At 41.0% G+C, this 63,586-nt stretch overlaps 1 protein-coding gene and 1 long non-coding RNA gene across 2 annotated transcripts in view; both read left to right on the top strand.

Annotated features, from left to right (window-relative positions):
* The window catches only part of plekha7b (pleckstrin homology domain containing, family A member 7b), a gene marked incomplete at both ends in the record, with an annotated part of 138,485 nt that extends 134,761 nt beyond the window's left edge, over nt 1-3,724 (top strand). Inside the window, one exon of the mRNA XM_080729427.1 lies at nt 3,600-3,724. Coding sequence (XP_080585553.1) covers nt 3,600-3,724 — 125 coding nt within the window. The remainder of the gene's footprint in view (nt 1-3,599) is intronic.
* Nucleotides 3,725-28,456: 24,732 nt separating this feature from the next.
* LOC308288218 lies at nt 28,457-60,499 on the top strand. Its single transcript, XR_013962180.1, has 3 exons — nt 28,457-28,835; nt 31,973-32,078; nt 60,429-60,499. It is a non-coding gene; the product is annotated as an uncharacterized lncRNA (long non-coding RNA).
* Nucleotides 60,500-63,586: the final 3,087 nt, after the last annotated feature.

Consider the following 63,586-nt stretch of genomic DNA (forward strand, 5'->3'; position numbering starts at 1 on the left):
GGTCACAGAAAAGGTGAATAAACAAACTGTACTTTCAGCGCTTCAGTGACCTTTCGGTTTTGATTACAACTTTAATACATTCATATAGAAATATGTCTATGCATAGCATACTCCATATAGTCCAGTCAATCTGAGGTTTGACCCAAAATAAATTGCAATAATAATGGTTCAAGGTTTTTTATGATCCTTAGAGTCATCCAAAATACATGTTAAAAATCTTCCATTTTATTCTTAGTGGATCAAGTTGAATTCAGGGGGTTCAAGTTTGGGTCCCTTCACTTACTATGTAGTAAGAAAAGACCTCCAAAAAATCTTCTTTAAGTAGCATGTGAGGGGTCTAACTAGGGTTTTTTCATGATCCTGAATCCATTGCAAGTATTTGTTTTGCACGAAAAACATTCCTCGGGCTAAAACGGGACACAACAAAACTGAGCTGACCCCAGAAAAGTGATGACTCTTCACAAAACCATAGATTTGGGGGTCCGTTTTTAACCCGAGGAATGTTTTTCGTGCAAAACAAATGCTTGGAATGGATTCAGAATCACGAAAAACCCCTAGTTAGACCCCTCACATGCTACTTAAAAATATCTTTTGGGGCGTCTTTTTTTCCTGTATAGTAAGTGAAGGGACCCAAACTTGAACCCCCTGAACTCACCTTGATCCACTAAGAATATAATGGAAAACTTTTAAAATGTTTTTTGGATGTCTCTAAGGATCATAAAAAACCTTGAACCATTACTATTGCAATTTCTTTTGGGTCAGGCCCTTTTTTTTGCTTAGATTGACTGGCCTAATACTGTTTGTTTTTATGGTGCTGAAATAATACCCAGATTCTTCTTTTTGCTGGCACCTTAGTCATAAGTCAGGATGTATTTTTATTTACCTTTCTACAATCCTAAAAATCTGTTTCAAAATGGTTGCTTTTGTGGTTTGTTTGTGCATAAATTATATTATATATATATTTTTTTACATTATCATTACTGTTTTATTGTAAAGCCTCCCCAGTTACGAATTGCTCCACAAAAATATGTACAGGTAATTACAGACATTACATATAATTGAGTCAGCATCATTTTTGTTCAGGCCGGGAACAGTAAATTTTAGTGTATTACAGTACATGTACAGTATGTAGCAACATATTTGTTTTTGTAGGTCAGGCCTAAATGGGTTAAAAGAAAGTGCCTCTGTCACCCAACCAATTTTGGCTGTAATGCTAAATGGTAAATGGTGCATTTATATAGCGCTTTTATCCAAAGCGCTTTACATAGATTGTGCATTACATTCACCCATTCACGCACACATTCATACACCGGTGGCGGAGGAAACCATGCAAGGCACCGACCTACTCACCGGGAGCAATTAGGGGTTCAGAGTCTTGCTCAAGGACTCTTCGACATTAACTCAGGGGGAGCCCGGATTCGAACTGGGAAACCTTCGGGAACCCATCGTGCTCTAATAACGGTTAGAGGTTTCTCTACCCCTGAGCTATGCCGCTGGCAGCGTTATTGCAACCGAAGGCCGCAGTTTACCATGTGTATGTGTACACATTTTGCAGCTCTGACATCATGCTCTGATGTCACTGTGATGTCAGGGGGTGGAGATCCCTGATGTCCACATCACTGTGACATCACTGTGACATCACTATATGATGCCCTGTTAGGGTACCCCTTATGCCCATATATGTAGATCCCTAATGTCATCAATATTAAGCACATATCTGTAAATACCGATATATATACACGTCAGTCTAACCTAAAGACTATACATATTAATCTAACCAATATGCGCATATCTCCATATACCAGTACATGGATCTCCATATATGGGTATCAGGGACCTCCATTATGGATAACTGATCCGATTCATATTAATAAAGAATACAATAAAATAAAAGTCCATATATGGGTATTCCCCAGAATCCCTTTTATGCCCATTTATAGAGATCCCTGATCCCATCAATATTAAGCCCATATTAACAGAACTTCATATGGGAATGCCCATATATGGACAGAATCTCCATGAATCTCCATGTATGGGCATAAAAGGGATGTCAGATGCGATAGACGTCATAGGATTTTCACATAACGAATAACCGAGTAAGCATGTTTGGGGTCTCACAGCATATCTCCATCCCATATATGGGCATTCCCTGATCACACTTGCAAATTAATTACGTCCTTCTCTGTTTCATGCCCATATATGGAGATCCCTGTCCAGATGTCATCAATATTAAGGGCATATCTGGGAATGCCCATTTTGGTAATGCCCATATATGGGCATGTTCTGAGATAACATTGTTGACTATCATGCAGGAGTCTCCATGTATGGGTAACTGGTCCGATATATATCACTGGCCAGATGACAAGAATTGGCGCGACCTCGCCCTCAGGTCGCATGTCGCCCTGAGGTGTCTTACTAGTGTTATAGCCCTGCTGTGGGAATGGAAGAATGATAGATTGGTGTGGTTTCATTGATTCATTAGTATAAGGTCAGTGTCATTTTGTCCACAAACCTGTTAAAAGCAGGCCCAGACCTAGCCTGGCGGGGCCCGACGTCATCTGCGTTCACTCACTCATTCCTTCCACAGTATAACGTCTGGACTTCCGTTGATTGGCAGCGAGTATACCGATTATTCTGTGATTTGGGCCAATCAGTGACTGCTTCCGCACTATGCTTCCGCACAACAAACGTAGTCTTCCTGACAACAAGTGAAAAGATTTCCCTGATTGGTCCATGTGTAGACGGTGACGTAGATGCATGCTGCAGGCTGCAGCATTTTCAAAACAACAATGGCTGCCCTCGCGATGCAAAAAGTGTAACAGTTAACGCTCTAACCATAAAACAACCAATAAGTTCAGTTATTTCAGAGTTGGAATCAATTACAACAATTAAAAAGCAACACGGAGGATGCGCTAGAGGAGTTTATCGGCCGAAAAGACGTGTTTGTTTGCCGTTCTTCCGACTGGCTGAGAGATGGTGATTGGTTAGAGGAGTCTGTCTGTCAAGGCAAGTACTCCCGCCCACTTTTCAAGCTGCCAAATCAGCCAAAGGCCAGACGTTATACTGTGGAAGGAATGAACACAGATAATAACGTCGGGCTCCGCCAGGCTAGCCCAGACCTGCCCTGTAGCTTTCATCATTGAAAAGCCTTTTAATTCATCCTTGAACTGAACTTGGATGTTAATTGTGACACAACTTTATGAAGTGAGCTTGTTCAGTCTCCATCCCTGATGCAAGCACACTGCGTGTTAACATTCTGGAAGGTCTCTCTGTCCCTTCATAAAGTAGTTCCAGGAAAGAATTACAATGCCCCTCTTGGACTCGTTTTAACACTTTTTTAGACAACAATGGAGTTCTGTTACTTCCAGTTATTAGCTATATTTGTTTTGTACAATAAGAAAAAATATGTGTCTAATTAGGCTAGTCTTATCCTGTAATGTTGCACTGTTATTGTGTTACATTTAGGCAGGTGTTTGATGCACACTTCCTTGGATCTACTGTAACACTAACCACACTGCTCTGCCTCTTCTTTGACTAATATTGGCAATGCCATTTTCTCCCTCTTGTGTTCTTCTTCTTCTTCATCTCCTCCTCTGTAGTCCCACTGCAGGCTAACCTCCCCTCTCCTCCTCCTCCTCCCCCGCCCCCACCTCCTCCTCTCCCCCCTGTATCAGGGGCGCCTCCCCCTCCCCTAAGCAACGGATTTCACTACACGTTTGTCTAATCACAGACACAAAGTAAGGCCTAGCCGCATGTTTACGGTGCTAATGTGATCGGGGCTTCGCTAATTCTCTCTTAACAAGGGACTTGTGTGTGCTTTGCACTTCATTGCATGCCTACCGCTCTGTTGTGATTATAAAGTATACACACCTCATCCAGAATAGTAAAGACCCCCCTCTACTCCCATTATAATCAACAACAGAGACATCTGCAGGCAGTCTGTTCATCCCACTGTGATAATTGTGTGCAACCCCCCCTCCGTCACCAACACTGCCAAAATATTTATGGTTGGTTAAGGCAGGAACAAGCTAAAACAAACAGCACTAGTTACAGCATTGTGTATAATTAACAACAAAAGAGTGAGACACCTTTTGCTTTAGCGCCTTGACAGTTGAGCAGACTGCACAGCTGCATTACACAGCACACACCATCTGTAGCCTGGTAGCAGTACCATGTCACTGCTGTGACTGTACACACAGACCGTACACACTGCTTTGTTTTACCTCTATATTCATAACTAGCCATAAATCATAACTCTTATAGAGTGCTTTTATTTTGGGACGTTATCTCTCTACAAGAGTTATAAAGGGGAGTCAGAACGCTCTTGCTGGGTGAGAAAAAAAATTCTACCGACCCGTCCACTCGTCGGCATGTGTTAAGCTGGTTGCACACTGCTGCGTTTTTCGTTGCGAAATGCGTTTTTCAGGGCAAGGAGAGAGAGAGAGATAGAGAGAGCAAGGGACCGAGTGGTGCGCGAAACGGGCGGCAGTGTGCAAACGTGACTGACATAACGTGAGGTTGATTTTTTTTATTCATGCGCTCCGAAAATCACTCCGATATTCGGCCCGAAAAACGCAGCAGTGTGCAACCACCTTTAGTCCATATGTTTCCAATAAATTAATGTTTACTCAAACTTCTCGGAGACTCGCGTTTCCTCGTTGGAATGCTTCCGCCTCGTTCCGCCTACAGAACATACCCTAGGAATACTTCCGCATACAAAACGTCATGTCCTATTATGAGCGAATAGCGAAGGCGATCAATGTCACGTGATATGTTCGGCCATTTTCACCCAACAACAAGGAAAGCGATGAGACTCGTATGGACTAACACATGCCGACGAGTGGACGGGTCGGTAGAAAACTGTTTCGACAATGCGTTGAGCACCTTATATATTGATTTGTACATGTTTTGAGCTGAAAATGGACGGAAGGGCTCAACCAGCAAGAGTGTTCTGACTCCCCTTTATAACTCTTGTAGAGAGAAACGTCCCAAAATAAAAGCACTCTACAATAGTTATGATTCATGGCTAATTCATAACGTAACATCCAGAAGACAGTACTAGTTGTTTGTAGGCCCTATAGCTCAGTTATTTTACATTATGACCACACAACCATCCACAAACCTCTGGGCACTCTAGATTGTGCACTCTCTCTGTTTGCTGATGTTATAGTAGTTCTTCGGTATCTTTAACCCTTAAACCATATGCTTATATTATTCTCCATATGACAGTGTCAAAAGCAGCCGAGCTACAAGCTCACAACTTGCCGCAGTTGGCGAGCAACACCATCATACGACTAAGTGTAAATTAGGCTTTACTTTACTGTCTTCAGGATCACGATTGCTCCATAACTGTGAATGGAGTTCATACAATATGCATGTGTTTGTCTGCATTTGATGTGAGTTTCTTCTCTTTCCATGTGTGATGACTTTTTCTTCTCTTCAAATCTTTGTTCTGTGACTGTTTTATCTCTTGTTCAGCTCTGCTGTCAGTGTATTCTTTTTTGTTTCTCTGCTTTGATACAGTTATTTTATTTATCTCTATGAAAAAGGTGTACCGGTACTTCTACAACTTTGTGATTTGAAGCTGCACTGCAGTTGATTTTGCATTTAGATACAGTGGAAAAACAAAACTGGAAATGGAATCGTATTACACGCTTCAAGTGTATAAGTTTAATAGCGTATTTACTGTATGTGACTGTAATCTGCCCAAATACATTTGGGTCCCTAAAACAGAGACCATGTGCCAAAAGATCTATTATGGTCCTGTTCAACCAATTTAATTTCCTAATTTTAATACCAACAACAGGAAAGTCCAAATACCAATGTGATCATTCTGTGAGTGCACACTTTTTTGTGTGTGTGTCGTGTGATGCTGTATTCACACATGTGGCGAGTGATTTTTTAATGAACGCTAGCAACATGAAACTACAAAGTCTCGCCCGACACTCCCCTTCTGTTTCCCCACAATTCTCCTGCTCAGTTCTGTATGTTTTTGCAGATAACCAGTTCCCTGTGCTCCTTTTCATTTAGGGTGCGTTCGGAAACCCGCACCGGGTGTGTGCTCAGTGTAGTGAGTGCAGTGGGCGTGACGTTGGAGAGTGCGTTCAGTGTGGCTTATTTACGAACGACCAGTTTTAACAGGCAGCTGTGTGCTTTTTCACTCTGAACTCTGAAGGCAAACTTTCTGAAAAGCAGCAGTTGCTAAGTATGCTAACGTAACGTTGATATTGAAAGGAGATGTAACATTGGCATACCTGCTGTTAGTTTACACGTTAATGCGTGTGAAACTATCAAGGCCAAACGACCAATTAAGCTGCAAATACTGCATTTTGCGGTAATTTCCTCCATTGTTCACAGCTGAGAAGCATTCGAGACACGGCCATGAAAACCAACCAATCAGAACACCGCACCACCCTGCCTAACCCCATCCTCTGAGTAGGGTTGGTGAGTGCGTGCACTCAACACACCAGTGCGCCGCGCACTGGATTTCCGAACGACAACGCACCAAGTGCACCGAATAAACAAACGACAACATGGCACACCAGTGCGTTGAGTGCGCATTTCCGAACGCGTCCTTAGGCAGTTTGGCCTGAGCAACACTTCAACGCCAACTCGACAGTAGCTGGCCATGCTTGTCCATTCTGTAGCATGGATGCTGCTAGAGTGAACACAGCATTAGTGTTCTCACATTTCTTCATTCAAACTGAAACCAATTAGCTCATACTTTCCACATACTCTCTAGCAGGGGCGTCGCACCAAATTCTGGGCCCTGGGGGTACAAGGATTCACTGCGGGCCCCCCATGAATGTTCTTCATAGGGGGGGGGGGGGTTTAGCTACGAATGTTCGCTTAAATAATACAAATATTCAAAGATTTGCACACATTTTCACGACTTTTCAAAAATAGCAGATCTACAAGCTCGCACCGCGCTGTGAGCTTGTAGATCTGCTATTTTTCAATAGCTAGAGTATAAAATAATTAAGGCCTCCCCTCCCCCCCCTTGTGACGCCCCTGCTCTCTATGCATTAAACTGGAATGCATGACTCACATCATTTCACAATATAAAAAGTAACACATTCATTCATTCTGTGAGCTTGTTTGGTTTGTTTTACATGGTTTAGTGTGTTTTCCTTCTCTAGCCTGGGATCTTGGCAAAGACTTTCCTGACTTTAAGCCCTGACCAGGAAGAGGTGTTTCCGCTTCTGTTATACTGTAGATATTGAATAAAAACCAGAGTTTGGTTATGTTACACACGGAGGAAGGCAGGCGTCAAATCTTAGCAGCGTTCCTTTGAGAATGATCACTTTTTGTAAACATTTGTCCTAGAATGTTGTAATTTATATAGTTATTGTTTCTTGTGTAATCATGTTGGATTCATGTTAATTCTTTCAATGAGATTAGTTGAGCCCATGGTCCACGTTGTTCATTCTTAGAGTTAAATTCCTCTTTGTGCAGTTAGTGTCACTCAGAGCATCTTTCTAATATATCGTCGTTGTCGGGTGGAAACCTTGTATCTCCAAGTTTCAAATTTGTATGTTTTTTTCACAAAGTAAAGCCCTGCTTCATCATACAAGGCTGTCGCACAAAACTAGTGAAAACAGCAGATCAAGCACAACGTAGAAAACACAACGCCTCGCACCACGTGGCGTTGTGTTTTCACTAGTTTAAATCATTTTTAAAATGATAAATGCAAAACGAATGGTTTTGGACATACAAGTTCTTCACCCGACAACGACAATGTGTTTTTTTAAATCATTTTATCTTACTTTTAACCACAATACTCTTCATTCTTGTACTTGACAATTTTTTGTCTTGTGACTTTTCCCTCAGCTCAAGCAATTTCTGGACACTGAGGTGCTATTCCATAATGACAACTCTCAACAACATGGATTCTCAAAGAAATTGTCTCTTTATTTGACGTGGACAGTTACACTGTTATTATAGTAGATGAACTGTAGTAAACACTTAGCCTGCACTCTGAGGCACTTGCAGGATTGACTTGGTAAAGCATTTTCTAGTTGCTCAAAGCTATTTTCCTGAAGAAACCAGGACCCTTTGCTATGGAGGCTGCTGTGCTTAACTTTGGAAATATCTAACAAATCTTAATCCAATAATTTAAAGAAGGAAAAAAAAAAAGAAAAGGTTTTATACATGTTATTGCACTTTTAACTGTATACTGTAAGGATGTGAAGAGCCTAAACTGAAATGCATTGAAATGCATTTAATGTACCTGCAGTGTGATCTTAATAGGAAACTTGTTCTTTTTTCAGACATGGAATGTGAGAATAATCATCTTATGGAAGGATCTAATGAATATACGGTACAAAATGTGTTATGACGATAGTATTTTTGTCAAAACTCAGATGATATTCTTACACCAAATCACTTGAAATATGTATATCTAGCACTGCCAGTCTCTTATTAGCTTGCCAAAATGAATTTTATTTTTGCTTACATCAGGATGAAAATAACCTTTAACATGATATTTTCTGTATTTTCTGTATGACTGTATGAGGAAGGTTGCACAATGGAAATTTATAAAAATGTGAATATTAAAGATATTAACATATTATGTGGCTCATCAGAAATTTATCAGATAATATACTGTAAATGAGGTTGACCATTCGTATTTGTTTAATATTAAATCCACCATAGATTGAAATAACCTTGGAGTGGAGAAACAAATTAGTAAGGATCTTCGGCCTTGTTTAGAGAAACAAGGCGAGTATATTGCTGAATCTATTGTACGGTATGGGCAATGTGAAAAATTGTGGGAAATGCGTTATAGTCAGTAGTCAGTAGTAGTGGATTCCTGGATATTTTCTGCAGTGGTCCTCATAATATTTGTTAAAGTGTAATTAGAATATCACATGACATGGTTAATCAATCAATCATCCAAAAAAGTATCACTTTACATTTTCCTTTATAATTCACTGTTGAAATATACTAGTCATCTTTTGTTATAACAAACATATATGTGCCCTAATTAATAATACCATGTATAAGTTTTCACTAGTAAAGACAAGACTAAAATATTACATTTAATGCAATAAGTCAGAGTGTTACAATTATTCTTTTTTTTTATGACTCAATGTTTTAGTTTTATATTTTTCACATTGACAACAAACGAAACAAAGTACCGTACACAGCAACCATAAAACAAACAAAATACAATACAATACAGTACAACAACCACAACCACAAGACAAAACAAAAATTGTAAAACAATGCCAAACAATCCCGGCTAACAGCAACATACATTTTATACAATGATTATTTTTTCAAATGTATGTCTATTTTTGTTAATGTATTTCGGGATGTAGTGAAATATGTTCATTTGCTAAAATAACATAAAACTAACTAACATAAAAGTATGTAATCCCAGACCAAAAAATCTGCTTACTTTGTAACACATTGTTCCAATTGACCCCGGTTATTGTGTTACAATTGCCCCCAGTCAGGCAGCTATGATAAAGTCCCATATCCTAGATAGAAACACCTAGATTATAGCATAGGCTGCTAACTTTAATTTGTGACCAATATCATAGAGATACAATTCATCTAAGTTTAAATTTGCTGTCATCTAAACTTTAGACAGCAGACGGAAAATACTGTACATTCAAAAACTCGAAATCTGTTTTTGTTAAAAACTTCTGCTGAGATGAAATGAATTATCATTTTACCCTTCCATAGGCAGAGAGATGACCCTACTGAGCATGTGCAGAAGAAGTCTCATCCTTTTAGCTTGTTTCTGATTAGAATTATTGAGTGTGTTACATTTGCCCCGTGTTACTTTTGACCCCATCCACTATACACATTATATATAGCTCAAAGATTCTTTCTGAGATCTACATTGATTGCTTTGACCCATTAAATGCCATTCTATTGGGGTGGCAGTGGAAACCGATCCCCTTGGTGTCAAAGTATCCTTGAGCAAGATGTTGAACCCCTAACTGCTCCCGATGAGCAGGTTGGTGCCTTGCATGTGTGTTAATGAGTGAATGTAATGCACATTGTAAAGTGCTTTGGATGAAGGCACGATATAACGGCACAATCTACCTTTTATTATTTGTAAAGGTAATCCAGCTATGGCATGCTCAAAGGAGGTGAACTGTCAATACAAAAAAATATTCTTGAAATTCAGGGTGAAACAGGGCCTTTTGTTTCAATGTGCCTGCCACAGTTGACCGACATGGGCTACTGTATATTATTATCAAAAATAGTTCAATTAGAAAAAAACATGTTTGCTAAGTACTTAAAGGACAACTTTGTTTTTTTACAACAAGGGTTCATATTTTAGATTGTAATAAGAGACAATAAAAAATGAGTGTTAAAATGTTTTAATTTACTGCTTTCTATCATTTTATCAGTGGGTGGGCATGCGTGCAAGTGGCTAAATATGTCTTTTTATACACAATAAGCTGGCTATTTCTTTATTACTATTTACAGTAACACTACTTGTAAGACGTCTCAGGGCGACACGCGACCTGGTCGCGCCATGTCTTGGCCTTCTGGCCAGTGATGTATATCGGACCAGTTACCCATATATGGAGACCCCTGGTACCCATATATGGAGATTTGTGTACTGTATGTGGAGATACATGTGAGATCCCAAACATGCTTACTCAGTTATTTGTTATGTGAAAATCCTATGACGTCTTATCACATCTGACATCAAACATTCAATCCCTTTTATGCCCATACATGGAGATCCCTGTCTGAACCAGCCACACAGATATGGGCTTTCTTCCTCCATATATGGGCATTCCCATATGAAGTCCTGTTAGATATGGGATTAATATTGACAACATCAGGGATATCCATATATGGGCATAAAAGGGATTCTGTTAGAGTGGTTCCCATTTCATCACAACATACAATCCCTTTTATGCCCATACATGCAGATCCCTGTCTGAACCAGCCACATCACTGTGATGTCACCTGTTTATGCCCATATATGGAGATCCCTGCTCTGAGTATCTGACATCACTGTGATGTCACCTGTGATGTCACAGTGATGTGTCAGGGGAACCACAGTGTAAGGCATTACCCGTCCGGGCAGATATGGTCAAGCTGTGACAATTCTGACAGTAAACTGCGACCTATGGTGGCAACTAGCCCCCATAAGTCACCTCTGCCCATGAAAGATTGCGGTGCATCTTGGGAATGGGCTGACTAAAATACATATTTAGCCACTTGTACGCATGCCCCCACCCACTGAAATGAAAAATGAACTAGAAGAAGTGCTCTTCCGAGCACATGTCTCCACCAGGCCACGCGTCCTGGTGGTGCTATAATAGGCAAATGTAAAAAGGGTGGCATGTGTTCTTCACCAATCTTAGACCTTTCATGGCGCCACCATGAGGCTGATTTTGTAGTGTAATTTCTTCCTTGGCCTTTTGCGAATGTGCGTGCACAATTTCATTACAATTGCACACTGTGTTTGATTTGAGGCATTTTGTTCGAAATGGATCAATCCTGCAAAGTTTGGAGGCCAATCTTAGCCAATCAGGATGGAATATTTAATATGGGACAGATACGTCTTGATCATATGACTGTAGAGATACTCTGTACTGATTTGTGTTAATTGTGGGTAAAATCTGAAGGAGTAATGTCCAAAAAAGTGTCTCACATAAGTCGGCCTCCTGGTGGCGCTATAAAAGGCTGATGTGAAAAATGCAAGGAAATGTTTTTTCCTTGGCCTATAGGGAGTGCCTTAACAAAGTTTGAAACTGATCGGTGGAGTTATAGGTAAAACCACGAATCGGCCTGTTATAGCGCCACCATGAGGCTGATTTCCGAAATTTGATGTGACATTTCTTCCTCGTCCTAGTGGGAACGTGTGTGCGCGATTTCGTGATAATTGCACTCTGCGTTTGTGATTTGAGGCATTTTGTCCAAATTGGACCAATCTTACAAACTTTGAAAGCCAATATAAGCCAATCAGGATGGAATATGGACAATCAGACAGATCTGTGCCAATCACATGACTGTAGAGATACTGTCTACCGATATGCGTGATTTTTGGACAAAATCTGTAGGAGTAGTGTACAGAAATGTGTTTTGCAAACATCAGCCTCATGGTGGCGCTAGAGCAGGGCCATTTGAAAAACGTGGGGCAGAGGTTCTGAATTGGCATCCAGGGAGTGTGTGCTCATTTTGGCAGCGACCGGGCAGAGATGTAAAAGAGTCTTTGATCTCGAGTCAAGTCCGAGTCACAAGTCTTTGATCTCGAGTCACGAGTCGAGTCGAGTCTTTAGTGGGTCAGCCCGAGTCGAGTCACAAGTCTTTCATCACGAGTCACGAGTCGAGTCACGACTCACGAGTCACATAAATACCAAGTTAGCTGAAGTAAAATAGCTGATGATGAGCTAAACGTGTGTTTTATTTCGCCGTTTTAATATTTAAATCTTACGATGAAAGGTCCATGCAGACGGCTGTGTCTGTGGCACCAGAGAGGAAAGAAGAAAGGAGAAGTAAAGGCCAATATTTGTCGGGCTTGTCATGCATTATAGTGCTTAAAATAAAGATTGTTCACAAGTCTTATGAGCTCGAGTCGAGTCGAGTCGAGTCTCGAGTCTTTGAGGGGCGAGTCCGAGTCGAGTCTCGAGTCTTTGAGGGGCGAGTCCGAGTCGAGTGACGAGTCTCCAAAAACGCGACTCGAGTTGACTCGAGTCGCGAGTCTTTAACTCGAGTCCCCATCTCTGCGACCGGGCCAACGGTGCCGGAGATAAGCTGTTAACAAACTCGGAGGACGGAGGACGGACGCACGGACGGACGCACGGACAGGGGCGAAAACATACTCTCCCCCTGCCTTCGGCTGGTGGAGACAAAAAATGGCTAAAACGATAGAAAGCAGTAAATGAAAACATTTTAACACTTATCTTTTCTTTATGAACCCTTGATGTAAAAAAAAAAAAAAAAGTTGTAATTTAAGTGGTTAAGGACAAGAATATGATTGTTCTATCATACTGTTTATGCCGATTGTATTTGATGTGAAATCAAGATTAGGGGAATTGTGCTGATTGAGAAAGCATGTTAATATTACTAGATAATATAGTTCATGAAATGTTAATAATACTAACTTCATGAATCATGTTTAAATCTTAGCAGGAAGACAATTACTGTGTTGGTTACAAAGCCTTTTTAATGGAGTCATACATTATCCATCTGTTCATTCAATTCATGTACAAAGGAAAGTACAAAATGTGCACTCATCATAGCTCCAAGATTCTCTTTGAAATCCACATTGATTGCTTTGACCCATTAAATTTCATTCTATTATTTGAAAAGGGAATCCAACTATGGCATGCTCAAAGGAGGTGAACTGTCAATACAAAAAAAGGAGAAAAAAAAGCTTCTTGAAATGTTTCTTAAGTTCAAAGCTTTTCCATCTAAAAGGGCATTTTTAATTCTGTCTCTACATGTTCAACCAAAAAGGTGGATGGTAATAGGAATATGAAGCATAGATTTCATATCTTTAAATCATGAACTATGTCTCCAATTCCATTGTAAAAGGAACCTGGGAGTAATCGTCATACATGTTGAAAATTTGAATAAAAGAAAAGAGAATAGGTTGTTCTTCTATTTGATTTTGTACAGTTCACAACACAAAACATATACCGTACTTGTGTTTTATTTACCACTTATTTTAGTTTATCATATGCTGGTGTAATATAAATATACATAATATTCATTTTTAAATAAATAAAACCGTTTCCCTTTTGTCCAAAATAGGGAACATCAATGTCAACCTTACACATACCGGCACATCATATGACTGACTACAGGCATTGTATGACATTCTTATGGCTGCACTGCCAAGAGTATAGGCTGTGCCATTGCAGCTCCCTCCCAGCTGAGAACTTCATCATTAATTGGAGAGTAATTACTTAGCATGGTGTGCTTTGAAAACACCTGAGAGAGGGGATGCACCTCCCTAAGCACCACAGTGGGAGCTGCCATATCCCCTCTGCCTCCATCGCTTCTCTAGGACTGTGGGCCCCACAGTGCCTGCTGGCCCTGGTGGGTAGAATACCCATCACATCCTCTGTTATTGCTTATTTTGCAATAAAAATGGGATGTTTCCCCCCTCCTGCAGAAATCCACCCCAGACCCTCCACTGAGGGTTGTGGCATTTCCATGTATTGACGTTTGGCTGGTGGTTCATATACATTTGTTATTCCATGCTCTGGACTTCAAAGGGAATGAAATAGGGCCTATTATGCTAATTGGGTCCTGTTCTGTTAAATGCAATCAAGGCCTCACGCATTAATCCTTTGCTAAATACTGGCTTCAGGAGGGCTTTTTGAGAAGAAAAACAAACTCCTCACTTTCCAAACCGAGAGCACAAGTACTGTTCTTCTTAGCCCTACTGCCTAGCCATATTAGAATATTGGAAAACATTTTTGTATTTTTCTTATGATAAACATGTCCAAAATTAGGAATGCCAGTTAAATAATGGTTGAAATTATGTAACAAATGTCTCCTTTATTTCTAGGGTTGTCTTATGTCTGGGTTGAGAATCCTGACCTTGTTTCCTGGTCCATAACAGTCTCTGTACTGCAGTGAATTTGCAAGATATTTTATCCCTTGGCAAGAATCGAGAGTGGTAAACGCTACATTGATTCCCCCTGTTTAAAAGCATAAATTAGATACTTGTCATGAAAGTCTGAGGGCAAGACAATGAAAACACTGTCTCTATACTCCATACACCGTGGGGATACCTATTGTAGTCCAACTGTACATAGGCAAAACCAGGAAATCCAATACAAACGTTACTTTGATTCTAAAATGGTATTTTATGCTCTTTTATCGTCTCAAGCAAATTTTTAATATGTAAGAATTGGCATTGTGAATTGTTGAATTATTTAATAGTTCGGAATCACTGAATATTCTCTCTAACATGCATGCATATACTATAAAAAGAACAGATGAAAAACTGCATCAGTCATATTGTGCATTCATCCACTGTTAAGGGTAACTAAAACAGTAATTTTTGCGTCAACTTTTATTTGAAAGATTATATAAATCTTGGATGACTCATCAGCACGACAATGCAACTCCTCTACGCATATGATTGTGTGTGTGTAAAAAATGCTGTATTACACAAAACAATAAATTACTCTGACGATTCCTTAAACGGAAAGCATTTACAATACCTACAGTGATGGGCTTTTTGTACATAAAAGTGAATGCTTTGTACATGAAGCAAATGCCCTTGGGCCTTATCTTTAATCTAACAGTTCCATGCCCATATTTTCCCTGAGCTAAGTGAAATGTATTTCACACAGGCCCTTCTCACCCTTGGGGGTAACAGTAACACTTTTGCTTATTGAGCAAATGCATTAACAGATAGTACACACAGCTAAATGCAGCAGGTTCATTTAACTCTTTTACGTGTAAACATGTACCCACTCTCATAATTAAATGAACACTGGATTTGAATGTCATATTGCTGATACATTCTATCATTCTTATTTTATGAGTATGCAAATTATTGATATATAAACATAAATATATTGCAGGACAGGCCATATTACTTATAGATGATTATATCTTCTCCGGCAGAGCCTTACTGTGAGGGGAAAAAGCAGGCAAAGACAAAAGATTTTCTGCAGACGGGAGCTGATAGCTGAGTACCAGATTGAATTATTCGATAACAGGAAGGCATGGGCACCAAAACATTCTGGACACTAGGGAAAACTGGGCACCTTGGAAGAGTGGGCACTAGGGAAATGTGGGCTCCAAAACAGAGTGGGCAACTGCGCACCAGACCTCGGAAAAGTGGGCACTAAGGGAAATCCAGGCACTGAAATGGGAATACTTTAAAGCCCCCCCCAAGAGGTGACTGTTCTTCGCTACAGTGGAGTCAGTACTGCTGTATGGGGCTGAGACATGGACCCTCACAGCACAACAAGAACAAGCCCTGGATGGAGTCTACACAAGAATGCTACGAATGGCACTAGGTGTCACATGGACGGACCACATCAGAAATGTGGTCCTCTATGGGAACCTACCACCAGTCACAAAGTCAGAGAGAGAAATATGAGGCTGGCAGGGGACTGCATCAGGCACCCAGGGCCAGAACTAGAGGCAAGCAAACTGACTCCATGGGAGCCAACCCAGGGCAAAGCCAGGAAAGGCAAGAAGCGCACCACCTATGTAGATGCACTGCAGCGTGACAGCTTAGCTAACAACACTATAAAGCTCAAGACCCTGATGTTAGATAGGAGAGTGTGGAAGGCAGTGATCCAGAGGTCCCAAGTTGGTGTTGGCTAGACCACACTCTTGCATCGCATCGAAATAACACTGATTTACAATGGGGTGGGGGGGTCTATAAAATCGGTTTGTATAATGTATAATAAATATTTATTAGAAGTTTGCATAGGAAAAGATACAATTTCATGGCAGTATGGTATTTTACAATAGAAGGGTCAGGGGAGGTAAGGTTAGGCTATGTTTAGGCCTACTGTTTCGAGTAGCAGCCAGATCATCCATTGACCGTTTGGGGCGAGTGCCCTGGGGCAGAAATTTGCCTTTTTTGACCATTTGAAGCACTTCAACTTGAGGTCACCTTAGCCCCTTTTCGACTGCAGCTTTAGCACCACACTACACAACACTACACCACACCACACCACACCACACCACACCACACCACATCAAATTAAAATGATCTACATTTTCCATTACACAAAAGTACGCCTATCGGTAAGATTTATAATACAATAAAACATTTATATTACAACTATCCTAATTATAATACACTATAATGGATTATAACTGTAATTATAATACACTATAAAGTATTAATGTATTACTATGATAACTATAATACACTATAATAGATTATAATTGTGGTTATAACACACCTGGTGGTCTAAATGAAAAGTCAGTGAGTGATCAGTCATCGAAGTGTTTGGCCCTGTTTGGCCTAGCTCAGACCTACTCTGGATTGGATACTTTTTAGTACCACGTTTAGTACCACTTTCACACCACTCTACCCAGGTCCTTGTAGTGGAACACCTGGCACAAGTGGGCTGTGTGGAGTAGTGTGGTGTTGGGCCATGTCAGTGGAAAAGGGGCTCTTGGGGCACCACACAGGGTCAAGTACCATGCATAATCATACATAAGGACCGCAGGAATACACAAGAAACGGAGGGGGAGAGTCATTTAATCCGGTTGCTCCGTAGGTCCGGACGTAATTGTTTGTCTCCGTAACCTTACGGACAACACTCAACCTGACGGATCAAAACCGATAAAAACGTACGTACGCTTGAACTACCCGGCCCTGGCGAACTTTTGTCAACCGTGGCAGTAGTGAGGACAATTACTTATAACAGCGGTTCTGAAACAAACTATATGTGTCCCAACAAGAAATATAATTTTAGCAAGAAATGGTAAAAAAAGGAACGTCATTGCAACCAAGAAGACGTCATTCCTCACAGGAACGGCTGTGCATTGGCATGAGAATACATACACACAAACGCGCACGCACACACTCACACCGCCTCTCATCCAAAAGCGAGATGGGTGCAGTGCACTGTGTTGTTATTATTATACTCAGTCTGGGTGGTTAAATCTGTACCCTCGCGGAGTTGCATTTACCGCGATAATGTTGCGACAGACAGACAGCAGCTGCAGAACCAGTCCAGACTGTTACAAAACATCACGTCGGTCGTCGGGTCAAGAAATTCTGTGGTTTTACATATTTTGGCTAAAAATGCTTCAGTTTTTACACGTGTGTGCTGTGCAGAAGATCCCCTCCATGTGACGCGCGGCTCCAACGGAAGCAGAATTGGAGCGGAGAGTGGGTCGGCACGTACATAACGCATAGAGCAACTATGTATGTCGACGTAACTACCGTACGTACTGTCTCACCCAAAAACGTACACAAAATCAACCATACGTAACTATAAATGGCCCTTTAATCTGGCCCTGGTGTGTATGACTTCTGGAGGTTAACAAAATGCTGAAATAATACCAAAATAACTAAATACATAAGTTGGTGTAGCGCAGTTTACCAACTCTTTTATAATAATGTGTAGTTCGTTGTGTATCTGAAAAGGTTAATAATGTTCAAATGTAATATACAGCTGAAAAACAAACCACAGTTGACTGTGACATATCATTTAGTTATCTTTCATGACATGGGAAACAAAGCCATTGTTCAAGAATCTCAAATGTGTATTTGATTCTGTGAGTGGGTGGAGAGATTCACCTGTCACTCAGTGCCAAGTAATTTGGAGACAGGGAGGTTGTGCAGTATACAGTTTAAATAAGGTCTGGGTGTGTCCTGTTAAATCCCTTTGTTTGAGAGCATGCTGCCATACCAGTGACTTTGTTTGTTTGAGATGATTCAGTGAACTTGTTTAGCCACCGTGTATTGTAGGGAACCATTTGACACATAACACAGAATTGATTGGGTTCAGATAATGCACTGTGTGTGAGCCTCTAGTAAGTAAAGCTAACAGTTTATTCGTAACCCAGCAAGCACGGTAAGGACCTGGACCAATCAGTGACGTCTCAATTGGGGCCAGATCACAGCCCATATGGGGATGATCTTGACGTCATTACCAGGACGTCCTAATGGACTTTTTTTGTTTGACAGGATTTATGTTGGTTGAAATCAGGTGATATTCTAGGCCAGATATAACTAGATCCCAGAATATAACCTTATATGCTCATATTTCAACTAACATTACAAACAATAACAATAATCCTGTCAAAAAGTCCTGGTAATGACTCAAGATCATCCCCATATGGGCTGTGATCTGGCCCAAATTGAGACCGCACTGATTGGTCCAGGTCCTGACGTGCTTGCTGGGAAAGTATTTTTTGTTCATATAGGATCCTTAGGAAGGCTTTAAAGATTGCATTTATAAAGTAAGCTAACTCTTCTTTTCTATGGACCATGAGTCTGCAATAAAGACATTAATTAATCAATTAATTAATTGTGTACTCTGTTTATTTGATGATTATTCTTAGTTAAGTGTGCCTGCTATGCAATAGCAGAACACTTATTGTAATCCGCCATACTTAAGTCAGTCAGTCAGTCAGTAAGTAATGTTCTTGCAAATTTCTGCTCGTAATAACTGCCGCACAATTTACGCCACCGCCGCAATATATACATCAAAACGTGCGGCTCGGCCGGGAATGGTGTGCTATTACTTTTCTTTCCGATCCGCGTTACCATTGCGACGTAATTCGCAAAAAACGACGCCAAAAAACCCCATTCACTTAGAATGGGGGAAATTTCGGCACGTAATAACTGCCGCACGATTTACGCCACCCCCGCAATATACACATCAAAACGTGCGGCTCGGCCGGGAATGGTGTGCTATTACTTTTCTTTCCGATCCGCGATACGATTGCGATGTAATTCGCAAAAAACGACGCCCAAAAACCCCATTGACTTAGAATGGGGGACTCCGAAAAAAACCCAGAAACTTTGGCGTCACATAACTCTGCCATACTTTTGCCTAGCAACGTGATTTAAACTTTAAAATGCACACACAACTTTGGTCTTTTTCCGGCCAATAGGGATGAGCTGTAATTGATTAAGCCCCGCCCCCTCTGTAACAGGAAGTGCCTCTATAACTCATGAACCGTTTGTCGTACAGACTCGCGGCTGGTGTCATAATTTTTTTTTTTCTCAAAATTTTTTTTTCTCAAAATTTTTTTTTTCTCAAAAATTTTTTTTTCTCAAAAATTTTTTTTTCTCAAATTTTTTTTTTCTCAAATTTTTTTTTTCTCAAATTTTTTTTTTCTCAAAAATGTTTTTTTCTCAAAAATTTTTTTTTCACAAATTTTTTTTTTCTCAATTTTTTTTTCTCAAAACATTTTTTTTCTCAAAATTTTTTTTTCTCACATTTTTTTTTCTCAATTTTTTTTTCTCAAATTTTTTTTTTCCTCAAAAAAATGTTTTTTTCTCAAAAAACTTTTTTTTTTCTCAAAAAACTTTTTTTTTCTCACAAAACTGTCGTTAAAGTGCGACCCGTGATAACGGCCAAAAATGCGCCAAAACGCCACTAATTACTCGAAATGGCTGACTTCCTGTTTGGTTTCTGATTGGCTGCTGGCCTTGTGACGTGGGTAGAGCTGCGAGGGCCCGGTCATCGCTGCTTGCAGCTTTAATTCATTAATCGTCCATGACCTTAATTGGGGCCTATTTCGCCAAACAGGAAGTGCCCCTCACCAAACAGGAAGTGACCCTTGATCTCGTGAACCGTTTGTCATACAGACACGCGGGTTGCGTCAAATGACAAGATTAAGAGTCCTTAAACTTAATTGGGGCCTATTTCGCCAAACAGGAAGTGCCCCTCACCAAACAGGAAGTGACCCGTTTTCTCGTGAACCGTTTGTCGTACAGACATGTGGGTGGTGTCATATGAAGAACAATAATGTTAACGTTTATGCAAAAAAATGCTAATGTTAATAACGCTAATGCTAACACCAACCGCTACACAAGGTTGCACAGACTTAGCGAGCTGCAGGCACACTCTTTTCTAGTTATTGTATGCATGGCAACACATTCATTAAATGTGTTTATTTGTTTATTTATATTACTGAAAATCATCCATCAATCCAATCATCCATCCATCCATCCATCCACCCACCCATCCATCCATCTATCCAATCATCCATCCATTCATATACATGATCTACCTACTTCTCTGAATAAATGGTGAAATAGCTCTCATTTTTCAGTAGAACCGCCGGTCTAACCAACATGCCCATAAAAGGGGACAAGGACTGAGAGATACAGAGATCTCCATATATGGGCACATATGCGATTTACGTCACACTGACACGCATGGACTTAGTCCTACTGATGTCATCAGGGATCACTGACACCCTCTGGAATCCCTGATCATAACCTCAAGTTGAAAGTAGGAACACCAGTCATGCTGATTAGAAACCTGCAAGCAGGTCCCGACCACACTCTCAAGAATGGCACCAGAATGGTGGTAATGCAAATAGACAAAGTCATTGAGTGTGAGATTGCAGTAGGCACAAACAGGAGCCCGAACTCTAGATTGAGGGCTGGCCCGAACTTCTAGTCGCAATAATTTGGTGTGGTTGTCACAAAATCCCAAGGCACACCACCCGTGACCCTGTACCCAACCAATAGAATCCTGGTCCTTCTCTTTTTTACAGGTCTCACAGCACACCGATCACACCGTTTAGAAACCACTAGACTAGATAAAGCCTTTTCCCCCAGATGCATTTAATCATTACTTCAGTCCAGCTTAATGTGCCATTTAATCTCAAATATCTGTGGATTACAGGTAATATTAAAGGTGTACAATTAATAACACAGTAATTAGCTACAGACTGTATGTATGAGAATTGCAGCTTAGATATTTGTAGTATTGTTGATACAGGCTGTATGATGATGTTCCTGATAGTATATAATTAGGATTGGCATGTTGCACTCCTTATTTCAACATGATTAATCAGTGGTTCTCTGGTAACTTGAAAGGAAATATTAGATCCTGACTAAACTTTGATGAAATCTAGAGTTACAAGTGAGAGATTTGGGCCAGCTAATGAGAACAGAGTGCCCCACTTTGCAAGTCCAATTGGGAGAGACATTATTTGCATGTATGCAAATCAAGCTTGAGTTAATTGCATAATTTGGCATTCATTAAATATTGACTAATGGTGGTTTTGTGGATGGTGGTTCCTTAGGATTTCTTATGATATTTTAAATAAATAAAAATACATTCGGATATCAGAAAAAAGTCAGTGGATGAAAACCACAACCATTTTCTCAATTGACAGAGTGGCCACAGCTCAAGATGGTCTTATTAGATTAGATTTGAAGAAAAGGAGCAACACATGTTGATGATTTTGCACCATTTCCCTCTGGTTGTATAGTATTGGCAATAAAAACTATTGTGTATCAACTAAGGAATGCTTAATACACATTTATTATCCTTGCTGTATTAAGTTTGAACATTTCTGCACAGAGATTATATTTCAAAACCTCAACCTCAACAACAGGCATTACAGTCAGAGCAGATCATTACGGCATTTCACAGATCAAATGCTGTGCACATGCCCCTCCCATGGAGCTATTATCTATAATTAACATGTTTGTTAAGTCTTGCCTGCAACACTGACTGTCACAGTGAATTGGATTCTTAACCACAGCAGTTGAATGAGCCATCACTATTCCCTATAACAAATGAGAGCTGTATTTTTTTATGACCTTGTTGGTCAAATCTGTCAAGTTTGAATGTTTAAATACTTGAACCCTACAGTATACTGTACTTTGTTGACCGGGTTCACCCAGGGATCTACAGTATACATGGCCTCCTCCTTTTTCCTTCTACACAAAATCTCTTCCTTCAAAAATATCCGTTCTACAAGTCATGTGATTAAATAACTCAAAGTATCTTATATAGTTTTTCGCCTATCTCAGAATGGGTCTAAGATCTTTGTTAAATGTTCCATTATCGATCTATTTGCCGATATACACATAGACATCTGCCAGTCAACTCTTTGATTAGTTCTGAACTAATGATGTGTGCATGCACCTATGCATGTCAATAGTCATTGTGACTATATGAATCTGTTGTACACCTACAGATGAATACAACCTTGTGAGGATGCACTTCAAGTGTAAATTAATTATACTTTGTCATACTACAATGTCACAAAGTAGTACAAATAGCCAATCTACAAGCTCAAAATGCATTGCATAGGAATACCGGTATGTTTTAAACTTGTAAATTTGCAATTTTTTGCCACTTAAATCCAGAAAATTAACAGTTTTGGACATAATATGAGGTTTCCACCTGACAGATGAAGCAGTGTTTTTTAACCAGTGGTCCAGGAAGGGATTCCAGGTGGTCCCCAGGTAAATGATGGAGAGTCGGTAACCAAATGGACCCTTATAGATCTTTAACTCTTGAGACTGTAAAATGAGAGTAAAATGAGTTTAATTTACAATAAGTCTACACTATTACAGTGTTATTTTGTTTGTTATTTTGATTGACCTAGCTGTTACCAGTCCTATAGCACCACATCTATACAGCAACAGCATGGACAATAGTCGATCCAAAGATAAAATCACACTCGTGTGAACTGAGCGGTGGTGTGTGTGTGTGTGTGTGTGTGTGTGTGTGTGTGTGTGTGTGTGTGTGTGTGTGTGTGTGTGTGTGTGTGTGTGTGTGTGTGTGTGTGTGTGTGTGTGCAACAGCGCCCCTCCCTTAACATGTGTGGTCAGAAAAGGTTACTGCAGGCTACGGACACAGAGACAGACATACAGACAGACAGACAGACAGACAGACCCACACACACGGCCACGTATAGGAGCGTTGTGACCACCGCTCAAAAAATAAAATGAGATCTAGGTTTGGGTCTGAGAGGCTGAATCTCATTAAATGGTGGTCCGTGGCTCAAAAGCTGAATACATAATGGACCTTGATATGAAAAGGGCTGAAAACCACTGTTATAAAGCACCCCCACCCCCACCCCAGACTGAACGGTTCTCTACAATTAACCATGCAGAGCAGGAGAAGGACATATGTTAATTTAATGTAACAAAAATGTTGATTTTCATGCACTCTCCCTTTCAAATATTTATGGCCTAGACTTGAATTTCAAGATGCATCAAAGACTCACAGGGGTATGCAAATGGCTCTGGCGTACCCCCATGAAGCTGGACTGTCATATGCTCTTCACGTAAAATGTTTTATAAGAAAAGGAAATGTTGACTATACAGTAGCCAGTGGCGGACAAAGTTACTACAGCCCCAGTAGGCTTACTTGAGTCAAAGTATAGATACTTCTGGTCAAATATTACATGTACAGACGTAAGGGTCCATTTGGTTTCATTTGTATACTGTCAGAGTTACATACTTGTAAAGTTTAATTTAGATCTCCCAAAAGGAACCCAGAGAGTCTAGCTTTTGTCAAGTAACTTGAAAAATAACCATAAAAACCAACGTGAAAAAGAATTGTGATAAAATCGTGTATCGTGATACAGCTTGGGAAAATATCGTGATATATCGCCCACCACTAATTGTAGGCCTACTTTTGACTCCACTACATGTTTAGGAAGGGAAAAGGCATTATGAATGAACCACTATTAATCACTATTATTGATTTGTCTTTCTTTGTAATTTGTACTTTTGCATACTCCACCCAGTATTTTAACCCAAGTAGGCTACATATTTGACAGAGCAACTCTCACTTACAGACCAATTTCTCAGAGCTGAACCACTGTAGCTACACAGCAGCGCTCTGGAGAAAGGTCTAGTGGAGTAATATTTGACCATGAGTTTGACCATGAGTATCCATACTTTGACTCAAGTGGCCTACTGTGGTTGAGTACTTTGTCCACCACTGTTTGCAGCCCTGATGTAGTTCAAAAGGCACAGTCTACTGATAATTATGCTGTTATGTGCATTGTGTAATTCATCCATGCATATAGGCCTATATGTGACTGTGTGTGGCGAAAATACCAAGCTACACACTGTCAGATGCCTCAGTCAGTGCAAACATTTGCATGTACAGTAGTTTCACCTGAATAGCTTCATTGCATTGATTGATTGATTGAAGAATTTATTAGAAGTTTGCAATAGAAAAAAGTACAGTTTCATGACAGTACAAATCACTGGTACAAGGTCAACTAAAAGGAGATCCTAGAAAGCCGAGGCTTATTTCCACAGGAACCACACTTTAAGTATCTCATATAACATTGAAAGACAGACGGATAGAACATAGTACTTTATCTAGGATAATATCAGTTTCAAAAGCATAACATCAAATACAAAAGGCAGAATACAAAGAAAAAGGGGGGGGGGGGGAGCATGGGGGCTTAGTCTATTTACAAGTCACGGGTAGCTGCTGTCTGAAGGTGACATGGCTGCATTGACCTATAGTGGTTCTCAAACGTTTTCATGTCAATTCTACTTTTATTCTTCATTTGTTCAGATTTTATAATTGATGTTATCCTATGCAAAGTACTGTGTTCTATCAGTATGTCTTTAAATGTTATATGAGATACATAAAGTGGTTCCTGTGTAAATAAGCAAAAAGGCTTCCTAGGGTCTCCTTTTAGTTGACCTTGTACCAGTGATTTGTCATGAAACTGTACTTTTTCCTATTGCAAACTTCTAATAAATTCTTCAATCAATCAATCAATCAATCAATCAATCAATCAATCAATCAATCAACCAACCAATCAATCAATCAATCAATCAATCAATCAATCAATCAAGGACCCCCAAATGAATACTCTATGTATTTGGCCATGGGCACCCATCTGAAAATATTTTGTGGCAGGGACCCAATACAATATTTGTGGTGTTAAAATATATAAAGAATATTCCATATTTTTTCACAATTCTTCAAGATTTGAGATATTTACTCATTTGGCTGGGGGCCCCCTCAAGGACTTTGAGAAATAGTGGCCTATACAACTCTGGTCTTCTCCAGTAGGAAACTGCCATAAGAGAGAACGCATCATTGTGAATCTGTGTGCCTTGTTAATTGAGACTCACAAGATGTTAATAAAATGCCAGCAGTAGGCCTACTACAACTGCATGTGGTGTCAGGAATAGCTACCAATGAACTGGTAAGCTAACAAAAAGGTATGCTTTCTCTCTCACTCTCTCTCACACTTCCTCTCACTCACTCACTCACTCACTCACTCACACACACACACACACACACACACACACACACACACACACACACACACACACACACACACACACACACACACACACACACACACACACACACACACACACACACACACACACACACACAGGACAACAGTTCTTGATTTTACCAAAGATGGAAGGAACTTCCCATAGTGTCCAAAAGGTGGCGTGTGAGACACATGAAACTGACGCACTGTAGCCTACTGTTGGGTTTTCCACCACGCAGGTAAAAGAAAACTCCGCTAGAGAAGAGTAGGTAATTATAGATAGATCCCAAAAAATACAGCATCTGATCTTTATAGATGTATTGTTGGTTCCAAAGCAACAGTAATGAACGTCAATATTAATTAATGTGACACGTTGCCAATTGCCATTGATAATAGCCTACAGAGAGTGGGCCTATACCTTCCTTTTGAAGTTGCTTAATCTTTGTTGGGGCTCAAGTCAAAAAAAGTATCCTCAGAGCTACGGACGGACTTTCATGGAGAAAGGTAAACGTTTATTTATTTATGTATTTATTTTCTTTCTTTCTTTCTTTCTTTCTTTCTTTCTTTCTTTCTTTCTTTCTTGTTTGCCTTTCTTTCTCTTTCTTTCTTTCTTTCTTTCTTTCTTTCTTTCTTTCTTTCTTTCTTTCTTTCTTTCACCGTATAGCCTTATTTGCCCCATGAACAAAATGTTAATGAGCGATTAATCATCATTAGATGTTAACAAAATTAATGAGTGAATATAAATATAGGCTACTATTTCTGATGTGTTGTCCCGTATTTTCCTCATCTTGACAAAACAAGAATGCTAGAATGTGAAGTGAAACAGGAGCAGATCCGATGCTGTCAGTGATGTGGATGAGTTTCTCTTGCCCCCACTCTTCACTTTCCTTCTCTCTCTCTCTATCTCTCTGCTTCTCCTCCCCTCTTTTAGCCCTATGTGTGACTCTTCAGTTAACAAACAGAATTGTGTACCGCTGTCTGCACTTTCTTTGTAAGTAGCATTCTATTATCTTCATTTCTGATCAATTACCTAATGTTATATAGCCAATATTACACAGTGGCATGGCATGCTGAGAATGTGGATATGATTAGCCTTTCCCAATTCTGATTATCATAAAATGCTGTTGTTGATTTATCCATATCCATATCCATTTTTCCACATTGCATTGTCAAACGTACAGCCAGAATCTATTCAGTTCTTTTCGAGAGGAAATGTTTTGGCTGAGGCGTGTCAATTGACAATTGCCATTTGTAGCCTATGTCTAAGTCAAAATGTAAAACATATGTCATTTCACTGCTGACAAGTTTCTCATTCATTCAGAGTAGGTACGCTACTGCCTCTTATATGTCAACCTGTGGACAAGGATACTTGTGTGAATCGTTACCGTTATGACAAGAGCATTTCACAAGCATTAAAACATTACAATGACTATTTTATTATTTAAGCACTGCCATTATTCCTTATGAAAACGCAATAGATTATTCTTTTTTTTTTTACTATAATACAAATTCATTATGTGGTGGTTGACTACTATTTCTTAACTCAACCTATTTTTGTTCATTTATTGCGGACATAATATTTATGTAGTCTATAAATGTTCAAAACATCAATTAACACAGATGCAGATCTCAATCAAGCACTAGCCTATAATCAATAGGCTAGCTATTGTGTGTATTTTAGATGAGAATATTAATTAGACAATTGTATCACAAAATTCATTTTGGCCTCTTTTATTTCCTGAACTTCTGCTTTTAGTGTATGATTTATGCTCATCTAATGCAACATTTCCTCTTTTGTTAATATTAAGAATGTGAAAGGCTTGTGTTAAATCTTTTTCCTAGGGTAATTAATGGAAAAGCAAATTGATGAGCGGTATTCTCGGGGCTTGACATAACAAATGCCTTAAAATTCAACACATATTTTCAAGACAAGTTCCACAATGATTTTCTATAAGAGTTTAAGAAGTTTTGTATAGCCTATGCACCTCGGCTATCCAGAGGAACCAAATACATTTTACTCAATAGGCTATATACGCCTATAACATGTTACACTCACAACATATCTAAAGTGTCATATAGCCTAACAATATCAGATTTGTAATTATTTGCGGTAGCGTTTTCCCTAGGCTATAGTTTATAAACACATTACACATTGCGTTCTGGATGTTTCAACCGACTCTGGTCTCAAATAAATTATCAGAGGGCAGACTGAGGCAAATCATCTTCGGTGCTTTTTTGCGTCTTGCTTTTATATAATTGTAGCCTATTTATATTTTGACTAACGTCAAGGCTAATTGAAGTCCGTGGTGCCTGACGTCGGCTATTAGTAGGCTATAGTTTCCTGATCAGGAAAAGTTCGCGACAGTCAGAAATAAAGTACCGGTAGGCTATTTGTGTCCCAATTAAAGCCTAAAGCTCGTCGCAAACTTTTTAATCTCTGTGTGGGCTGCGTCCGATATTCATCTCTATAAGTCCATTCTACTGACTAAATTGTGCGCGGAACAAACACCGTCTGAACACATCTCTACACAAATCTCTCTCTCTCTCTCTCTCTCTCTCTCTCTCTCTCTCTCTCTCTCTCTCTCTCTCTCTCTCTTATTCTCTCCCTCTCTCATTCTCTATCTCTCCTTCTGTGTCTCTCTCTCTCTCTCTCTCTCTCTCTCTCTCTCTCTCTCTCTCTCTCTCTCTCTGGGAGGGGGGAGTGGGTCCTGCCTCTCTCTCTCTGCCTCTCTCTCTCAGATCAATGCCCTGGCCAGCCACTCACTTTCTGATGTTGCACGACGGGAAATGCTTTGAATACTTGCGACATGGCTGCTCGCATTGATTGCCAAGATTGACAGCTCGAACCATCGTCTCCTCTTGTCTCAGAGAAAGTGGGGGGAAGATAATAGAACAGTTAACAACAACAACAACAACAACAGATCATAGATAGATAGATAGATAGATAGAGATACTTCGCAGGACTTGACAGCAGAACTTCAGTGACAGAACGGGATCCCCTCATATGGCCCGTGGAAGAACAGACTTTAGTTTTCGCTCAACAGATAGCAGCCCAGTGATTTGTACAAAGTAGAGTAGAGTAGAGTCTAGCCGACGCGCACAGGATAGCCTAGGCTACTAACTGCGAGGACGTGCGTTGTTCTGTCCAAGACTGTCACCTCATCAAGGTAATATATACAAATACATTGCTATTTCTGTAGTTTCTGAACGTGTTTTAGGCTACGCAACTGCGTTGTTAACCGTCGTTTTTAGAACTGTTTCTGAGGGATTTATTTACGCGATGTCAATGCACTGCATCTGTGGCGCGCGAATTTCGCGTTTTACCATAAAAGTTAAAAGGTAGTTGTTGTTGTTTTTTTACAACAGATTTAAAACGTGTTATTTGGTGCGTCGTTCTCACGAGGATCAAAGTAGACGCAACACGCGAGCGGCGCGTTCGAAGGGCTGGTGGATGGGCACTTTCTTTCGCGTCTCAGTCTGAATCCAACTAAACTCTCATCAAAAACTAAAATAGCCTACACGACTAATCACAATCAGTGTGTTGACAACCAGTTGTTTACAGCAGTTAATAATATAGCCTAGATATCTGCGTGCGGACTTCACTTCAAACATGTCTAAACTCCGAGGGAAGCCTCGGTTTGAAGTCACCGGCTGTTTGTGTTGACCGTATTAACATCGTCGCGGTGTGATATTGATAGTTTTGTTTTCTGTTAAATGTTCACTGCTTCGGCGTTCGCCTTCGTATCTTAATAAATAGCGAAGAACTTTTCTTCTCTAGCCTAGGTGGCAGTTTCACGTTTGTCCACACAGCGGTACCCTTCATTGACAATGACGTGCGCTGTTCCCCCTCTCTCTCCCGGGTGTCTCTGTACTCTGGATGGGAGCGTTACAAGTTTCACTCAATCTTTTCCTTTATGTCTCATTCTGTCCAATCCGTCCATTTAAAGCAGTGGCTCTCAAACTTTTGGAAATTTTGAAGGTCTCCCCTTAACTTTGACAGTGTTGCCTACAAATGGAATGGGTCAATGTGGTTCCATTTCCTACACTGTCAGAGTTACCGACTTGTAAGGGGTCAATTTAGACCCCCATAAAGGAACCCAGACAGTCCCTGAAATCCACTTTTTGAGAACCACTGTTTTAAAGTTCTGCTCCTCTCCTACATGTTTGGGAAAACTTCAGATTGGGTTTTCGCAGCTTACATGAAGTCCTAGTTGTGTCCCCCTTAAGGCTGGGAATGTTGGAGTGTGCAGTAACTTTCTCTCGAGGTCAGGGGAATTGACCTTTAAAGAATGCACACGCCATAAATTTAATTCAACAACTCAACAACAGGCCTGTCTATTTAGAGACAATACACTTGAACAGTCTGGCTTCCATTCAGCTCACATCTCTCTCTCTCTCTCTCTCTCTCTCTCTCTCTCTCTCTCTCTCTCTCTCTCTCTCTCTGAACATTGCTGCACATTAAGGCACAGTCACTATACAGTAAGTTTCATAGTTGGATTAATACACGTATAGCTGAATGAGGATTAATTGTTTTCTTGCTTTCGTGGTTTTATGGGACGCATGTTTTGCCTTCTTTGAAGTTAATGCAACAATTTGATCTTATGTAAATGTAAATGCCTTTTAGGCCTGGATTTAGGCTACCTTCAAAATAGTTTTGGGGGAATTATAGGCTATAACTTTTATATTTGAACACAACATTGCGAATAAGAAAATGTTTATGGTCGTCAGGGTAAAAATGCACATAGGCTTATCACTAAGTGGAAAATAATTTAGCCTGTGTGGAGAAATATGATTGGGAATCGGGAGCACACATGGAATGCAGCCTGAGTGAACTTCTGTGCTGTACGAAGATAAACCATCATTTTTAAGCGTTCACAAAATTAGACCGGGTTCCAGCTTGAGATAAAATTGAAGGGGTTTCCCCAAAAATGCTGTAGGAGTGAGGATAACATTTTATTAAGAATTGAATTGGCTTAATGTGAGTTTTCTAAAACTAGACAGTTCTTGGTGTCCTTTTGCAGAGGGCCAGTCAATGCACAGCGTAGCCTATAGACTATTCCAGCGTTTTCTTTCTTTTTCTTATCATTTTAAAACATGACCAGGTGAAAAAAGTGCCCACTCAAATGCGCAACACTGACAAGCGATAGCCATTTCATTTTTTTCCCCCTGCGTGTCCGTAAAAGTCCGGTGTTTAATAATACATTCCTAATCTCAACCGATTCGAGGCGCAGAGTGAAAAACAATCCTCCCCCCGTCTCGTTGTAAAGTTGATATCGTAATGGCATTTTGTTTTGAACAGTTGCTGTTAGGCTGAGTGTGAGTGCGAGTTCCCTCATAAGGTAAGGTGGCACTGGAGACCATTGGAAGCCTAAATGGCACATTTATAATTAGACTGACTGCCCATTCAGCACATTGTCCTGATTGCTAGACAGACAGGGACACTCGGCTCTGTCTGAGGAGCGCTGTGTGGGAGAGAGTGTGTCTGTCAGCCGGCAGCATGCATGCCGCTCTAAGCCGCGCACTGCGCTCACCACGGAGCATCGGCACCGCACGCACACTGTGTAGAGCGCTGTTTCCCAAGCATTGGGTCGGGACCCGTGTGTGGGCCGCGGACACATTTTTGTTTCCTACGTTTGAAATGATTATTTCAAAATATGTTCATAAAAAAATTCCCCCCAAAAGCAGTTATTTAATGAATGGATAAAAGAAAAATCGAAGAAATTCCATGACAAACGATTAAGAAGTAGACTTGTGAAATAAATAGCCGATCTACAAGTTCACAGTGTGGTGCAAAGCGCCGTTGTCAGCTTGTAGATCTGCTGTTTCTGGCAAATATGTAATTTCTCTTTTGGGTCATGCGAGCTAAAAAGTTTGGGAACCACTGCACCAGCTTGGCTGCTATTCAGACATGGGCTGAATAATAGGCTACTATATTTTCAATTAGAGAATATATCCGCTTTTCTTTATTCATATTATATAGGGTCATCTTCGGTCCCCTTTAAAAGTCTTCAACGTGAACGTGCTCTTTAAACGCTGAATACACTGTAGCCAATTTTAACAGTTGTACAGGTGCCAATTATGACCTCTAATTGTTTTCATTGTTGTGGTAATTAGGCGACACGGGTCAGTTCTTTCGCTTTTATTTGAAGAGAAACTATTAAAACAAAATACAAATGCATGGTGGGTGGTTGATAATTATTGTTATTAACAATGATTAAAACACATGTTGTCTTCATTTTATCATTTTATCAACTTTAATACATGTAACTTTAACATGTTTTCTTTTATATGTTATATTTTTAAGGACTGTCTACGAGTGGAACTCGGGGTGACTTATGGTTTTGCAAGGCTGAAGTGGTCAACATTTCCGAGCTGGAACCGGCACAAGATAGAGAGACGCACTGACGCATGTAAGTTCAAAGATTTTAAGAGTGCATTTTGGCATGGGGAAAAAAGCATGCTCTAACACCTGCTCGCTTCCTCTGTAGAGACCCCGCGCTGTGTGCAGGATCAATGTCTCCTATGTTGCAACTGAAATCCTTATATCGGCTCTGGTTGTCATAAAACATTGTGGGTGTTGTTGAGCTGTATTAATTGTTTTAGTTGTTTTTGAATTGTTTGGAATTATCTAGTCGTCTTTAGTTAAGAATGAATAGAAGTCTATTATTGCAATAGCTCAATAATATCTCACTGAGACAATGGTTAACCATCCCAAGAAGAATACATTGTGTGGGTTGTGAATGTTTATGAATGTATATTACAGATAAGCTAGAACATTTATAGGTAGGATTTGTTACCTGTCAATTTGAGGTAACCTAGCAATTAGTGAGGGGGGCCAATTCAGATATGAGACATTGCAACCTTTTCTAGAACAAATACTTTCTTTGGCTGTTGTAATTCTGGTGAATGAGGATTTAGAACAGCATGCCTATGTATAAAGGCTTCTGCTCCAGCCTTGTAGCTCCACAATACTCATAACTAAAGTCTGGTTTATTAATGGTTAAACTTCAGTCTGGAAAATTCATATTTGAACCATGAAATGCAGCAAATGGACATTTTGTTTTGTGTTAGTTTAATTTTATGGCTCTGCTCCTCTTGTAACAGGTTTATCCGTAGCTTATACGCTTACCATTAAGAATTCTATCAGCATCATCTTTTGCTAAGCAGATCTTGCAGTTGTAGAAGGAACAACTCTCTGGCAACACAGTTCAGGATGGAACTACAGCGCAAATGATTGTTATGTATTGTAGTAGCCTCGAATAAAAAGGAAAAAAGAGGAAAAAAAGTAATCATACCTCAGTATTTATATTTGATATATAGTTAATATTTCTAAATTTGTATCTCTAAAGTTATGTGTGAGGGCTCAGATTAGTTTTTTATTTTCCCCAGGTGTTTGCAACTGTCATTACTTTCATCATATAGCCTTTCTGTGTGTGTGCGTGCACAGGCTTTTGCGGTACCTTTCATGTCCCAGATATTTTGGAGAAAAAGAAAAAAAACTCAGCTCCCTCTTGAAACTGGTGACATTATTTAAATATCAAAAGAAAAGAGTATGCCTTGATTATATTGGATCACAAAGGTCATACCTATATTGTGGCAGGCAGGCAGGGAGCGAGCAGCAGATATAGCACAGTAAAATCCAGAGTGTTAATGTAAGGATCCATTTGGTTCCGTCGTGTGCAGTCTCAGAGTTAAATTGAACACTGTCACTAATGACTTTACGGTGCGGAGGGGGAGGTGGTGCTAGTGTCATGGTCTCCTTGTGGCGGTGGAGGGCATGCAGAGTGACTGGTAAGTGCCAGGCAGCAGAGACCTAATGATAAACAAGATGAGAGGTAAACAACAGCAGGCCTGGTGTAGGTAGAGGAGAGTGGAGCAGAAGGATGGGAGACTGCAGGAGATAATAAATGTGGCAGCACATGTTGTGACATCTGTCTTTCTAAGTGTTATCTAATTTGCGGTAGGATATTTCAACAATGATCAAAACTGATGAGAGAGAGTGTGCCGGAACAGGGATTTTGTGTTTGTCCCCCCCCCCACCCACCCACCCCGCTTACTGATGACTTGCCGTTTCACTTGACTTCACCATGATGTTCAATGTTGTTTTATCATCAGAGGACGCTGGCATTGCACAATACTTTGTAGAATTGAATGCATTCTTGCTGTTTTCCATAACTCAGACAGACTCAAAGTCTTGATCAGAACACCTCTCCCGATATACAGTATACAGTGAGCCTTTTTTGTATCAGGTAAACCTTTGATTCTGCTTATATGGTGTGGAGAGCGGATCTTTATTTGACAGGAGTGGCTCTGTGCTAATACTGCACAGTAACACTCTGTGCCTTCTCAGTTAGAGCCATTGTCACTCCACGTAGATGAGAACATCTTGAAATATTGATCAAATCAATGGCTCCACACTGACTCATCCACATCAAACAATAGGGCACGTAGAGATTAGCGAGACAGTCCCGTCACCATCTCAAATGGAAAGCTTCAACTCACTGCAAGAACATAAAGTTGTCTGGATTAATTATTCATTTAGGTCAGAGGACTATTCTTTTTTTTTTTTTTTTTATCACTGAGATTTAAATTGAGGTTTAGCCATACAGTATTATTATCATATTTTACATTTACAGTATGTATTTTCTTTACATACCCTTTGTCCTTTTTTAAGGACAAAGAGATAACAGCTGAGCTCCATATTAATTTTATATTTTATATTATTCTATGTATAATTTAACTCGCACATTGAACAAATTACCACTGAGGACTTTGCTACAGTGTGTGTGTGTGTGTGTGTGTGTGTGTGTGTGTGTGTGTGTGTGTGTGTGTGTGTGTGTGTGTATATATGTATGTATGTATGTATGTATGTATGTATGTATATATGTATATATGTATGTATATATATATATATATATATATATATATATATATATATATATATATATATATATATACACTGTATACTGTATATCCACACACACACACATACACACACACGCACACGCACACACGTTCTTCTCAGGAACATTATAATTGCACAAGTAACCTAAGTGGCTCATTTTGATCAGTATCATTCACTCGCCCACTGAATATGTTTTTCTCAAAATAATTGGACATTTTCTTTTAGTCCGTAGCATAGTTATGCATAATTAACTTGGACTTCAAAATGCAACTGTCCTAGCTATGGTAAATAGCCTCTGTTGAATTGGTTTTATTTATATTTTTTAAAATCACACATTAATATGTAGAATTAATTGGGAGGGCCTGGTCGCCGTACGTTTTTGACACAGGTCTGGGACTGTAATCAGGTGGAGGAATTAGTGGGGCTCATTGTTTTTGATGGATCACATGAAGATTTGCACAGTGCCTGTGTGAAGATAGTTGCGCTTCTATTTCCATATCAAAGAGGCCCACAGTGCAGTCGGGCAGTAATTAAAATGTGGTGGATTTTGGAGCCACACACACACATGCATACATGTGCGCACGCACGCACGCACGCACGCATGCACGCACGCACGCGCGCACACACACACACACACACACACACACACACACACACACACACACACACACACACACAGACAGATGCACACACAGACAGATGCACACACACACACACACACACACACACACACACACACACACACACACACACACACACACACACACACACACACACACACACACACACACACACACAGACACACACACACACACACACACACACACACACACACACACACGCACACACGCACACACACATTAACAGAGAGCATACAAACCAAGGCTGAACATTGTCAGGCTGCGTGAAAAGGGTGCAGGTGGTTGACTCTTACATATAAACTCCATCAGAAGCTGTCACTCACTGCCATGCATGCAGTCCACCGCATTCCTTTTTCACAGAATTCTGCATCCAATCGAATTACATTTTATTGCATAGTCAGCTTTCTGCCCTTCCTATGGCAGCTGTTTTTTAGTCAAAGTTTGAATCTTACTGGATTTATATTTTTGCCTCTTTCCATGGTTTTCATATAGACTGGAGATAGAACTTTTAATTCTATGCTATATTAAGAGGCTCTGAAGATCTGAAATTGTGTCTTGTGAGTGAACGAGGGAGAAGAGATTAGTGCAAAGCCTCATCATATACTGACAGTGTCACTTGACAGTGTCACTTGACAAAAAGAACAGATCTACAAGATAACAACGCATCACAATATACAAGGCGGTGGTAGCTTGTAGATCTGTCCGCTTTGGCGTATCATTTAAGCTTAAAGCAGGCCCTTGTGCTTCTCGCACTGTCGCACATAAAGGCATCAGAACAGCTTTTTCCTTAAGATCCCCCATTGTGTTTGGATCAGGCCGTCCCATGGGCAAGCCACTGCTGAGGGCTTAGCAGAAAAGACCTCTACAAAAACATCTCAATGCGTGCAACACGAGCAGCTCTCAGCAAGGAGAAGGTTGATTTTGACAGGATATCAAAAAAGACATCAGAAATACATACATTGAGAAAGTCAGCGCAAGGTTGGTGTTAGTAAGTTGAAACTGTAATTGGAGTTGCTATTTAAGATTCATGTTTGGTTAATGATTCCCTGTGGTAGGAATAGATTTTCTTTGCTTGTGAATCCTCATACGCCTCGTGAACATTAGCACATAGTAGCTAATACAAACACTGGAGAAAACCAGGCTTCCTGATGAACTGAATACGTCAGGCTTGATCACGCGTACGTCATCGTCTGTGATTTACAGTAAAATATAATTGATCCAGTGTGGGTGTATGCATTCCAGACTAGAGAAAGGCTATTCCCAACACTCCTCCACTGGTCCCCATTCAGCGTAAAAGCTCAACCATTAGACATTAGCCAGTAGGTGGAGGTTGACAGCCTGCATGGTATCTGCCAGCATGATCTGACATGAGATGTAAAATATGCTCCATGGTTGTGACTAAGCAGCCAATCTGGGTTCTGTACTCCCCAGTCAAACCTAAAGGATGCTGGGAGTGGTTTTGTTGGCATGTGACTTTTAGCAGATTAGCTATGGCAAGTTACATTGTAGGGATGGGACGATAAGCGATATTATCGTTTATCGTGATAAAAAACACTGTTAAATTAAATGCTGTCCTTTTCCCTTTTATGCCCATATATGGAGCTCTCTGATGTCATCGATATTAAGCCCATATCTGGGAATGCCCATATATAGACATATTGTGTCAGTCTCTGTTGTTTCAGCGCCCTTCTCGCCCGTAGAGCGTCTTGACTGGTTGGCTGGGCTGTAACAGACGTCTGTGTTCCCGGTTGTTTTATGGTTGGCATGAAGATCCTTGGCTGATGAGTTAATGTGTCTGTCACAGATTATTATTTTGTTCTTAGAGGCATTCCATAACCACTTTTAAATAGTCGTGCCCCAGACGTTAGATATCTAATCGTTTAACTGCTGTGAGACTAGTGATGTGTCAACTACGTAGGCTACTGTAGCAAACATGATGGACTGTTACTGTGGACTCGGGTTCATTAGGTTTAAAAAAAGAAAAACATTGTAAAGGTCCATTGTGTGTTTCCTCCCTCTAAACATGGACCTCTCCAGACATTGTGTTCAAGCTCCGATCAACTGCTTGTATTTTAGAACAGCCTCGTCTAAAACAGGCAGCAAAATTACATGGAAAAGAAAGGACTTATTCAGCCTGAAATCAGATTCCCAACCGTTTCTGTGTGGAAAATGGTCATGTGCAATGCCAAAAATGAATCAAAGTGACAAAAGAGGGAGGGTGAGGGGTGGAGGGAAAGTTCTGATGAAACTTAACCAAATCATTACATTTTGTCCAAAAGGCAGGTCTTTTGTTTCTTTCCTGAATAATATTTTTTACACTGACTTGGATTAGTTTCAGGGCTTTGCCTTCAGTGTGCACTATGAGAAAATGGGTTCAGCAGACACAACCACAAGTGGTCTCTCTCTCTCTCTCTCTCTCTCTCTCTCTCTCTCTCTCTCTCTCTCTCTCTCTCTCTCTCTCTCTCTCTCTCTCTCTCTCTCTCTCTCTCTCTCTCTCTCTCTCTCTCTCTCTCTCTCTCTCCCTCTCTCTCTGTCTTTCTGTCTTTATTTCTCTGTCTGAGAGAGGGGAAGCAGTGTTGAGGTCCGGTTGGTGGAGAGACTGTCTAAGAGCAGATTGTCAGAGACTTCCTCACACAAAAGACTGTGCAGATAATGATGTTAGTGTTCACATTGTGCCTCTCTGATGAAGTGCAAGACTGAAGACCGAAGCTGGTTTCCTCTCTAGGAAAGTTTTCTTTTTTCTACTGACCTACACGTGACTCAAATCCTTTCCAACCGTTAAATCTAATGCGTATTGTGGTCATATTAGAGTAAGAAAAACCGTAGATAACTTCTGTCTTTTCGTCATCATCCTATACTCAACCAGATGCATGGTCAGTCATGTGGGACATCTGGGCTAATCTCTCTCTCGATTCCATTGCTTACCTCACCATATCCTTTATATGGATAAGCTCCATGGAAAGTTAATCACAATATTTCCCAAATGACAAAGTTCTCCTGCCTCATGTGGGATAGCCTAAATTGGTCCAAGGTTTTTCTTAATTTGTCACCCCTGCTCTTTGTGCCACTATAATACAACTTTATGTTCTCCATAACCAACTGCTAAATTAAATTAATACTCATCTGCATGGCCTTTAGGGGTTCAGATATGTATTTTCCCATGAGTATAGCCTTGTTGTTGTGGAGGAATTATTCCGTCATAGGTCAAGCTACACTTGTTTGTAAGCAAAGTGCGGATAGCTCAGTGCCACAGAGAAAGTATATGGTCTTTGATAATCATTTTTTTGAATGGGACTAAAAAAGAGAAATCTGCTGAAATGATGGAGAAAGCTTGTGGTTTGGCCCTCGCACTGCATTTTCCCATGAGCCTCTTTGACAATCAGAAGGGATACGCCACCCGCCCACACGCACACACTCACACACAGCACGCACGCATGCACGCACGCACACACGCACACACACACACACACACACACACACACACACACACACACACACACACACACACACACACACACACACACACCGCCAGGCGGTAAGTGTGTAGAAACCCTTGGGAGGAGTCTTGTCAGGGGGAGCGTGACTGACAGGGGGAGGGGGGGGGGGCTTCTGGAACAACCCCATCAGGATGGATGGACTATGATGATCCACCACCAACTCACTGTTGAGCCAGAAAAGGATGAAGTTATTACCTTAGATTTATTATAGTTGCTGTAAAGTGAGGTTTTGTTTAGTTAAATCAAGATCCATATTTTGTTTTTACAGTAACAGGAGACTCCCTGTCTCACCCCTCTTTAGTAAACAGAACATTTAAGGTGGGACAAGAATTTCATCCAAAACAGGAGAGAGAAATCCTTTTATCCAGTTTCAATTTGTCCATTTTTTTTGGTTCATCACTTTCAGTTTAACCTAATTATCTTAGTTCTCTCTGGTGACTTGATAGAATTGGTATCCCAAACTGAAAATGTATTTTCTATTTACTGAAGACACCTCCTAGCAAATTCTATAGCAACAGTTACAGCACCCTCTGCACTGACGGATTCTCTTCACGAAGATATTTTATTTTTTAGCATTTATTAGAGCTTACACGAATTACATCTATTAGATCTCCGCAAAGATGCATCCATGACCTTACCAACACACTCAGTACATTTGTACATGCTCAGCCGTGTGTGTGTGTGTGTGTGTGTGTGTGTGTGTGTGTGTGTGTGTGTGTGTGTGTGTGTGTGTGTGTGTGTGTGTGTGTGTGTGTGTGTGTGTGTGTGTGTGTTGTGTGTGCATGCACGTGTGAAGGACCTATCGCTATATGGCTCGGTGTCAGCATGGAGAAAAGCTTTATGTTCTTGGTTAGGGGTGGAGCTGAGGAGAGAGAGAGAGAGAGAGAGAGCGGGGAGGTACGATGTTCCTCCTCATCCTCAGCCAGGCTAAATTTATTGGTTACCATCTGCAGGGTGGAGGAGCTTGGGTTATGGCCAGCCCAGAGAAAGGCTTCTAATTAAACAGTCATCATTATCAACTTGTGGTCAGTGATCATATCGTCCCCCAACATTGAGATGAACATGGAATCACTGAGCTCCGATTTATACTTTGTCGTACGATGGTGTCACGCGTCGAAAATCGCTGATCTGCAAGCTCACAACACCACGCATCCGCAGTGCGTTGTGAGCTTGTGGATCGGCTGTATTTTCAGTGTACGAGGCTCGCCTCGAAGCCCATGCTGGACTGAATTAGAACGGGAGAAACGGAGGAGAAAAGAGTGCTATAGAGAACGTTTTTTTTATCCCCTCCCCGTCTCTCTTGGCAGAAACGACAGCGCAAGGCCCTGTGCCATATCCACTCAGGTTTAAACAATTACCCAACATCAGAGAAACCAGTACTGCCTCAGTTCTGGAAGAGTCATCGTCTTTTTTTTTCTTCTTCTTTTTCCTTTGCCTTGGTTTCAGACATGGCCAAGTGTTACATGTACGAGGGAGCTCTCGATAATTTCAATTAGTGTAAGAGGGTGTGTCTGCAGTATCTGTATCACTGCCGCCAGAGGAGGTTTTCCTTTGAGGTTGACAGCCCCTTAATATAGTATTTCATGGTTTGAGGTGTGAGTGACACCGAGGCGCTCGGAGAGGACGGCAAAATGGTTTATTAGGACCTAATTAGAGCCCTGTGATTAAAGGGGAAGTGACTGTGATTAGGAGAGTCGTGGATGATGTGGAAAAAATGGATGAATATTCAGAGAGAGAGAGAGAGTGTGTGTGTGTGTGTGTGTGTGTGTGTGTGTGTGTGTGTGTGTGTGTGTGTGTGTGTGTGTGTGTGTGTGTGTGTGTGTGTGTGTGTGTGTGTGTGTGTGTGTGCTTATTGCAGAACTTGCACTACTTACATGATGTCTGGCTTCCGCAGACACATGATATGTTACAGAAAACAATTACAGCAGAAAGATGTTGGACTGTCATTGTGTTGTCTATCTATGTTGTGTTTATGTCCTTCTGTACGTAAGTACACATGCACATGCACTTTCCTAATGGAAAATTAAAGCCAATTTTGACCCTCACTATTGATAAAAATAAAACCTACTGATTTGGTGCAATGGATGCTTGTTTTAGTACGCCATAAGCCTGGCATGCAAGAGTAATGCAGCGGACGCTCACAGCCAATTGAACATGAAACCATGAGGAATGTGAAGCAGAGTCAGGTCTGCTCAGGGAAGCTTAGCGCACTTGCAAAGAATCACACATTCTTGTGAACTTCAAAGTATGCACTGTTTAAGCAAAGAGATAAATGGTCTTATTATTACAGGTTTCCAGCAATGGTGAGATTAGTATTGGTTTTTTCTTTCTTCTCGCCCCACAAATTTCTAACACTTTCAGACATGTGATAGCCACCGCCATTTAGAAATCATTTATGGGGGTGTTCTGAGGGCAGGGGATAGACAGCAGGCCCTTGCGATTTTACAATTTCACATCTGACTTCCTCCTTAAAATGACACTGGCTTACCTGCCTATTACTCCCTTTGATTTCTACAGTACATGCCTCTGCGCTCCGAGAGGTATTCATAATAAGCTCAAACTTCTCTGGCTTCATTGCTAAAGGCTGCTTATCTCTCGGCTATTCAAGAAAAAGAGGAGTAATATTTTTTCCAATTTCAACATTTTACTGTAAGGCCACTGCCTGTCTAAACCACCTTTAGGGGTTGTTGTTAAGAGCCAGGCATGCACATGCGCACGCACGCATGGACAGACATACACATGCGCGCGCGCGCGTGCACGCACGCACGCACACACACACACACAAACACACGCAAGGGTGGTCAATTTTCCTTGTGCCTACCTTGTACACACAGGCACGCATGCGCACACGCGCGCGCACGCACACCCACACACACACACACACACACACACACACACACACACACACACACACACACACACACACACACACACACACACACACACACAGTCTAATAGTGTGCTGCTGTTCTGGAAATTTACTATTCATCTTAAATACATTTTGAATGTTCCAACTATGGAATTGTGTTAGCCTAAACACTGTTCCCTATAAGTGACTGCCTAGATGGAAGTCATACATTTTTCCACATTATTCATGTACATGGGTATTATACCTTATACTGTATATTATATATTTTAACTCAACAACTACAGTATGATTGTTCTGATTTATCGGTTGAGAATCGAGAAGGTATTTTTCTCATGCCTGTACGGTTCCTTTCATTGACATCTATGTTTGGGTTATTATTATCAGTGAAAATAAATGCAGCATGGTGCAGTGTTTCATGTTCGCAGACTTTCAGCTTTGTTTATTTACATGTTCATATGGTCCGGCGCATGCTCTGTTTAGAATCTAAGATGTATTCGAAAAATCGCACCAGTGCGAAGTGAGCGGTGCAAACACAAGACATTTGATGTCATGGACAGAACGGCTTTTGATTGGTCCGTGCAATTTCTTTGGCTAAAACGAAGCTGTTTGACTGGTCAGTGTTTTTGGCTAACACGTGACGACGTTGTGACGTCATGGACAGAATGGCTTTTGATTGGTTCTTGCAAATTTTTGGGCTAACACAAAGTGAAATAGTGGTTTGCCCCTCTCAGTAACGGGGTATAATTCTTAAGTTGCGTCCAAACCTGGATGGTTCGAGCAGCGTGATTACATACAAAGTGAAAGCAAAGACTAGACGACCTGCGCGACCAAAGTGAAGCGATAGAAGCGACTTGAATAGAAATAGCTTCAGGTTTGGACACAGCTTTAGTGTTAAATTAGCCATTTGTTAGTCAGAGAGTGTATGAGCATAACCAAATGGACCTTTACGAGTCCAGTTGTTTACGTTTGTACACTCTCAGCATTAAATGAACACTGAGGTTGTGTGTGGTGGTCTTGGTGTGGCCTTTCTATTTAGCTTGGAGCAATGTAATTTCTTTTCTTTCTTTTTTGAGTCGAATAATAGAAAGCATGTGTTTAACTGGCTAAAGAAAATTAGCAGCCTTTCATGTGACCCACCTGTTGTTCTTTTATCATCGTTAATACTAACCGTCCTCATGTTACCAGTAAGACTCCCTAATCGGGAGATAAGCGACCGTTGGTCGCTTATCTCCACAAATAGGCCAAAAGTTTGTTTTACCAACCAGTAAGACTCCCTAATCGGGAGATAAGCGACCGTAGGTCACATGTATACACAAAGAGGGCTGTAACTGCCATTGGTTCCTAGTTGTGTGGGCAATGTGTAGACATACTGTGTACCGATGTGCGTGATTTTAGGGCAAAATCTGTAGGAGCAGTGTCCAAAAATGTGTTTTGCAAGAATCGGCCTCATGGTGGCGCTAGAAGAGGGCCATGTGAGAAATGAGGGGTGGGGTCTCCGCGTTGCCTTGGCGGACGAATAGGTACCGGCCCCGGCTCTCCCGGACGCTCCTAGCCCGAGTTACGGCATTTTATGTCAGCTGCAGTGGAGGGGGTCCTCCACTGGGGGCGCCACCACTTTGGCATCCGTTCTGGAGCAGCAGGAGTCGGTGGTCCCCGGGAATTCCCCGTGAGCAGCCCCGTTGGGGTGGTCATTTGGTCATTTTTGCACATTTGGTCATTTTTTACATCTGGGGGTCCCCCGGGGTCCCTGGAGCTCCGGGGGTCCTTGGAGGTTGTAGTTTGGCAGGCAAGGAGCGTGTGTGCAAAATTTGGCATGGATCGGGGCAACGGTTGCGGAGATATGAGCAGGGCAATAGTGTGATGTGTGAGGTGTGACAGACAGACGGACAGACAGACAGACAGACTGACAGTTTGTGCAGGTTTTGATAGTAAGTGCGACCTACGGTCGCAACTATCATCAGCAGAGCCACTCTGTTTGTGATATGCTTCCAAGAGCTTCTTTCTCCTGCTTTCCATTCTCCTTTCTTCTATTCTCCTTCTTATCTCCTTCTATTCTGCTTTCTTGCCGGGCCACTGTGGGCGCTGCTTGGAGTAACACATCCTCAACAGGGCCAATAGCACAGCTACTGTTATGCTTACTACACAGCAGACAATCATACAACACATGGATACAATAACCAAAACCTTCTTTACAGCTAACGCGTGTGCACATGTGTGTGTGTATGTGTGTGTTTGTGTGTCTTTGAAGTGCTAAGGCGGTAGTCGTCAACTGTGTGCACAAAGTGTATAGTGAGAACACTGTCATTTTCGGCAAGCAGCGCATCATACAACAGAGTATAAGGTAGTCAGTCTACTCCCTGTAGCTCTATTCGGCGCCGTTCCTCGATTTTACCGTTTGTCTGCGCCTGTGCTATGCCGTAATGGGCTCCCAGGGCATGATGGGAATATAACTGTTTCACTATGTTTTTCTTACCCCCCTCAATCCCCACTAAATATAAAATGTGGCCAGCAACATGGGATGTATAGTAGACTGTGATGTCAGATGTTATTGCTGGATATGCATACTAGGAACTTTTGGATTATTTTCCAAAAATCTGCCGTGCAAAGTGCATTATGTCACAAAGGCCACATTGTAGCCGGTCGGGTGTAGAGCAGAGCATGCCTGTCTCTGTGTCCTGTGCATTGGCCACCTTCTGTGCTTCCAGTCCAGACTATAGACTTACTTCATGGCTATTTCCTCTTCTTGTGCTGGAATCAATGCACAATGGGCCCACAGGATTTCTTACATAATGGGCAAATTTTTGAAGGAAAAAAAAGAAAGAAAGAAAGAATTATATTCACGCGTTTATACTGCTTCGACTAGTTACTGAAAATACTGTTTACAGTACTATCCAGTCACACATGATTTATTTCAAGGCAGTCTGTTTATAGCCTGGTAAACCATCCTAGTCACTTGTCATGTGTCTTCAGAAGACACATGATAATGTGAATTCACGCCACCGGGATGGTTTACCAGGCTAGTCTGTTTAGGCTGCATTTGATTATTCACAAAATGACCATGGGTAGACTGAGAGCTAGTGTGCAAGTGTAACCAAATGAACGCTTACGAGTTCATTTGGTTACATCTCGCTCAGATTTATAAATGGATAAATTAACATTGAAGATTTTTACTGTGTATCTTGAACACATGCAGTAGTGTATTAGAATTGAGATTTATTTAATGATGGTCGATATCAAATCATTTATATTGATGTTGTTGTTAAGCACACACATGTGCAATGGTCTCTGAACCATGTGACTTCTGTGTAATTTTCTCGAAGCCTAAATATTAGGGTTAATTAAATAGTCCTCGTCTGGCCAGCGGGATGCGTCTTTCTTTAACTGGGACTCTTAGGCAATGCTGCATGGAATGGAAGAGCGTCCAATAGAGAACCACACATCTCCTGTTTTTCCACTAATTGAATTTGCCACTGAAATATGCTGGCAGGAGCCCCTTACCTTGTTTGACTTATTTATTGCCTGACTGGAGAGGTAATTTGACCTTCTCATTTCAAAGGCTCTTTTTTCCGATCCAGAAAAAGAGTGTTAAACTCAATTAGACCAGTGATCAGTGACTCAAACACTACATTTGTTTCCTCTGAGGGGACAAGCCGGCTAGAACCCAACTCTGGGCTCCCTGTCTGTCTCTCTCTCGCTGTCCTTCCAACCCCGCAGGGCGGGCGGGGGGGGGACGACGACGAGGAGAGAGAGGTCGAGGGTGAGGGACAAGGGAATTGAGTGAGAGGATAAAGGGAGAGAGACTCAGAGGGAGAGAGGGAGAGAGAGAGAGAGAGGGGAAAGTGCCCCACAGTTCCTGCCATGTCACAGGAGATTTGTGTCCTCCCTTTAAATCATTTCCCTCTTTAGAAGATTAAGAAGGCAGAAATATTCTCAAACTGATCATTTTCCCTCCCTTCTAAATGGACTCATTTGCATTTGGAAAATGCCACTATTAATTGTAGGGCAAAAAAAAAAAAAGACAAATGATCTCTCCAGCTGTAAATAAAAACAAAACCAGCAGAGGTTATAATGTTAATTGTTAGAATGGCTGTGCTGGGGCCCAGGGAAGCCAGTGCAATGCATATGAACCAATCACCAGGAGATTTACACCATGGCCTCCTTCCTGCATTTACTATTGACCCCTGTTTCTTTTTTCTGTTTTAAATCACCCATTTTTCTCAGTGGTTTGTATTAATGTCAGGGCAGATGTAAACTTGTTTGGTATGACCAAAATAAAGTATTAATAGATGTGCATTTTCCAGTTGAATGTTCTTGGTTGCGGGGAAGAAATACAATTATGGCATTGTTTATTCATTGCATGCTGTGTCCCAATTGCTATTTCAAGATTATGGAGTGAACTTGGCTTGTGCAGGCATGTGCACATATAGATATCACAACAGGGGGCTTGAGCCCCTGGCCTTTTATCGGTCTGTAAAAACTGCCCCTGCCAGACCATAAATGCAATTTTTACAGAAATTAAAGAAATGCAAATGCCCTCTCTCCATGCAATACCTGAAGGCAGCATTCAATAGAATTGCCTTGTCAAAACTCTCCTGAACTTGAATGTAGCATCTTATGTTGAAATAATCGTCCTCTTTGTGTAGAAATCCAGGCTGTTACGCCACATCTCCAGTATTGACTTGATAATCCTTAGTTCAGTGTGGTATCAAGCACCGAAAATAGCCGACCTGCACAACGCGTCGCAGCGCGACACGTTGTGAGCTTGGAGGTATGCTATTTTCGATATTTTCACAAAAAGGCCCTTTTAGAAATGTCAGTCCCTGCCTCTCTAACATTCTCTGCATGTCCCTGGGCTTGTTGAACACAACATGCCATGTGAATGTCTGTCTATGTGTGTTCTATTCTTATCTAAACTTGCTTTTTTGGAGCTGTGTGGAACACAAGCTACCCTATACGTGGCCGTGTGTGTAGGTATGTGGGTGGGTATGTGGGTATGTGGGTCTGTATGTAGCCTGTATGTAGTAACCCTGGGTGACCAGAGAGGTGCTGTTGAGTCTAGCCTGCCCTGAGCATCAACTGCAACACACACACACACACACACACACACACACACACACACACACACACACACACACACACACACACACACACACACACACACACACACACACACACACAGCTCCACTTCGAACAGAGGTTCATGCCCTTGGCTCAAGCAGTTTGTCCTGGTGTTGATCTAGGTGTCAAATAGTTCTTTGTAAGCTTGCCTTTGTCAATCCAAAACTGTGACAGTGAAACAACCATCTGTGGGGATGATGAGGCCACTGTCAAATAGTGCACGCCTGCTTCTTCCTGAACAAGAAGAACACTGAATAATTTGCAGACACCAGTGCCTTGTTGTAACCTGATCATTTATGGATCAATTGTTTCCTTTCTGGTTTAATTCACCATGTGATTGATTTTCAGTGCAATGGTGTTGGAATAGGAAATCATTTGAATACAGATGCTTGCGGCTTAGGCCTCAAGCCACTTGGAGTCAGGAGACAATTGCAGGTTGATTACGTTGCTACAGACAGACGTTGTATTTCCTTTTGTAGAGGCAGAGATATTTGCATTTAAATGCTTATTGTCGGCATCTAAACACCATAAAGACTGATTGTAGATGCCAGTTGTTGCCTAGTCCTTGGGAATAAAAAATAAGAATTTCAATAAGGGAAATTGGCATGGAAATGAGGAAATTATTTTCAAATAGTGGAGCTGAAATCAATAGATGGCGGAGTTTGTTATGCAGGTTTGCATTGAGTGTGTTGGTTGTTCGATTACATATAAACCTATTTACAGTTAGCTACTGTATTCAGCATTGTTAGAGATGGAATAACAGTGATTTTCTTCCCGTTCTTTTTTAGCAAATGTATTTATTTATTAATGTTTTATTGTTGCCGTTGAGTCTGTGTGATTATGTGGTCAGGTTGTATGCATTGCTCGTCATGCAGATATTTTCATAGATCATGCAAACATCTTCTTTACATTTATCCTGAATGAATGAATGAATATGGATGGAATGTGTCACATTTATCTTGAATTGTCAGTGAGTTGTCTTGTTTTCTGTCTGTTCTTTCTGTCTGTTCTTTCTGTCTGTTCTTTCTGTCTGTTCTTTCTTTCTTTCTTTCTTTCTTTCTTTCTTTCTTCATTCTCCTCAGTTTTGACGTATCCATTCGGTTCCCTTTGTACATTCTGAAATAGATTAACACTGAGGGTTTTACAGAGTATATTTTTCTATCTACGTATCTCTGTCTGTCTCTCTCTATATATAAAATATATATAAAATACACATAGAGGTGTGTGTGGGACTCTGTGTGTGTGTGTGTGTGTGTGTGTGTGTGTGTGTGTGTGTGTGTGTGTGTGTGTGTGTGTGTGTGTGTGTGTGTGTGTGTGTGTGTGTGTGTGTGTGTGTGTGTGTGTGAGCCGGGTACCCACAGCAGAGTGATGCCCCTGCTGATGTCGCTGCTCTGGTTCTTTGTCCTGTAGCACTCAGCGTGTCTGCCTCCTCAGGAGACTGGCAGGCCTCTCTAGTGTGGCAACACAAAGACCCTGCCTCCTTTGAGGTGTTAAAAACTTCCATTTATGTATCTCCCCGGACAAAAAAAAAAGCAGCGAGCCCATTCGAGTCCAGTGGCGACACAGGCAGACATTGTGGCCACGCTTCTCTTGCACTCGTTTCACAGATTCTAAAACCAGTATGTGGTGAACAGGATTTGAGGGGCTAAAGTGCCCCGTGAGGGCCAGGCGATAAGAGGCAGAAACGCCACCACTCAGTAAACTAGAAGATGATAAACACCTTACCTGTGGCTGTGAGACAGAGAGGCAGACTTGCTTGTTTTCGCACACACACACACACACACACACACACACACACACACACACACACACACACACACACACACACACACACACACACACACACACACACACACACACACACACACCTAATGCTCAAGAGAAACAGGAAAGAAAGACTGACAGAAAGAGAGAATCCTCATCAATGACAAGCTTACAGGGTTTTGGAGTGAAGAATACATGAGAGGGAATCAAAGAGAGTTATCCACGAGTTTCCTACGCCCCATAGTGCATTGCGCAAACGTCTGCATCGATCTTCCGCCACCGATTTACAAGCTCACAACGGGTTGCATCTGCGACGCGACGTGAGCTTGTATGTCTGCTGTTAAACCCGGAAGTTTGGTCCTGATAGTCTCCAGTAAACTCCCGCGGAAACTTGTGGATAGGTTGCATACAGTAGACTGCAATGCATGCCTGCCTGTTAGGACCCTGTCGTGGTTTTAGGCCAACTCAGCTCAATAGACATCATATTTTGACTATCATTTCAGTGCTGGTCTTGCTCGATACATCCGGTGCTGGATTACTCTGTTTATACCAGTGGTTCTCAAACTTGGGGTCGGGACCCCAAGTGGGGTCCCCAAATTATTCTGGGGGTCCCCAGATGATTATCTTAACACTTTTCATGCCAGGCCAAAATGGCCCCAAGGTCCCTGTGCCAGGATTTTGTATGTTTTTCTTTACTATGCAATGAAAAAAAAAAGATTTTTTTTAAAGATTTTTCCCCCCCACAGAAACAGACACAGTTGTTGTGATTCAGTGGCAAAAATAGTTTTGTCAATCAGACAAATGGTTCCAGAGATAGAGCTGTTTCAATCAAAAAAAGTGTCCATCCACTAGAATGGACACACATTTTCTCAATCAGCTAAACGAGGGAGCCAACACACAAACAGAGAAAAGCCTCTCTCTGATCTCAGGTCATTTTGACATCTTAAAAAATAAAGAATATTCAATTTTTATTATATACGTCAAAATACGTCATTGGCACTGACGGCTTTTGGCCCATTTACGTCAATCTACCTCTGTGGCATGGTAAGAGTTAATGTTTATATTCTTTCTCACTCAACGGTAAACAAACCAACATACAGTATAAGTGTATACAGGGTATCTGCACATTTATAAAGTCACAATTTAAGGACTTTCAAGACCGTTTTAATACCAAACTGGTCAAACTGTCAAATATTAAGCTAGAGGCTACTATTGTGCTAGGCGTTGTGAGCATGTAGTTCGGCTATTTTCACAATACCTATCTGTGGAACCGAGTCACATTAAATGTAATACCTACAATTCCGAGTGCTTGTCAGGGTGGTGGTCCCCAGTGCAAATATGTTTATTTTGGGGGTCACGGCTTAAAAGGGTTTGAGAACCCCTGGTTTATACTGACTCCAGTTCATTCAGACAGCAAGAAGAATAAAGATGAAAAAAAGAAAGAAAAATGGCAAAGAGTGGATTGTTGTGTTGTTGTGACAGGTAACAGGGTGCTGGAGCATGGAACAGCTGTTTGAATGTGATTGGCCTGTATCCAGAAGCAAATAACCCAATGATACGGTGGATTCTGGGTAGAAATAAAGCTTGTCTTTCTCATACGGGAGTGGAGCAAATGTCTTTGTGCATGCCTGTGTACAGTTCATCATAGCAGCGGGAACTCAGAGCTCCGCATGCGAGGGAATGAATGCATGCGAGGGAATGAAAGGAAAATATTGTCACTCATGTAAATGGTAAATGGTAAATGGTGCATTTATATACCGCTTTTATCCAAGGCGCTTTACATAGATTGTGCATTACATTCACCCATTCACACACACATTCATACACCGGTGGCAGAGGAATGCCCCGGTCTAGGGGGTAAGGATATGTAACATAAATAAGGCAAATGGTAGGTGAAAGAAGTATTTTTATTAAACTTCTGTTTGTTGTAGTGGTTGTTTTTAAGAAAAGTATTTACAACATATTTACAAACAAATAAATAAATGAGTTTACAAAAATAAGGGAACACTTTAACAATAATGAAATATAACTACCATGCAAATCAGAGAAACAATCAAAAATAACTAAACCCTAATCCTGTATCTTAAACACTAAATAACTAAACTAAACCAAATCAAAATTACAGTAAGTATTCTAAACTAACATGACTACTCTAAATCTAAACTATCCAAAACATGAGCGGTTACAAAAAGCTGGCAGTGGTAGTCAAGTGTTAACTGAAGGCCACAACCTAGTTGTGGGTTTAAACAAAGTCAAGTTCCCAATGTTCTCAAAACTCACAGAGGTAAGAATGCTATAAGCTAAGCAGGTTCTAAAGCTACACAAAGCAGAGGGAAACTACTATGAAGTAGCTCCCAAACAAGTTGCAGCATGTGAGTGGCAGTAGGAAGGTGGACAGCATGTTTCCCCATGGGCAGGGAGAAACATACTGACAAGGAGCTCAGGTGTGGCAGCTCTTTTATATAGGAGGCTGTCTTGCCATTGGTTCAGGCTGGAGGAGGGCGTAGCTCTTCATCCAGGTAGGTCTCCTCCCACTCCACCTGAACTGACACTGGAGTTAGTATAGGCTACACAAGCCTGCAATATTGGGAATATACTAAATAACTATAAGATAAAGACAAAGATAATAGAACTAGAATAATTACAGGGATGTAACACCTACTCACCGGGAGCAATTAGGGGTTCAGAGTCTTGCTCAAGGACCCTTCGACATTAACTCAGGGAGAGCCCGGATTCTAACTGGGAACCCTTCGTGCAATCGTGCTCTAATAGCGGTTTCTCTACCCCTGATCTACCCCTGAGCTACCCCTGAGCTATGCCGCCCACCGGTGTGCTTGTACCGGTAGATCGGCTGTTTTCACTAGTTTAAATCATTTTTAAAATGAAAAATACAAAACGAACGGTTTTGGAGATACAAGGTTTCCACCCGACAACGACGATATGTAATGTCTTCTGTGTATGTTTCTGCAAAATGATTACGTCAAATGCGCCCGATATTGCGGAAATCACAGAAGTTTCCCTTTAACACTGGATTTTAAGGTGCACCTGGATGGTGACATGCACTATCCAGCACATTCTTGATTACGCCGACTATTCACTGCCATTGCATATTAACCATTGAAGCTAATGGATACTGGACAGTCTTAAGGGAATTGTGTATTGCATCATACTAAAGTGTTCTAATAGTGTATTAGGGTTTATGTGTATTAGGGTCACTGTATGCCTGTTATGAAGAAAAATGTAAATCGTGACATCCTCCACCCCTGACTTTGGTACGGGGCATACTGTATATCACAACCTCATCCAGCAGCATCCTTCTGGATGAAGCTTGTTTTAAAGTTTACGGGAGCATTATAAAGGCCTGTTGCAGACTGTTAGGCAAGCTACCTCCAAACACAATTCATCATGATAGGTCAGCTGATAAAAAGTGTCGCACATCATACGCGCATTTCTCCAAAAACTTTTCCCAACTTTTGAAAGAGCTCTGTCCGCTACTATTATGGTCACCTTTTGGTCATTTTGCATATTTCTTTTTAGATGTAACATGAACAGTGTGAGCATGCCATTTGAATTATTTTTGCTAGAATCTTCTGCAGTTCAAATTCCCCCACCCAACCGACCGACCCCACCCCACCCACACGCAGCCTCACACCCACACACAGCGCACACCCATCCCCCTCCTCCCCTTCCCTATTTCCCCATTTCCCCATGGAAGTGCTGCTATAGACCCACCTCATTGCATCCCAAACTCCCCTGGTCCCCAGGCCTGTCTGTTTGCATGGCTGCTGCTTCTGCAGAGATAACCAGACAGCAGCCAAGTGGGGACCAACCTGCTGATGGCGGAGATTACCTCCATTGTCAAAATAACTACCTCTGCAAAATTCCTACTTTAGCGTGTTTGGACGAGAGCGTGGGTGAGGATTTGGAATAGAGGATTGGGAGAGTTTTTTTTTTAGTTTTTTTACATGTTGTAGATCTGGATGAATTCCAAACAGAAGTTCAAGTGCAAGTGTTGGCTTGCATCACCCATATTTTATGCACGCACGCACGCACGCACACACGCACGCACGCACCCATGCACCCATGCACGCACGCACGTACGTACGTACGCGCATGTACAGTATGTATATATATACTGTATGTATATGCACATGCAAACACAAATGTGTGCACGCACAAACACATGCACACACACACACACACACACACACACACACACACACACACACACACACACACACACACACACACACACACACACACACACACACACACACACACACACACACATACACATATGCACACAAATGCATACACACACACACACACACACACACACATACACGCACAGACTAATGTGGGGGAAAAAATGTCAGAGGCTTCAAAAGTTTTCATGATGCAATCCATTACTTTTTTCCGGACCTGAATTTGTTAATAGTTCCAATCATACATTTCTGCAACTCCTACATACAGTATGTGCAAAAAAAAATATATATATATATCATTTGTACATTGCGATTGAGGTTCTGTGTAAAGGTCTTTGCACACAGGTGCGTTTATCCGCACGGATAAAACGGACAATTTAATGTTTTTAAAAGAAAACAATGATTCTCTACGACCTCATGCACACCGGATCCGAATTAGCTGTGCGACGAGTGGCTGCGGCCGTGCGTTTTTTTCTCGATCTAACCCAGTTCGATTCGTGCGTCTTGTCGCATGCGGTAAAAAACTCATCACTCCTTTTATGACTCCTTTTGGGATCCGCAGCGCCGATTCCCCACAGCATTGCATACCAAATCCAATGCGTTTTATTCATGCAGCAAACGAAAAAAACACAACTGTCCTGTGTGCAAAGGGCTTTATGCAATCATCCATGTTCCAGGCTTAGGCAGTTCTGTGTGTGGTTGTTGTGATGTTTGCCTATTGATACTGAAGCACTGTCATATGATGGTCAAACACACTAGCCTCCGTTATGTTCCGGGCTAATCAAATCAAGCGTACCCCCTGCTGTAGACGAACACATGCCTGGAATTTGAAGGTTCATTTGATTTGGAGTGAATCTCAGTTGGCCTACTTGTGACAGCTGTGAAGGCTTTCTCTTGCATATTGTATGGAGGAAATTGTAGACCAAATGGTAGCTCCTGGAGGCATACTGTGTATGTTTGTGTGAACTGTATATGGGAGGCATATACTGTAGGTTTGTATGAACTGTATGTGGGTGGGATCATTTTGTTTCTGTCTATTCCTTTAAATTACTATTATGTGTATGACAAAGTAGAATTTGTGCATTTGTATGTGTGTATTGAAAAGCTTGCCCAAAACAGACATGAGTGGAAAGTCATGTTGCTTCCTTACATGCCAGTAGGTGCGTGTGTGTACGTGCGCGTGCGTGTGTGTGTGTGTGTGTGTGTGTGTGTGTGTGCACGCGCGCGTGTGTTTACGCAAGCATGTGTGTGTGCGTTCGCAGTCGCTGCCATCGCCATGCTGAAATCAATAAATATAGTTTACTGTACTTAAGTAGATCAACTTGACATTATAAATATATGTCATGTTGATCTTGCAGAGCGACTACTTTTTTACTATTTTGGAAAATGTTAGAACATTTGTCCAAAATAAGGATGCCAGGTTGAAAGTGGTTACATAATGTGTTACATATCGACCTACATATTGTGTGTGTGTGTGTGTGTGTGTGTGTGTGTGTGTGTGTGTGTGTGTGTGCGTGTGTGCGTGCGTGCGTGCGTGCGTGCGTGCGTGCGTGCGTGCGTGCGTGCGTGCGTGCGTGCGTGCATGCTTGCGTGGTGCTACAGGTGGTCAGGCAGAGCCCAGTCTATACCACCTTGATATACATACAGCTATTTGGATTTTTTCTGTACAAAGTTAAATCTCCTTTTTTCTAGTGTGGGACGTGGATTTGATTTGAACAATGGACCTCTTTGTGCATGGCTATACTTACAGTGTCAGTAGTCTAATGGGAATCACCTTAGATGGTACGTCAGTTCACCCGCTAATCCTCAGCTGTTGATCTGCAGCTGGTGGTTGTCTAGGAGCCTCGTGCAGGTGTATCAGTATGGTTAGAGGTCATTCATGCACGACATTGATCGCTGACATGGAGACATATGGGCTCTATTATGATCCAGGTCTTATGCCTTATGCCTTAACTTCTTTGCCTTTTTTTTACTATATAGACATTTTTTTTTAATATTTCAAATAGCTGATCTGCAAGCTCACAACATGCAGATGTAGATCAGCATTTGAAGTATTTAAAGATGTTTTTCAAAATAGTAAAAAAAAAAGGCAAAGAACTTAAGGCATAAGGCATAAGACCTGGATCATAATAGAGCTACTCGTCGTTGTCGGGTGGAAACCTTGTCTGTCCAAAACCGTTTGTTTTGTATTTATCATTTTCAAAATGATTTAAACTAGTGCAAACAGCAGATCTACAAGCACACAACGCCTCGCACCGCGAGGCGTTGTGTGCTTGTAGATCTGCTGTTTTCACTACTTTTGTGCAACGGCCTTGTATGGTGAAGATGGGCTTTACTTTGCGAAAAAAAAAATCCAAATATGAAACTTGGAGATACGAGGTTTCTGCCCGACAGTGACAATATAGTATCCACTCTGCATGTGTTTGTCTCTCCCCCCCCTCTCTCTCTCTCTCCCTCTTCCCTCTCTCTCCCTCTCTCTCTTTCTCTCTCTCTCCGAGAGTTTGACTTTTGACTTAAGGAGAAAATGAGACTGTAGGAGAGAATGATTCGATAATAAAACTGTGGAGAAACTAATGATGTGAATTTGGAGGGCAATTGAATTATGGTTAATAAAACCACGGTGCTCCAATTATGAGAGGATAGGCTTGTTTTATTTTCCCTACAGTCCTAATTCACTGCAAGGAAAAGAGCAACTGCACAATAGGCTATACCACTTTCACTCCACCACTGGGATTACGGCGATTCTTTTTCATCATAATATTATTTACATTTGTCCTATTATTTTCAATAAGTTCTCCTTTGAAAGAAAAATAATTCCTTTTTATGAGTCATTAATAAGAAAGCATGTTTTTTTCTCCATTTGTTATGTTTCTCATTGTTCTCAATTAGCGTCACATTATGAATTCAAAGACTTGTTAATTTCTACCCACTTTAATACTAACAGACCCCTTTATCAAGGCAAGACTTTATAGTCAGATGTTTAACAAAGAGAGACTGGCTTGCTCAATTACCACCCGTGTTAAATGTGCTGATTTAGCAGCCAGCTATTATTGTGTGATTACACTACTAATACAAGTAAATAATGTATTGCATTTGTGCGTACATGTATACATGAACTTGTGTGTGTGCATATGCATGCTTCTGTGTCTGCAGAATTTAACAGTGGCCATGCACAACATAACCGTTAGGCCAAAGGTAGCTGTATAGCTCATTTGCATCTGCGGTATTAGTGAATGCTGTGTGTGCATGAATAGGAGAATCATGCACATAGTGGGGTTCAAGGATTCAATTGTCCCATGCACTTACCGTAACCACTTTCAAGCTGCCGTCCTTTCTGCATGTCATTATTGGAATACATTCTCAAATAAATTCAAAAGAATAAAAAATAGCAAAAATAGCAAATTGACAATCTTACAACTAGTCACGATGCTAGCTTGTAGATCGGCTATACTTATTATACATCTTTGACAACGAGGCTGTAAAATCCTGTTCATTCATGTGTGAGTATAATACAATTACAATCAATCTTTTTTCCTACTATTTTTCTAATTATTTATTTACGTTCATTTTTACATCATCTGAGTAAAACCTATTTGTTGTAATAATTTGCCTTGCCATGATTGCCTTATGTTGCACAATGCTGTAAATAAAACAAAATTATGTGATGTTAAAATGGTTAGTATAGTACACAGCCCCATTTTCAAACAAATGCAATTCTACACTATACTCACAATATTGCATTTGGTTAATATACTGTAGGTACCAGTAGGTAAACTGTAGCAACTACTTACATTTAGCTCAATCCAGTTGTTTAGCCTGTCAGTCATGACTTGTGAGAGCATCAGAGAATTTGATTTAAAGTTTAACTTTAGCTGTGTAAATCAAACATGATATGGTAGTGCAACACTATCAAAGGATATAGTTAGGAAACGTTGAATTTCATTTGATATTTCCTGGTCACGATGCTGGCTATAATATTCTTCTTTAAAAAAAATACCAGAAAGGTTGCCAGTACAAGAGGTCCGTCCAGGTTATGGATTTAGTTTAGACCAGGGGTCTTCAACGTTTTCAGGCCAAGGACCCCTTAGTTGAGAGAGAGATGAAGCAGGGACCCCCACAACCTTATCATAGATTCCATATAGTTTAATTGTTTGACAGCACGATCATCAGTGTATTTTGGATTCATGTTAATGTGGGTTTTCAGATATTTAACCACTTGACTGTCAATACTTCTCCCCTCTACACCAAACCTCTTTGCCAAAAATAGCCGATGCGAGGTGTTGTGAGCTTGTAGATCGGCTATTTTCGGCTAAAGTTCTCACAATCTGGTTAAGAATCTGGCTAAAAAGGAGATTTTATTTTTTTCCTTTTCATCACACAAAGACTTGGAGGACCCCCTGTAGTAACTCTGAGGACCCCCTAGGGGTCCCGGACCCCCTGTTGAAGACCCCTGGGTCAGACTATACTTAAATCCATCTGCCCATCGGGCTCCGGCCTACTTGGGGCCATGCATGTGGTGAACGATGCAATATGGCTATACATGATCATCATACATGTTATGATGATTTCCTCCTCTATATTTCCCACACTGTACCTTCTGTTCACACCAACCTTTTCTTTGAATTTCGATAAAGACGCCTTCCTTCCTTCTCATTCTTCTTCCATATTATGGCTTTTGCCCTCATTCTGTTAATCTGTTCCATTGCTTATGCATGTCATTCATATTGGCTATGGGGCACGAACGTTACGCCAACCTCGGTCAAACGGTTAAGCTCACGGATCGCGCTGGACAATCAGGGTTTTAAACTAGCTATGCGGCACATGTGTTTGGCCTATCAGGAGCCGATGCATACAATCTGCCGAACACACAAGAATTTCTGCGTTTCTGCTCAGACCTGCAGTCAGACATATAGAAATATTCACAGTTTTTTGGTTCTCTGAATCCTTTGGTGCATCTGAAATGCCATTCGGCACTGCATACCTCGGGGTCATATGAGACAAACACTGTTCGGACACTTTCCGAGTTACACTGGCCACAGTGTGACAGACACTCACACACACATATTCTCCCCCACTTTCTTGTGACCATTCATAGCAATGATGATGATGATGATGATCCAGTAAGCTTCTGAGGATGTGAGTCATGGTAAAGGTCAGATAGATAAGTGCAAACATTTCAACGTGTTGTCCCTATTTTGGGCATGTTATTATTGTCACAAACTGCGCAAAATAGTGAGATTAAAAAAACAACAACAATTAACTAAGCTCACAACATGTCGACCCATTGTGAGCTTTTAGATCGGCTACTATCGCTATTCGTCGTTTAGGCCTTAGTATAATGATGCCTCCCCTACATTTTGGCTTGCATGATGCTCCTGTGCATGAATGTGTGTGCTTTTCCATGTGTATGCGTGAGGGTGGTGGTGGGGTTGATGGTTGTCAGAGTCAGGGGTGTCGCACCAAATTCTGGGCCCTGGGTACAAGGATTCACTGCGGGCCCCCCATGAATGTTCTTCGTAGGGGGAGGGGGTTTAACCCATTTAGACGGGGAACGCATTATTACGCATTATTTTGTGCTTTAACTATTAAAAAAATATCAGATATACAAGCTCACAGCGCGGCACCGGGTGCCACACTGCGAGCTTGTAGATCTGTTATTTTTGAAAAATCGTGATTTTCTTTGTCAGTGGTGCTCAAACTTTTTCATGTGAAGGACCCACAAAATGATATGTATTTGGCCATGGACCCCCATCCCCATATTTAGTTCCAGGGACCCCCAGCAGCAAAATTTGAGCAAAGATTTGCACACATTTTCACGACTTTTCAAAAATAGCAGATCTACAAGCTCGCAGCGTGGCACCTTGTAGATCTGCTATTTTTCAATAGCTAAAGTATTAAATAATTAAGGCCCCTTCCACCTTGGGCCCTAGTAACTCACTAGTATCCACACGTTTAGTAATCCCCCCTTGTGACGCCCCTCCGTGGTGGGGGTGATGGTTGCCAGAGTTGCCATTCAGGTTACAGCTTTCCATTTAGTGGAGGTCAGTCTCTGGGCCATCTCTCCTCTATTGTCACCTCCAGCCTCAAGGCCATCACATTCTGATCTGTTCTGTGACTATCGCCTTTTATTTATCTGACGCTACTCTATTAACCCTACCTCCTCCTCCCACACAAAAAACTATTACTATTATTTTTTGCCTGTGCTGAGGCTGTACGTTCATTTGGTCTCGTTGGTGGCTTATTGGTCTCAGCCGCAGGAGTCAGGGGTACAGTAGTGCAAATTAGTAGTGGAAGATCAATTAAGCGTGACCTTAAAAACCTCTTTCCTTGTTTAATTGCTAGTGCAGAGTCAGGGTAATTGTATAAATCAGCTATTAATGAGACGTGGGCTTTTTGTGAAAAACAACATAATGCGAGGAAATGAACATCAAATAGGTTTAACATCAGTAGGTACTGTATTCTCTTCTCTGAAGCTTTGCTGACACATATTCGACTGGAATACTTTTCTCTCTACATTATTCTCGCTAATAGATAGCAGCAGAAATATTTGTGTTGGAAATTGGGTTTCATCTGATGCGCATACACCGAGTTTCTCTTCCTCGCTCGCGTGTCATCAAACAAAGCTCTGTGATTCGCAGGACTTCAAGTGCACTGCCGTAACTAGCAGAGCATGCCCCTAAATAAATCATTAGCAGGCAGCGCTTCAAGAAAGAAAGCGAAATTAAATAAAGCAACCGCTTTATATGAAAGCTGTTTATTAGTAGAATCCACAGACTGGAGGACAGATTAATGAGGTACCAGAGAAGTGGATTTTAAACATTGTCTAGGCCTGGTTCCCGATGGTGAGAGCTATGAGGCTGCAAGTCAGACACTAACATAGCTGTTTTAGCTCAGCTGTATATAGACTCTGACCCTCAGCCAACCATCACCCATGTTGCTACTACTCTGGGTCCATTTCTACAGTGTGAGTGAAATGAACACTGAGAGTTTTACTGCGTATGTCTTTCTCCAGTCCTCTGTTTGTTCTGATACAAGTACAGTAAATACGGTTACATAACTGACCTCGCTGGTTTGAACTCTTTTACTCCATTTGTTCTTTAATAAATTAGATGAAACGTGTTTGCCACTAGGGCTACAGCTATCTACTATTATATTAGCTTTGCTTAGCTATTATTTGAATATTTGAGAAACGCATTTTGTTTTGATATTTAAATGAATCGATTAACCACTTAAGTTTAATATACAATGATATCGTACAAATATAGTGCAACTAGAAAGATGCAACTTGAAATTGCAAGTGTGGTTGCCTTGAGGCGAGTCACACCGCAAATATCTCTGTACCATTCCGACCTTGTCCCTTTTATGCCCATATATGGAGATCAATGATGTCATCAATATTAGCCCATATAACTTGGAATGCCCATGTATGGACTGTGTCAGTCTCATGTGGTCTATGATGTCAGACATATATGATGTCAGTCACCATATTTGGGTAAAGTTTAACAAGGTTGCCCTACAGGGGCAATCACACTAAATAGCAGATCTACAAGCTCACAACACATCACAATGTGTTGTGAGCTTGTCAGCTATTTTCACAATTAAATTATCTATTATCGAAAAAACATTTCTTACATTACTTTACTTAATTTTAACTATGAACTGTTACACTCCTATTTACCGCAAAAGAACCACACAAGAACAAAAGAAAAACAGCACAAATTGAATGCCCGTTTCTGTCTTTGTGTTTCCATTGCATTTCAGGTCATTTTCATGAGTTCAACATCAACTAACCAGTGATCACTGGGAGCTGGGGATTGAGTCTTTCAGTTTTTGTAAGTATCAATTTGCCTCTTCACTTGTTTCTTTCTAGCCACATGCCTCCCTCACCCCTGGTGTCTCCCACCCACACTGAGCACCTGCAGCAAATGAGGTGGACAATTGGGTAGTTACACAATGTCTGCACAATTAGGCAGTTACACTTTACAATGTTATCCACACGTTTAGACTCTCCTGCCTTATTCATACTCCGTTGACACCATCGCTTAGCGACAGTAACTGATCTGATCTTGTCAGCAAGCGACACTGAGTATAAATTGAGCTTTCCTGTAACCATATTAACCCTGGTTTTCCTATGTCCTATCATCATAGGTGAAAAGGTTAAAAACCTCTAAGTATATATATATATTATATAAAACATAAAAAAGTTCACAATGTCTCGCTATGTGACACATTATGTGAGCTTATAGATCAGTTATATTCACTATTTGTTGTATGACAAAGTATATACCGTATCTCTGAAGTGTACATGTTTCTCTTATTTTATTTGGAGGCTGTCCGTAAAGAGCTTTTTTTTTGTTTTCTTGCTAATGTTACATTTCATGGGTGATGTATTTGTCGAGACTGAAAGAGAGTGTAGTTATGTTCACATGTTGAGTTGTAACTATACGAGTACCCTCTTTTTGAAAACACAAGGGCTGCCCCTTACTTTTTGAATTGAATTAGAGCAAGATTGTTATATAGGGAACTGCTTTATTGATTGAGCTTGTGCTTTATGCGACACAAAGAAGTACACACATCAAACCACAATTGGACCAACATATCCCAATAATGTCACATCACCTGCTCCTGAAATAACTTGACAAAACATTTTATTTTCTCAATATCTTTTTGATATACTAGGTAAACAATGGAAAAGCATGCAACCGGTGCCGGTATTCATCACAACAGTGCTGTGCACAGCAGTGAAATCCTTTTTGAATTTGATGAGAAATAGTGTAAACCCTTCAGAAGTACAGATCCATCTCTACGCATTTAATGGTCTTCCTCTACAGCAGCTCTCAGAGCCTCTCTAATAAAAACTGTATCTGAGATTATATTAAGCAAATAAAGCTCAGAAAGTTAGTTGATATTAATCTTTTTTTCTTCTTCTTCCAAATGTCAGTTGGAGATATCATGTGAGTCAGGCCAGTCATATTAATGTGGGTGAGGAGACTTTCAATATCACCTCGATAAATGTCTATCCTGTCTCCAATCTCATGGCCATTTACTGTTGTTGATCCTCACCACCCTATGTCAGACACAGTGCTTAGCCTAATGTATACTGTATGCACTGGTCTAAGGTCTGCAGTGTGTTGTGGATGACGCAGACGAGGAGTGAGGAGATCTTTCAGGCTTTGGTGTGAGTTGATTAATGTTGAAATGAAGCTGAGATCAATAACTACTATGGCAACAGGCCGGTCAGTTTACATCCTGCATGCTATTGTAACCAGAACTAGAGGGAACTCATCAGTCATGCGCAGATATGCTTAAGAATGATGATGAGAATGACAGTGCTCTCGCAGTTTTGACACGCACGCACGCACGCACGCACACACGCACGCACAGAGTTCCACTGTAGCTGACTGACAGAACGGAGGCTTGGGAGGAGGGAGGAGTCGGCTACTGAATTTGTAACTCTCTGTCCCTATTATGAACGTCTTAATCACGCCAGGTCTTATTACTTAAATTGACCAATGGCCATTTTGCTATTATGAGTGCGGTAATTTGCACACTACGCCAAGGCACTATGCGTAAAAGGCCCTGAATTAGTCATGGTCGTGTTTGGGCATTACTTTATTCAAACCGATGAGAGTATCGGCTACCATTCCCTTTAAAGATCAGTGAAAGATGCTGTGCTATATTGAGTGCGTTAAGCGGTGAGACCAAAATAAAAAGAAACATCATATTGAAAGGAGAAATGTCCAAGTACATGCATGGCCATAATTATATGGTCACAATCCCAATGCTTGCATAGATAAACCCTTTTTTGATACACATACTGTAATTATCACCCATGTTACTGTTCATGTTACTGATCATAGAGAATGTAATGACAATCATGATCTAAATGCACTCTTGAGCCGCACTGAGGTGCTCAAATCATTGTATTTAAATAGACTAACATCTTAATGGTAAACACAAGCAATTGAAACTCTCATGTCTGCTGATTATTGTAAAATTTGAATCACAGACATTCTTGAGAATTAATGGATTGAAACTGTGCTTCTATCCATGCGTGCGTTGTGGCCATCACCGGCGGATGTTTCCTTTTCACTTGTTATTTTTTGATAGGGACAGAGTATAGGTTGGTACCGCAAATGAAAGTAGACTTCCCAAGGAATTGACCAAAATATGGCTCGTGATGCCGAGTGGTCTTACCTGCCAATATGGATTTGTGCGCTCGTTGAGAGCCGAAGTCGCGTTTTAGCTTGATATCTTTTGACAATACAGTCATGGCTGTGAACTAGTTTTATATTATCTGTACAATCTGTAATTACATTTATGGTTTATTGCCAGAGTACTGAGTAAAAAACATTTCAACAAAATACATTAGAACACAATGACCATTGGGCTGAAGTAGAATACAGAAGCAATGCTAAATAACACTGGTTCTGTGAATGGAAATATGACTGACCCATGTGTGACTTATTCTTTATCAGTTTTCATGATAGTAGCTCTGCTTCATTTCTTAAAATCCTCTCCTTCAATCAATCAATCAATCAATCAATCAATCAATCAATCAATCAAATCAGTGCTAAAGAGTCAGGTGTGTGTGTGTGTGTGTGTGTGTGTGTGTGTGTGTGTGTGTGTGTGTGTGTGTGTGTGTGTGTGTGCGTGCGTGCGTGCGTGCGTGCGTGCGTGCGTGCGTACCGGTACGTGTGTGTGTATTCACTGTAATATTATTGAAGATCTCATCTTTGTGTTAGAATCGTCATGGCCAGTGCTTATTACACATCTTTGTCCAAGTCATGAGTGTACTTTGTAATATTCCATCCCACTCTCCTGTGCAATTCTATCAGCCAGACCTCATGCTCTCCCTCATAAATCTAGATCCACTGCAACTTTAATCTACATGTTTAATTAATCATAAAACAATGCAG

The sequence above is a fragment of the Nannobrachium achirus genome, assembly GCF_963921795.1.
Source record: "Nannobrachium achirus genome assembly, chromosome: 7".
NCBI classification, from domain to species: domain Eukaryota; kingdom Metazoa; phylum Chordata; class Actinopteri; order Myctophiformes; family Myctophidae; genus Nannobrachium; species Nannobrachium achirus.